At 39.8% G+C, this 72,089-nt stretch overlaps 1 protein-coding gene across 2 annotated transcripts; it reads left to right on the forward strand.

Moving 5' to 3' along the window:
- Positions 1-4,979: 4,979 nt before the first annotated feature.
- On the forward strand, positions 4,980-32,824 carry emb.S (embigin S homeolog). Of its 2 annotated transcripts, none has more exons than XM_041580577.1 (9): positions 4,980-5,181; positions 12,859-12,945; positions 13,906-14,080; positions 20,124-20,212; positions 21,859-21,986; positions 28,294-28,576; positions 30,586-30,619; positions 30,699-30,776; positions 32,494-32,824. In XM_041580577.1, the coding sequence occupies exons 1-8, from the start codon at positions 5,109-5,111 to the stop codon at positions 30,754-30,756; spliced, it is 927 nt and encodes a 308-aa protein (XP_041436511.1). In that variant the 5' UTR covers positions 4,980-5,108; the 3' UTR covers positions 30,757-30,776; positions 32,494-32,824. The 2 variants fall into 2 exon arrangements, with proteins under 2 accessions (XP_041436511.1, XP_018099985.1); XM_018244496.2 differs by having other exon boundaries at positions 30,699-30,771; positions 32,496-32,824.
- The last annotated feature ends 39,265 nt before the right edge of the window (positions 32,825-72,089 follow it).

Below are 72,089 nucleotides of genomic sequence, written 5' to 3' on the forward strand. Positions count from 1 at the left end.
AATCTGTTTGCTCTTTTGAGAAATGGATTTCAGAGCAGAATTCTGCTGGAGCAGCACTATTAACGGATTCATTTTGAAAAAAATTTTTTTTCCCATGAGAGTATACCTTTAACTTTTTCTTAAGCATATCAAATGTAAAGTCATTAAAGCGGCACATCTGCTATGAGTTGAAATTGCCTCTGTGCCATCCTTCTATGAGTTCTGGGGGTGATTATACATGAAATTGCCTATGTACCTACCTTGGTATGTGTTATGGGGGTATTTATATGTGAAATTACTTCTGTGCCTACTTTGGTAGGAGTTCTGGGGGTATTTATACGTGAAATTGCCTCTGTTAAAACCTCGTTATGAGTTCTGTGGGTATTTATACGTGAAATTTAGTGATGGACGAATTTCGAAATTCGCAAAATGGCACAAAATCTCACATCTCACTTTTGAGCCCGCGTCCATTTTTTTTTTTACGTGAATTCGCGCCTGGCAAATAAATTCGACCCATCACTAGTGAAATTGCCTCTGTGCCATTCTGCTATGAGTTCTATGGTATTTATACATGAAATTGCCACTGTGTTCATTTATATATTTACATGCCTGTATTTCCTGAGGGTGTATATAAAAAATAGGGAGTGGTTTATTGTGGGTGGCTCCCAAAGTGGGTGTGGCTCCATGCCACAATTCTTTACTTTCACGTTTCATTCTCAAATTTGGATTATCGCAAGGCTACACACCCAGAATAAATTCATACCCAACAGATACTTTATACTATGTTAAGTGGAATATTAAATCTTACCAAATTGGACTTTATAGATATTAGTTAATACTGCCCTTTTATATCTTTTCCCTTGAGCCCACATTTTATTATATTCTCTGTGCTGCCTCAGAGATCACCTGACCAGAAATACTGCAGCTCTAACTGTAACAGGAAGACAGAACTTTGTCCATTCATTAGCTCGTGTAACCTAACATGTAAGCGCGTCCTTGGATTGTTTGTGTGCACCGTGAATCATAGGATCCTTAGTACTTAAAATGGCAATTTTCTATTTGGGGGTTCCCAAAAATACCATATAATTTTATAGAGACCTACACTGTTGGGGAGTATAGTTTTTCCTTTTATGGGAAAAAGTTTATAAAGCTGTTGCATGACAAGTTTATGTCATAGGTTCTTGAGGAGCCAACCAGAAATCATGACGGTGTCCATGATGTGATATAATTTAATGTTTGTTGCAAAAAGCAAAATGACACTGGGGCAACAAAGACTCTGATTCAAATTTGATTTACTTCAGTTCAGCATAGATTGGGGTAGTATGCTTTCTGCAAAAAAAAAAAAAAAAAAACACAGCAGAAATTATTAATCAATATTAAAACATTACTCAATGAATTCCCATTAAGTAGAAAATGTAAGAACATTAAGGACCACCCTATGTAGATTAATTCAGAAGTAAATAAGTTAATAAGAAAGAAGAGGAAAACATTTAAAATCTACAAGCCAGACAGAAGCTGTGTTTAATGCATATAAACACTATAACTATAATTATAACAAATGTAAAACAGCAAAGAGCAAAGATAGATAATATGGAACTGATTGCAGCAAAGGCTAAGACTAACCTCCCAATGTAAGTTTATTAATAATAAAAAGATGTGAGTTTTGAGTGTGACTTCATTAAATAATGGAGATCATGTGGTTATAAAGAATACAGAAAAAGCAAATGTGCTTAATCAGTTCAGTGCACACAATAGAGGAGTCAGGGTTTCAAGATCCACCTGATAGGGGCACAGATGGCTCAGCTCAATCTAGTCGATAGTAAACAATAAATTCTGTGTGTTTCATGCAGAAGTAGACTAAGGGGTACAGGCCCTCAAGGCAAGTACCTTGTGTGTCTCCTCCCACACCCTGCCTTCACTAGCCCTCCAGCCGCCACTTCACTACAACATGTGCCCCTTTCCCCTCACCACCAGTTTGCAGCATGGACCAGAATCCAATAAAAGATCAAGCAGATGCAAATCCAGCAAGAGAGGGTGATAAATCATTCAGTAATCCTATTCAGTATGCATGTGCTGAGCTGCAATCCATACACCATTAGCATTCTCCCACCCATCTCAATCGTTGTCACTGAAGAAATCTGAATGTTGCCATTTAAGCCCTACAGTAAGTGGTGCAAGATCCTTCTCCTTAGTGCTCAGTTACAGGATATTTGCATCTCAGTGCAGCCTGCACTTTACCCCTTGTGCTGAATGTGACATAGGGTAGCCACTAGGGATGCACCAAATCCACTTTTTTGTATTCGGCCGAACCCCAGAATCCTTGGCGAAAGACTTGGCCTAATACCGAATCCGAATCCTAATTTGCATATGCAAATTAGGGGTGGGAACAGGAAAACATTTTTTACTTGTTTTGTGACAAAAAAAATCACGCGATTTACCTCCCCTAATTTGCAAATGAAAATTAAGATTCGGTTCGGCCTGGCAGAAGGATTCGGTCGAATCCGAATCCTGTTGAAAAAGGCCGAATACTGGCTGAATCCCGAACCGAATCCTGGATTTAGTGCATCCTTTAGTTGCCACCTTTGACCTCTGCAAAAAGATGATGGCATTGGGGTGGAGCAGTGACATATGGGGGTGGGGTTATGACTTTTGGGGCATGTTTGTGCTTTGTATGGACAGGGTTGTGACATCAGAGTTGGTTATATGTCAATTTCTTGTTCATGTTTCACAAGGCCGAAACCCGAACAGGCAATTGTGACCCAGGCAGTCCTAAGAGAAATGATCAAAACCAAACAGGTAACAATCCTAATCTGGTGCAAATTGCAAGGCTCAACGCACATCATTGGTCTATGGGGTCCGGGACCAGCCATATCAGGTGTCCACACAACTCTCCCCTGAGCCCCCCTGCCACTCCCATGGCCCCTCTGCAAGTTGTGCCTACCTTATTAACTCTTATTGCAGCTGCAATCTGGGCAGGGGGAGATAATGGAGAAGCGCACAGTCTCAGCAGCAGTGGAGAGCGGGTCTGGGCCTGGTCTGGGCTGGTTTTTTTCTCTGTATTCCACTTGCCCAGTCCGACCCTCTGCTGCAAGGGGTAAAAAACCTATTCACTAGTGATGGGCGAATAAATTGCCTGGCACGAATTTGCGGTGAAATGTCAGATTTTCATGATGAAAATGTTTGAATTTCACGATTCACTACTATTCACCTCAAATAATAATTGTCAAGGAAAGATAATAATGGTGCAGTCACCCAGGCCCATAGTAACTTCTAAAGGCAGAGACTAGGGATGCACCTTATCCAGGATTCGGTTCGGGATTTGGCCTTTTTCAGCAGGATTGGGATTCTGCTGAATCCTTCTGCCTGGCTGAACCGAAACGTAATTTGTATATAGGGGAGTGGAGGGAAATCGCGTGACTTTTTGTCACAAAATAAAGAAGGAAAAAATGTTTTTCCCTTCCCACCCTTAATTTGAATATGCAAATTAGGATTTGGTATTCAGCTGAATGTTTCGTGAAGGATTTGGGGGTGTGGCCCATTCCAAATAGTGGATTCGGTACAACCCTAGCAGAGACAGACGAGAAGATTGCCTCACGAAGAAACTTCGGGCGACTAATCTCTCTCGTCTGTTTCTGCCCTAAGGCTTGTGGCAGACGTTGAGTTTAGTCGCCCAGCAACCAATCTTCTCTACTTCTAATCTCCCCAAAATGCCTTCTTGCCAGCAAGAATACGAATCGCTGGCGGGCTGGCGTATGAATTGCTTCGGGAATTCCAAAGTTGCTCGAAGTTTCCTTGTGAGGCAACTTCGGGCGATTCATATGCCATCCCGCGTGTGATTAGTATTCTTTCTGGCAAGAAAACATTTCAGGGAGACTGGTCAACCGAAGTAGAGAAGGTTTGTCGCTGGGCCACTAATTTCCCTGTCTGCCACCCAGGGCTGCCATCAGGGGGGGACAGGGGGGAGAGTTGTAGGGGGCCCCCAAGGGTAAGGGGGCCCCGCCATGCCACACTTACTTGATTAGCTGGGCTCCTCATCTTTGTGAGAGCTGCTGACTTCGGTAAGGCATGGACGTTTAAGGGGCCCTGGCCACCAATTTTCTTGTAATGGGGGGGGGCCTGGCCACCAATTTTGGTCACCAATTTTTTTTCTCATGTGGGGTCCTAGTCACCAATATTTTTTAATGGGGGGCCCTGGCCACAAATGGGGGGGCGGACCTGTGGGGTGGGGAGGGCAGACCTGTAGGTGGGGCTTGTGGTGGGCGCAGCCCAGGGGGCCCAGGAAATTTTGTCGTATAGGGCCCTGCGATTTCTGATGGCAGTCCTGCTGCCACCACACCTGGCGATTCGGGGGGAAGCTGTTTTTCTTCCCAAAAAGCTTCCCAATGTCTTCCGCCAGGCTTTAATGAAAAACTGCCTGCGACACGGCACATGCGGCGGTTCGTATTCCGAAGTTTCCTCGTGCGGCAACTTCGGGGGACTTTGGAATACGAACCGCTGCGTGTGCCATAACGCAACCGTTTTTTCATTATAGCCGGCATAAAACAGGGGGAAGCTATTCGGGGAGATTAGTTGCCCCAAAGAAGAGGCGATTAGTCGCCAGGTGACTAAATCTCCCCGAATCGCCAGGTGTGCCCTTACCCTTAGACTTCTAAGCCCCCTATTGGGATGTTTCCCCATCCCTTCCATATTTGACAGGAGGGGTGCAATATGGGTTGACACCTGGCAGGTAAAAATGATGGCTTATCCCAATGTTATTAATAGGGAAAATAAATAGATAAATATATAGAAAGGCCGGTATTTTTTTCAAGAAAAGGTGGCAACACTAGGTGCAATTTAATTGCTTGTATAATGATAGCAACATCAGGGAAATATCTATGAGCACAAGGACAAACCCATGGCCAAAAGGATGGTACAAAAAAGGAAAATATAAAGAGGCTTGGGGAGGGGGGTAATGAAAGACAAAGGGACAAAGAGAGTGACAGGAGCCTTTGTGTTGTGTCTGGTGCAGCCCGGGCCACAGATGTAGGTGTGTGAGTCACTCGCATCATCCCGGGGCGCAAAGGAGCGCGCACTCACTGCAGCTCAGCGACCCCGACCCACTGACACACGCACCCCGGCCGGGCTGGAACATGCGCCTCTCCTGCATCTCCCCGTTAATAAATGCGCTCCTGTGCGGGCTCCTGGCAGCAGAGAAATGGCCCGGTGAGTGGCTTTATCTTCCTTTACGTCCCTTTGTCTCTTACCCATCTGATCCCCTGACCTTCTTCATGGGCTGTAATGTCAATGGGAGCGGCCGGGTGGGCGCAGTGCGCAAAGTGTCCAGGGGTCGCGGGTGGGGGAGTCGCGCGTCTGTACCGACGGGTTAAATGGTAACAGTAATTCACAAACCGTATGTTACTGTGAGAATGTGTGTGTGTTGCAGTTCAGCATCACGGTGACCGGATCTAATGTGGGATGATCAGCCGCAAGGACACGCGGAGGCGCAGCGCTGTATGTAATGAGCGATTGCGCCCTGTGCGTCAGCGTCTTAACCACATTCTGCCATAGATACAGCTATGGGACCAAATGGCTTATGATAAATAGAAAACTATTTTTAATTACCGGGACCTGTTATCCAGAATTCTCTGGACATGGGGTTTTCTGGATAAGGGATTTTTTTTCCTTAACTGGGATCTTCATACCTTAAACACTACTAGAAAATCATGTAAACATTAGTGATCGGCGAATAAATTCGCCAGGCGCGATTTTGCGGTGAATTTCTACGTTTCGCCACCGTCTAATAAATTTCGTTGTGAAAATTCCGGCGGGTGAAAAAAAAAATTGGGCACGTGTCAGAATATTCGTGCGCATAAAAATTGCTGCGTGTCTAAATTATTCGGACACCCATTGACTTTAATGCATTTGGAGAAAATAGACGCGCGGGGTCGAACTGGCCCAATGTTGAAGGAAAACTATCCCGGAGTAGGGAGGAATAGGGAACCCCCAAAATAAATATTTGAGCGACAGATAGTTTATATCAAATTAAGTGGCATATTAAAGAGTTTTACCAAACTGGTATATACATTTAAAGGACCAGTAACATTTTACAAAAAAATTTGTTAAAATACAATGAAAAAAAAACAAAGACAAATTAAAATTTAAAATAGCAAAGCCCTTATTAAAAAATAACTAACAAAAACTCCGCTTCCCCTCCTCTTCAAAAAAGGCGACAGGGCGACCATCGATTTCTCCTCCCTGGCTATTCACTGACAGCGTGTCCTCTGCCCCGATCTCCTTCTCAAGCTCTTCTTCATCCTCCTCCCAGGAGCAGCAGTAGAAAGGCGATATTGGCGGGCTCCATGGGAAGCTGCAGGCCATGTGGCTGGAGGCGCATTACCAGGAGGCAGAGAAGCTGAGGGGGTGACCTGGGGCCTGCATTCCAGGAGGGGTTGGCACCTTGGCTATGGGGCTGGGGTAAGAGTGCAGGTGGTTGTAAGGGAGTGCGGAGGGGGCAGCCAGGTGTGAGTGCTGTTTGTGGCTCTCCAGTAGAAGCAGTAAGAACATGCGGGACTGACCTATTCTTAGCGATGGCCACTCTGTCCCTCTGCCGGCGGTTTTTGAACCAGTTTCACATCTGTATGGGGGTGAGTCCGGTGGCCTGGGCCAGTTCTCGCTTCTTGCTGGGGTTGGGGTAGGGGTACTGCAGGTACCTTTCCCTCAGGAGGCAGCTTCTCCACCTCCTGGTAATGCACCTCCAGCCAAATGGCCTGCAGCTTCCGTGGAACCCGCCGACAGAGGGACAGAGCAGCCGCCGCTAAAAAAAGTTCAGTTCCGGAGGCACCTGCCTTTTTTGAAGAGGGGGGAAGCGGAGTTTTTGTAAGTTATTTCTTAATAAGGGCTTTGCTGTTTTAAATTTTAATTTGTCTTGGTGTTTTTTTTTTTCATTGTATTCTAACAATTTTTTTGGGAAAATTTTTTTATGTTACTGGTCCTTTAAGTAAATATTGCCTTTTTACATCTCTTGCCTTGAACCATCATTTCGTGATGGTCTGAATGCTGCCTCAGAGATCACCTGACCAGAAATACTGCAACTCTAGGGGGCACATTTATCAAGGGTCGAATTTCGAAGTTAAAAAACTTCGAAATTCGACGATTGAATTAGCCAAATTTTGGCTATAGGTTCTAGGAGGTCCCCATAGGCTAACATAGCAATTCGGCAGGTTTAAGGTGGCAAAGTGTCGAAGTCGAAGTTTTTTAAAGAGACAGTACTTCGATTTTCAAATGGCCGAATATTCAAAGTATTTCCAATTCGAATCGAAGTCGAATTTTGCCTATTCAATGGTCGAAGTAACCAAAAAATACTTTGAAATTTAAAGTTTTTTAATTCGAAAATTCACTTCGACCCTGAGCAAAAGACACAACTCTGTCTGTTAATTGGCTCATGTGACCTAACATGTTTGGTTTGTTTGTGTGCACCGTGAATCATACGATCCCAGGGGGCGGCCCTTATTTTTTTAAATGACAGTTTTCTATTTGTGATTACCCAATGGCACATACCACTAGAAAAGTATATTATTATGAAAATGGTTGATTTACATGAAGCAGGGTTTTACCTATGAGCTGTTTTATGCAATATATCTTTATAGAGCCCTATATTGTTTGAGGGGTTTTCCTTCAACCTATAAAATGGAAATAGTTGCCCTAGATATGGACCACTTTCCTTCCATCGCACGTTGCAAGTGACAGTGAGTGAATAGCCAGAGACTTGTGGGAAGTAGATCTCACTGTTCCTTTGTTGGAAAGACATTCAGCTTCCGGATCTCACCACGGAGAGCGGTGACAGTAAGTGATTCATTGGTGGCTTTTATAACACTTTGGATGCACTTCTAGTCCTGTGGGGGGGGGGGGGTCTATAATTGCAATATGAAAGAAGTAAAGAACCTTTTTCTTTCAGTCAGGATAAACTGGCAGTTGGTCAGCTGGAAGTTTTGTTTGCCCTCATCTAATTTATCAGAATGTTTTTGGAGAGTTTGAACTTTAAAATGTTAAATCAATGAAGTCTCTCAGGGTCATGTGTCCATTGGTCCATTGTGTGTCCAGAGCGACAAATGCTGGATGTGCCGGAACATTCCTCCTTTCCCCTTATTGTTTGCTCCTTTGGTATTTTAGGGGATTATTTATTAAACTCCAAATACCAAAAGCCAGAAAAATATGTGTTTTTTTAATATAAAATCAGATTTTTTTTTTAGTGGAAAAAACCCACATATTTTTCAGGATTTATTATACCCTAATAATGGAAAAAGTCTGAATCTGAAAATCAGGCATCTCAGAACAGTCGAGGTTGCATATAAGTCAATGGGAGAAGTCCCGAAGTTATCTTGATGGGTTTCGTAGAATAATCCCAAGATTTTGTGACTTTTGAAATCTGAGTTTTTGAGTGGAAATATTCATAGAATTCATTTTTATTTTCATGATTTTTTTTCGAGTTTTTTCCCACACAAGAAAAAAACAGACCGGTTTTGGTCATAGTATTTTTCAGAAAATAAATTCGGACTTTGATAAATGGGCCACCCCGTGTAAAAAATGATATATTGACAGAGCACTTGTTTCCTAAAACATTTGTGTTAAAAGTAAAAAAGTACACTAAGGGGCATAATTAACAACATTGGCAACTATCACCGGTGATGTTATCCATAGTAACCAATCTGATCTTTGCTTTTGTTTTTCTAACTTGTAGGTGACTGTTCAAATCTAATTGCTGATTGGTTACTATGGGCAACATCACCTATGATATTTGATTCCTTGGGTGTCAGGAATCACCTGACTGCAGTTGGGAATCATAGGAGCTGCAACATGGAGATGACCACGGTTCCTGTATAAACTTTAGAAAAAAGGGAAAATTGTGCCTAAAAACATTAGGCAGAGGTGCAATGATGCTTTGACCACAAAATCCATGCAAAGATAAGAGGTCCTGTGCACTTACTCTTACTTAATTTGCTAAGTACATTATGACATTTTGTTCATTATCCCTACAATTTAACTTCCCAAAAGTTTTTTGGGGATAATATAGCAAGAGGTACAAAATCTGCACTAGGCATAGATGCCCATAGCAACCAGTCAGATTTTAAAATTACTACTCTGCTCTGGCAAACATCTGATTGGTTGATTACTAGACCTTACTACCTCCTGTTTATGAGCCAGAAATCTCCTGTCATTGTTGGTGTTAGTCAATTTCCATCCATGTGAATGACAGGTATGATAATGGGCAGGGTTGGACTGGAGCATTAGGGCACAACCTGAAGGGTCCTCCTTGGCAGTCACAGGGCCCCCTCCTGACTTTCTTGACCGCGAACCCCCTCCCCTGCTGTGCTCACAAAGAATGGTGTGGAGCCGCGCGCATGCGCAAACGCTGATGCGCTGCATGCATGTTCTAATGCAGAGGCGCAACCAATTGGGGGAGCAGGTCTGGGCGATGAGCCCCGGGTCCCCCTTGATTTTTTCTCGGTGTCCTGTCGGCCCAGTCTGACCCTGATAGTGGAGTATCATGCTCTGATTCACCAGCTTAAATACATGTGCCATTACCCCAAGCTTTAAGCGCCAGTTTCGATGCATGGCAAATACAATTTTATCACTTTATCACTTTACTTTTGAGTTGAAAATAGTGTCTGCATATTTCACAAAATAACTTCCTGTTAAAATAATGTTTCCTTAATGAAATCGCAAAAGTGTCCTTGAAATGCGAACAACTTTCATGACTTAATTAAATTCCCTTATTTATTATTAAACGACCGTCACGTTGACACTCCAATACATGCAGCTGCCACCATGAAAGATGTTCAGGAAAATAAACTGCTGTGTGTGCCTATAAACTGCAGCTTAAAATAACAGTCCCTCATTCTTACTGGCTATTTTAGACTATTTATGATTAGGAGCTGATATTAGTTATTAGTTATGGAATGCAACTGGATGGAAAGATGCGATAGATAAATCTGAAATAACACAAAAGTTAAAGGGAAAACCAGGCCCAACCTTACCAAGAGAAGTTTAGGAGTCAGGAGTAACTCAACAACCTTGCAGGCATCTTTATAATTTAAACCTGCTTTATGGCCTTACATTTTACATGCACACTGGTTAATGTTGTAATGAACACAATCATGTCAACGTCAGCGTCCGATCCAGATGTTCTAAAATGTTATTTTAACTTTGGTAATTTCTGGACAGATACTTTTATTAATATTTATCATTAAAGGTTACGTTTTAATTGTGTTTCATTAAGTGGGAACCTTTGACGGTTACAGTGCAAATATATGGGTCTGTTACTTCTATTTATCAAACTTCCAGGTCGTAGCAGGGTCGGTTGGACTTCTTGGTCAGGTTTGCTGTAGCGGTCCTCATTCAGGAGGTCTCGCATAGTAGAGACTGAGCCATTCTACAGTAATACCATACCATACAGAAAGAGGGAGAAAAAGATTTGCAAAATGTTTGACCATGCCCATTTTGTGACCACACCCCCTAATTACCATATTCATTATACAAAATTTGGCAGGTTATGAAAGGGTGAACACATTTCTGTGGTTTTTATGTGTTTCAGTTTTGTGTTTCAGTTAAGCAAATTAAGGCGAATTGCCCTTTAAGCTGTGAGTCTAAGTTCTCCCAAGAGACCTGCTTATCTTAAACTGTTCTTAAAGTATCTATTCCGGGCTTTCTTCCAAAAAGACAATTAAGTTAGAAACTTTGTATCTTTTTCTGGCTGTTCAGGGCAGGAGGCCAAAGAGAATGTCGGGATATTTCAGTAACAAACCCGGGACTGCTGGCTGAGCTGTCAAAATCAGGACTGTCCTGCGAAAAAACAGACAGTTGGGAGTTATGGTTATACAATTAGGACCAGCCCAAGACAGAAGATTAAAGTTTCTATGTGGTGTCACAATGATTCATTCCTAGTCACTGCAGCCAAAACTGCCTTTAGATCCTATAGTAATCTATTGAAATGTGGTGATATTGAAGCACATGGTGAATTAACTTTCACTGTATGGCCTTTTTACTCGTATGCTACTAGTGCTGCTAGAGAACCTCACCATAGGCTAAAGCCCTAGTACCAGTGAAACCCCAGCTATTAGGGAGGGGCGAATTTGACCCGTTTCGTTTCACCAAAAATTTGCTGCTGGCCATTAAAGTCTATGGGCCCGTTTTTTTTACGCACGACGCCATACAAGTCTATGGGCGTAATTTTTGCAGCAAATCAAGGTGAAAAAATTTGCTTATCCCTACCAGCTATATCTTTCTTGAAGGATTCGAAACCTTTCGCTAAGGGGCCCATTCACCAAGCTCGAGTGAAGAATTCGAAGTAAAAAAACTTCGAATTTCGAAGTGTTTTTTTGAGTACTTCGACCATCTAATGGGCTACGTCGAACTTCGACTACGACTTCGACTTCGAATCGAAGGATTCAAACTAAAAATCGTTCGACTATTCGACCATTCGATAGTCGAAGTACTGTCTCTTTAAGAAAAAACTTCGACCCCCTAGTTCGCCACCTAAAAGCTACCGAACCCAATGTTAGCCTATGGGGAAGGTCCCCATAGGCTTGCCTAAATTTTTTTGGTCGAAGGATAATCCTTTGATCGTTGGATTAAAATCCTTAGAATCGTTCGATATTGGAAGTCGAAGGATTTTCATTCCCAGTCGAATATCGAGGGTTAATTAACCTTCGATATTTGACCCTTGATGAATTTTCCCCTTAGACTTTACTGAGGCGTTATGCTTTGCTGATATTTGTACACATCTGTTCTGTCTCTGGAGGAGGTATCCAGAACAAGGAACAGACCTTTTACATGTCATTGCTGATCCAGAATATCATCATTAGTGCTGGGCAAATTTGTCCCAAGTCAATGGGTATCCGAATAATTTTGAAGCGCCCAAATCTTTTTGATGCAACAGATTCTTCGCCTGTGAATTTTCGTCGCAGTTTCGCGAATTTATTTGCTGGCGGTGAAACACGGAAATTCCAAGTGAATATGCTTTGCCCATCACTAATCATCATCACTAATGGTGCATTATCTCTTCTGCCCCAGGCTAATACTCACCAACAGGAAGGTTCCACATGCCATACTCTCTAAAAGCCCATCTTGGACTGGAGATACTCCAGGCCCTCTGAAAACGTTCTTGTATTAGTCATTCAGTCAAAAATTCATGGAAATCTAGGACAGCAAATAGATATTCACCCCAAATCACAGCCTAACTGATGTTCAGGTTTTCATGGGTATCTAAGGGAGCGAATTCTGCCCAGTTCATATTTCATATTCCAGGAGACCTTCAGACTGAGCTCCATGCCATTGTTCCAAACCACCTGGTCCCACAGTATAAGAACATTTCACAAAGATGGCATTTTTATGCAGAGATGCCTATCTACTATCTCTTTGCAAAGTTAAGTAAAGCTAGTTTCTCTAGATATTGGGTTTCCATGCTCCAATAAAGGGTAAGCTGGTTTTGAGCTTCCTCTAAAAATATGATGGAGAGGGATGTTCTGCATGGACCTGGATTTGTAGACCTGCAGAAGGGTCTAGAAGAAACTCAGCCATACACTACTGTATAAACAAATCTATGATTCCAGTATATTATCAGTTGTCGAAATTATGGTTTTCATCAAAGTGCCACCACCGCTATAAGTTCCTGCATGTCCAGTCATGAGAAATGTGATGGCCAATCGAAATACTGGCACTGCCCAAGGCTGATTTAAATTGTTTCCCTTGCATAGAATTAATTTATGGGCACATTCATCTCAGGGAGGAGACAGCTGCTGGGGATCTGTGCTTCTGTATGTAACTCCATTAAAACCATTAATCAGCTGAGACTGAAAATTAAATTAAAAATTATTGGGGTTTTTTTTCATCTTTCTCTTGTAGCCCAGAGCATAACTCCCAGTGATCCTGTGGAAAATGACAGAAACGTACTTAGCAACGCAGTGGTGAAGGAGACTATTGAAATAAAAGGTACCAGGGTTATTTAACATATCATTTCTCTTCCCCACCGTTCTGGACAGAGCGCAGTCTTTACCCCATTGACTAAATTATCATTTTCTCTGTTTTGTTATGCATGTAGGGGACCCGATTTTTATTTAGAGTCGAAGGCCTCCAGAGTCTGTGTGAGATAGATCTTTCTATAATTTGGATCTTTATACCTTAAGGGGCAGATTTATCAAGGGTCGCATTTCGAAGTGTAAAATACTTCGAAATTCGACCATCGAATTGAAATACTTCGACTTCGAATATTGAAGTATCTTTTACCAAATTTGGACATCCTGCGATCGAAGTAAAATCGTTTGATTGAACGATTAAATCGTTCGAATCAACCGATTTTAGCGTGCGATCGAACGATTTTACTTCGATGTGTAAAGACTTAGAAAATGCTTGTAGAAGGTCCCCATAGGCTAATATAGCACTTCGGCGGGTTTAATTTGGCGAAGTATTGAAGTCGAAGTTTTTTTAAAGAGACAGTACTTCAATTATCGAATCTTCGAATATCCGACCGATTTTACTTCGAATCGTATTCCAAGTCGAAGTTGTAGTAGCCTATTCGATGGTTGAAGTATCCAAAAAAATACTTCGAATTTCGAATTTTTTTACTTCGAAAATTCCCTCGAATTCACTTCGAACCTTGATAAATCTGCCCCTTAGTCTACTAGAAAATCATGTAAACATTAAATAAAGGCAATAGGCTGGTTCTGCTTCCAATAAGGAGTAATTATATCTTAGTTGGGATCATTTACAAGCTACTGTTTTATTATTACAGAGAAAAAGAAAGTCAGTTTTTAAAATTTGGATTCATTTATTATAATGGAGTCAATAGGAGACGGCCTTTCCGTTTTTCAGAACTTTCTGGATAACGGGTTCCCGGGTAACGGATCCCGTACCTGTACCCAATATGCAATGTTTGTTGTCTTTCCTATGCAGACTGGTCAGCGGAAACACAGAAGAGGAAAATATTGATCAGCAACGCTACGAGCGTGAGGCTGGAGTGCAAGCTCTCTAGTGATTCTGGTGATTGTGATGTCGTCTGGCAACATGAAAGTGAAAAGTTGCTTAATGTGAATAATACAGCGGGAAATACATGTCACACCGTTTATGAGTGAGTACATTGCCCTTTTGTGTTTAAACAACAGGTCCTGGAAATGTAAGTCAGCAATTTTTATGTTTTTCTTGATTTCTTTCTCTCCCCCCCCCCCGTCCTCTTGGTGCATCCTAACATCTGCCACTAAGGTTCCCTGCTTTTGTTCAAATCACTGCTACTGCTTCTTGCATTATGTTAGGAAAGCATGACCACCCATCTCCTATCTTTTGGGAAAATAATTATGCTATTACAGGTATGGGATCCGTTATAAGGAAACGCGTTATCCAGAAAGCTCTGAATTACGGAAAGGCAGTCTCTATAATAATAAAACAGCCTCTTGTACTTGATCCCAACTAAGATATAATCAATCCTTATTGGAAGCAAAACCAGCCTATTGGGTTTATTTAAGGGCAGATTTATCAAAGGTCGAAGTGAATTCGAGGGAATTTTTGAAGTAAAAAAATTTGAAATTCAAAGTAATTTTTTGGATACTTCGACCATCGAATAGGATACTACGACTTCGAATTTACTTCGACTTCGATTCGAAGTAAAAATCGTTCGAATATTCGACCGTTCGATAATCGAAGTACTGTCTATAAAAAAACTTCGACTTCAATACTTCACCAAATTAAACCTGCCGAAGTGCTATGTTAGACCTTCTACAACCACTTTCTAAGTCTTTACACATCGAAGTAAAATTGTTCTATCGTACGCTAAACAAACGATTTTACTTCGATCGTACTATGGCCAAATTCGGTGAAAAATACTTCGACTTCGATATTCGAAGTCGAAGTATTTCAATTCGATGGTCGAAGTATTTTACACTTCGTAATTTTACCCTTGATAAACCTGCCCCTTAATGTTCACATGATTTTCTAGTAGACTTAAGGTATAAAGATCCAAATTATGGAAAGATCTATTATCCGGAAAGCCCCAGGTCCTGAGCATTCTAGATAACAAGGATATTTTGTTTTTGCTCAATTTGTGCTTGCACTGCTAAACTTTTAGATTACAGTTAGGGCAGATTTATCAAGGGTCAAAGTGAATTCGAGGGAATTTTCGAAGTAAAAAAATTCAAAATTCTAAGTAATTTTTTGGATACTTCGACCATCGAATAGGATACTACGACTTCGAATTTACTTCGATTTTGATTCGAAGTAAAAATCGTTCGAATATTCGACGGTTCGATAATCGAAGTACTGTCTCTTTAAAAAAAACCTTCGACTTCAATACTTCGCCAAATTAAACCTGCCGGAGTGCTATGTTAGCCTATGGGGACCTTCTACAACCACTTTCTAAGTCTTTACACATCGAAGTAAAATCGTTCGATCGTACGCTAAACAATTGATTTTAGTTCGATCGTACTATGGCCAAATTCGTTGAAAAATACTCCGACTTCGATATTCGAAGTCGAAGTATTTCAATTCGATGGTCAAAGTATTTTACACTTCGAGATTTGACCCTTGATAAACCTGCCCCTTAATGTTTACATGATTTTCTAGTAGACTTAAGGTATAAAGATCCAAATTATGGAAAGATCTATTATCCGGAATGCCCCAGGTCCTGAGCACTCTAGATAACAAGGATATGTTGTTTTTGCTCAATTTGTGCTTGCACTGCAGATTTATCAAGGGTCGAAGTGAATTCGAGGGAATTATCAAAGTAAAAAAATTCAAAATTCTTAGTAATTGTTTGGATACTTCGACCATCGAATAGGATACTACGACTTTGAATTTACTTCGACTTCGATTCGAAGTAAAAATCATTCAAATATTCGACCATTCGATAATCAAAGTCTCTTTAAAAAAACTTTGACTTCAATACTTCGCCAAATTAAACCTTCACTTTCTAAGTCTTTACACATAGAAGTAAAATCGTTTTTACGATTTTTTTACTTTGATCGGCCAAATTCGGTGAAAAATACTTTGACTTCGATATTCGAAGTCAAAGTATTTCAATTAGGGTGGTCGAAGTATTTTACACCTTGATAAATCTGCCCCTTTATGTTTACATGATTTTCTAGTAGACTTAAGGTATAAAGTATACCAAATTATGGATCTATTATCCAGAAAGCCCCATGTCCAGAGTATTCTGGATATGTTGTTTTTGCTCATTTTGTGCTTGCGCTGCTAAACTTTTAGATTACAGTTAATGATTTTGCTGTTGCTGTATCTCACCTCATCATCTGTTCATGTGATGTGTTTCAGGAGATTTTTCCTTGTTAGCAATAGACTCACACCCTGAGTAAATAAATCTTCATATCCTAAATTCCTCATCATTTTACCTTGATGAGGTTGTTTACTTTTAAATTAACTTTTGGGGGCAGATTTATCAAGGGTCGAAGTGAATTCGAGGGAATTTTCTAAGTAAAAAAAAATTAGAAGTAATTTTTTGGATACTTCGACCAGCGAATAGGATACTACGACTTCGAATTTAATTTTGAAGTAAAAATAGTTTGAATATTTGAATATTCGATAATCAATAAGACAATAAGTACTGCCTCTTTAAAAGAACTTTGACTTCAATACTTCGCCAAATTAAACCTGCTGAAGTGCTGCTTAGCCTATGGGGACCTTCTACAATCATTTTCTAAGTCTTTACACATCGAAGTAAAATCGTCGATCATACGCTAAAATCGTTCGAATTCGATCGAACGATTTTACTGCGATCGTTCGATTGCAAAATTCATTGAAAAATCCTTCTACATAGTGTTTTAACTCGATGGTCGAATTTCGAAGTATTTTTTACTTCGAAATTCGACCCTTGATAAATCTGCCCCTTAGTACGATGTAGAGAGTGATAGCAGTTAGGCAGATTATACAAAAACAAAAAAAAAACTAAAAGGTTGAACTTGATGGACGTGTGTCTTTTTTCAACCTTTAACTTACTTACTATGTTACTATATTCTGAGACAATTTGCAATTGGTTTTCATTTTTTTTATTATTTGTGTTTTTGAGTTTTTTTCGCTTTTTATTAAGCAGCTCTCCAGTTTCAATTTACATCAAAAAAAGTTGCTAGAGTCCAAATTCCCCTAGCAACCATGCATTGATTTGAAAAAGAGACTGGAATATGAATAGGAGAGGCCTGAATATAAAGAGGAATAATAAAATAACAATACATTTGTAGCCTTACAGAGCATTTGGTTTTTACCAGGGGTCAGTGAACCCCCCCCCCCCCTCCATTTGAAAGCTGGAAAGATTCATAAGAAGAAAGCAAATAAATAAAAAAACTATAAAAAATATGTAACACTAATTTGGTTACTGTCTCTTTAAATCACCACTTACCCTTGGCAATCCAGGGGCCCTGAGTCCCTTTTTCATATGAAAAGTACTGGGAACTGGGAATTACAGCGCAGTGCCTCCACCTAGTGAACACTGAGGAAGACACCTCAGGGGGTTACACTAGGAATAATAAAACACACAGTTTGCAATTTGAACCAATATAAACTTTATATAAACAAAAGTAAACACTTGGGCAACTAATACACTCTGCACTCCTACACTGGGGACACGTGGGACACTCCCTAAACCACTATTAGGTGCTTAACTGTTGCTTCACACAGTCCTTGGTAGATATCACAGTCCTTGGTAGATATCACAGTCCCAATCCTCCTGAAGGGGTTAATAATCACACAGTTCAAATGATTGTCCCTTCCCCAGAGCTCTTACTCCCCAGGTAGCGCTACCTTATTCCCCAAAAGTACCTCTCCCTTTTTAATGTTGGCAGCAGCTCTCTCATAGCAGGTAAAGGGTTAAAAGCTGTCTTCAGTATGGGGCCCCACGCTTGTATCCGTGCCAGTATCCTCCCTTGGGTGGCTCACTCACCGGGGTGCTCTCAGAGGAATTCACACTGGAGATCACACACAGCTCTGCAGCAGAATCAATCTCACTAGTGGCACCTTTCTCCTTCTGAGTTTGCAGCAACTTGGCAGGGGACAGGCTGGGCTCAATCTCCCCAGATTCAGCAGCTTCTTCTCTGCACCTCACAGTCTTACAGCTACTCACGCTGGCTCTCTCAGCTCTCTCCCTGGGAGACCCTGTGTTTTTGGCTCCAAAGTCAGGCACACCCTTTCTCCCCAGGATGCACTGGGGTTCCCAGCCAATCGGTTCACTATCCAGCATGCAACTGGGCTGGATGATGTCACTGGAAGACAAACAGGGGAAGGATTCTTCCTGTCCCCTACAAATACATAATGATGACCAGTTGAAAAGTTGCTTAGAATTAGCCATTCTATAACATACTAAAAGATAACTTAAAGACGAACCACCCCTTTAAAGGAGAATGCAAGTCCTGCAAGCTCTGTCTTACTGCACTGCCAGTTGGTAGTTACTCAGTTGGCCCTATCAAGCAATGTCAACCTGACTCTCCAGAACATCAGGTTTCCCACGATTCAGGTTTCATTGTCGCTAAAAGTCACCTTGAGAATAGTGATGGGCGAATTTGCGCTGGTTCGCTTCGATGAAAAATGTGCGAATTTCCCGCAAAATTCGCAAATGGCGAAAAATTCACGAAACGGCATCTGTTTTATAGGATGCCGGCGCACATTCGCCAGCAAAATTGCGCCAGCATCCAAAAAACGGACGCCGACGTCCATTCTTTTTTTGACACTGGCGAATTTTCACGGCCATTTTTTTTGACACTGGCGAATTTTCGCGGCCGATTCGCGAATTTTGCCCATCACTACTTGAGAAGTCAGATTAGTACTAGTCTTCTATTTAAAGGAAAAGGAAAGTTAAAGTCACTGGAGCTCCCTAAGTGATTCTTACCCCAAACTAGTGCTCTGCTTCTGTTACTGTTACTTCTGGTACTGTTTGAGGAGCACTGCACCGCCATATTGTACTGTGCGCCTTGGATCCCATGGGCTTAAGGAAACTGGGTCATGAAACCAACAAAAAATACAGTCAATCACCAAGGGGCAGATTTATCAAGGGTCGAAATTCAAAGATAAAAATACTTTGAAATTCGACCATCTAATTAAAATACTTTGACTTCGAATATCGAATCGAATTTGACTATCCTGCGGTCGAAGGAAGGACGATTCGAAGGATTTCATCGATCGATTTTATTTAGACTACAAAAAAATGCTCTAGAAGGTCCCCATAGGCTAACATAGCACTTCGGCAGGTTTAATTTGACGAAGTATTGAAGTCAAAGTTTTTTTTAAAGAGACAGTACTTCGATTATCGAATGGTCGAATAATCAAAGTATTTTTACTTCGCATCGAATTTGAAGTCAAAGTAGCCTATTCGATGGTCGAAGTATCCAAAAAATTACTTCGAAATTCGAAGTTTTTTTCTTCACAAATTCACTAGGATCCTTATTAAATCTGCCCCTAAGTGTGGCACAGGAACGCCTGGGACACTGGAAAAAGATGGTATCATGGCCGTTTGAGTGCTCATGAAACAGAACATTTTCTGGAGTGTTTTTTGAAGAAGAGTAGTGTCAGGCTGGGGGCGCAGATAATTGACTTGAATCACGGGGGGTATTGATTTTAACTTTCCGTCAACTTTAAAGGAAATCTATACCCCCAAAATGAATACTTAAGCAACAGAAAGTTTATATCAAATTAAGTGGCATATTAAAGAATCTTATCAAACTAGAATATATATTTAAGTAACTATTGCCCTTTTACATCTCTTGTCTTGAGCCACCATTTAGTGATGGTCTGTGTGCTGCCTCAGAGATCACCTGACCAGAAATACTGCAGCTCTAACTGTAACAGGAAGAAGTGTGGAAGCAAAAGACTGAACTCTGTCTGTTAATTGGCTCATGTGACCTAACATGTATGGTTTGTTTGTGTGATTTGTTTCTAAAATGGAAATTTTCGAGTTATGATTACCCAGTGTCACATACTACTAATAAAGTATAATATTATGAAAATGGTTTATTTACATGAAACAGGGTTTTACATATGAGCTGTTTTATGCAATATCTTTTTAAAGAGACCTACATTGTTCAGGGATATAGTTTTCCTTTAAGTAAAGCAATTAAACCCCAGTGTAAAAAAAACTTTTGCGTGCCTACAAAATATACAGCACAAAACATTTTTAATCTGTTTAGATTTCAACTATCAGACCCTAGCAAGACTGGAATCTATACTTGTATTTTTAACAGAAGTTCAGAAGTCAGAGCTGAGTTTCATATAAGCGGTAAGAAGTAACATTACATTTTATGAACTCTTGTGGTTCTGATGTGGTAAACAGTGTCGGACTGGGGTGCCAGGGGCCCACCAGAAAACCTTAGACCTTGGGCCCACCAGAAAACCTAAAACCGTGGACCTTTTCCTCCTCTACTCACTCAACCTCTTTATTCTTCTAGTCTTTTATATCTACTTACAATATTCTCCCATTATTAAGCATTTTTCCCATAAAGAAATAAAAAATGACCATGAAATAGGCCAAATGTTTAGAAGCAAGAGGCCCACTAACACCTGGGCCCACCGGGAGTTTTCCTGGTATCCCGGTGGGCCAGTCCGACACTATCTATTGATATTTTCTGCACCTATGGGAAGCTGCTTCTGTTATTTTCCTGAGCTACTGGGTTAGGACTAATGAAGGCATGCCACTCTACCAGAAGCCATAGCTGGAGTATTGTAGGTTCCACAAATGCTTTTGAATGTAGGGCAATACTGCCAGAAGATATAACAAACTATTAGGAAGAGAAGACAAAATGGTTAGGGGAACAAGTGTATAGGTTAAGGGTCTGTTATTGCAGAGGAAGACTAGCGACATGCTTCCCCTAGAAAATGATTTTTAAAGGATCTTTAAGAACAGAGTGTAGGAGCTTCCCTGATTAGTGTAGGAGCTTCCCTGATTAGTGTAGGAGCTTCCCTGATGCAAGATAGTAGAGCATTCCAGAGGCATGGGGCAATCAGAGAGAAACACTTACTGCACAACTCGGCTATTGAGAGGAACTGTATGGCCAACAGATTGTCCCGGCCTGGGCACAGAAACCTGGAGTGAGTATATGAGGACATAAATATATAAAGAGGAACAGAAGAATGCTGGGCTGTGAAGGACAGGATAAGAATTTCATACTTAATGCCCTACTGGACTGGGAGCCAGGAGAGAGACTTTAGTAGTGAGGTGGTAAAGAGAGGTGTAGATACAGGTGAGATGATACTTGCAGAAGCAGTAAGGCTGGAATAGACTGGGTGAAGATGACATTCTAGGAAACCAGCTAGTAATACAGGTATGTTACAAGAGTCTGTCCTGGAGAGGACAGACCAATTTCCTAGAAAAGGACAAAAAGAAGGGACGTATGTTTGCAATGTTCATTAGAAAGAAGTGGCATGTCCTAGACACCTAAACCCTTGCCTTGGGAAACTGTGGGGGGGAAAAATGTAGGGGGACATTGTTAACTCCAATTTTAAATGGAGAGCCAGGTTTGGTGGGAATATGAGCAGTTTGGTCTTGGACACACAAAATGCTATGGCAGCGAGACATTGTGTGATCTTAGCCTGAACAGCAGGGTTGAGATCAGGGAATATCTTGAGGACAGGTTTCAAGCACAGATGAATTAATCTTTGGGCCAATTACCAGATTGCTAATTACCTCAGCCTGTTCTTAATTTTATGAGCAATAGTAATTTTTACTGCAAAAATGATGTCCATAGATGTGAAAAAATGTGTTTTGCGTCAAAAAAAAAAAATGTTTTCACCCATAGACTTCAATACATTTCACCGAATTTTTGCCATTTGGTGAATTTTAAGCGAAGCAAAATGGGTCAGATTCACCCATCACTAATGATCAATCTAAAGCAATTAACTTTTTAATTTATTTTCACTATATTTCAGTGCCTACAGTTAAGGGTGCCGACAAACCCTTCGTTACTTATAACGGAGATTCCGTTGTCATGAAATGTGATAGTTCCAAGTACAACCCAATCGAATGGATCTGGTACAAAGTCAATGAAAGTGAAAAGGTAAGATGGGAAATCAGTGATTCTTCAAACTTCAGCGGATACATTTAATCTGCTTTACATTCCACATAATCAGTGTTTTAGACAACTATTTTAATTGATTGTTAGGGGGTTTTATTTTATTATGTCATGTTTGGATCGACCCTTATCATACGCTGTACAACATGCATCTGAATGGTGTTCCAGAAAGTACTTTTAATTCCAGGTCAAAACCTGAAATTGTTTTAAAGTAATAAAAATATTATGCAGTGTTGCCCTGCACTGGTAAAACTGGTGTGTTTGCTTCAGAAACACTACTATAGTTTATATAAATAAGCTGCTGTGTAGCAATGGGGGCAGCCATTCAAAGGAGAAAAGGCTCAGGTTACACAGCAGATAAGCTCTGTAGAACATAATGGTGTTATCTGTTATCCACTATTTAACCTGTGCCATATAGACTTTTTTTCAATTTCCACCATTGCTACACAGCAGCTTGTTTATAGGAATTATAGTAGTGTTTCTGAAGCAAACACAGCAGTTTTACCAGTGCAGGGCAACAGTACATGATATTTTCATTACGTTTAAGGGATACTGTCATGGGAAAATATGTTTTTTTTTCAAAATGCATCAGTTAATAGTGCTGCTCCAGCAGAATTCTGCACTGAAATACATTTCTCAAAAGAGCAAACAGATTTTTTTTTATTTAATTTTGAAATCTGACATAGGGCTAGATATATTGTGATTCCCAGCTGCCCCCAGTCATGTGATTTGCGCTCTGATAAACTTCAGTCACTCTTTACTGCTGTACTGCAAGTTGGAGTGATATCACTAACTCCCTATCCCCCCCCCCAGCAGCCAAACAAAAGAACAATGGGAAGGTATCCAGATAGCAGCTCCCTAACATAAGATAACAGCTGCCTGGTAGATCTAAGAACAACACTCAATAGTAAAATCCAGGTTCTACTGCATCACATTTAGTTATATTGAGTTGGAGAAACAACAGCCTGCCAGAAAGCAGTTCCATCCTAAAGTGCTGACTCTTTCTGAAAGCACATGACCAGAAACTTGTAGTTCAGTCAGCACTCACCAACATACGATTCAGTGGTTGCAGTTGCACGTGTATTGTGATCCACTTCCCATCTGGGTTACGATACTCCAATATATAACACAGCACTGCAGATGAAGTATACTTTGTTTAAAAAGCCTTTATTGGAACATATGGCTCACGACCTGTTACATAGCAACGTTTCAGGCCTACTCTCGGCCCTTTATCAAGCTACTATTTAAATCCCGTTGTTTCAATTTATAGTCTTCTCACACAGTGCCATCTAGTGGCTAACACTTATCATATCTTAACAGATCCAAAATAAATACATTTTTCTTTATAAAAATCTCTCTTTGTATATTTCTGACTTGATCTGTCCCTCGTGCAAGTCTGGTTTAACATAATATATTCATCTAGACTTGTCCATAATCTGCAAAAAATATATAAAATACAATGACAAGATATTAAAATAAACATTAAAATCAATCTGTCTTCCAATACTAGGAGGATAGTTACCTGAATATAGGGTGTAAATCGTACTCACGATTAAGGCAATGGGGTTCTAGTGTCTCCAAAGTACGTATCCATTTCGCTTCCTTTGTTAAGTGTTCTTAAACTCTGTTACCTCCCTGACGGGATATGGGTACACTGTCTATTATTTGGAATTTTAACTGTTCACCCCAATGGCCTTTTTCAGTGAAATGAGCAGAAACGGCTTGGTCAAGTTTTTTTTTAATTTAATGGCTGACTTGTGTTGTCAAATCCTTTCCCTGACTGTACGGGTAGTTTGTCCTACATACAATTGGCCACAAGGGCATTTAATAACATAAACCACAAATGTGGATGTGCAGGTAAAGTACCCTTTGATATTTATTGGAGTGCCCTTGCGAGGATGATACACTGTATCCCCCTTGAGGACATTCGAGCAACAACTGCAAGATAGACAGGGAAAGGATCCATTATTCCTGGAGCGTAATAAACTCTGTTTCATCAGATTACCTCCCACATCAGCTCTAACCAGCATTGATCCAATAGTCTTATTTCTTTTATAGGACATTAGTGGGGGTTGCCTAAACGCTTCTACATTAGGAATCCCATCCTTAAGTAGGCTCCAATGCCTCTGAATATTTCTGGAAATCTCTCCACTTAATGTTGTAGATCTTGAGACAAAAGGAATTCTCTTAGTTTTTGTTGTATGTCTATGTTCACCAGTATCACTCAGTACCACAGATCTCTGTTGTTTAAGAAGAAGTGTGGGCTACCCCCTGTGTGTGAATTTATCTTCCATTATATCCAATTGTTCAATCATCCTATTCTCATCAGACACTATCCTTTTTTTGGCAGTGATTTCCTGGTTTGTATCGGATGGAAGGAATCAAAATGCAACAGCGTATTCTTGACATAAAGATCAGTCATTAAATGGCCCCCCTCCTTGATAACCATAGTATCCAAAAATGCAATATGATTATGATCAGTATGAAGTGTAAACCTAATATTTGGTAATGCTGTTTTAATCTCTTCAAAAAAAAGTATGTAGGGTCCCATGTGGCCCCGTCCATACAGCAAACACATCCTCAATGAAGCGTAGCCACACTAATCAATGTTGTTGAAATCTCTTATCAGTATAGATGAATCTGTTCTCAAAGTTGTTCATAAAAATATTTGCATAGGATGGGGCCACATTTGACCCCATTGTCATTTCTTTAATTTTCATGTAAAAACTGTTCTGGAACAAAAAATAATTGTTATGCAACACTAGCTCTAAACATTGTAAAACAAGGACTCCTGTTCCAGCTCGACGCGGACAGCCTCCACACCCCTATCATGTGGGATGGAGGTGTAGATTGATAATATATTTTTTATGTGACCACATTTATATGAGAACAGTCTATTCCAATGACGTCAAATGGTTATGTGTCAGAGTGTAAGAATAATAAAATCTAATAACAAATGCCCCTATCATTCTGATCATAAAAAACCAGCTGCCTGAGGCAGGAAAGGTGAAGGGAGGGGTGATGTTCCCCTATTTATTATTTCTCTTATAAATGACACCCCCGTGATGAGAGTCCACTTTGTAAGCTACTGACAGAATTCAGAGTGTCAGCAGATACTAGATGAGGCCTCTTTGTACAGAAGTGTTTTCTTTATTGCTGAGTTCATCCCTGTGTCTGCTTTTAACAGATAAAGAACTGCAAGGCTGAGGGACAGTTGTAAGCAGGAAACTATTTTCAGTTGAAATATCTGTACAAAAGAACATTCAGTTCTCTTCCAACATTTACGTATGTATGTGCACTCCCATGTTAATCTATAAAAGTTGTGAGGAGTGTCTATGGCAAAGCCCTCGTGTTACACTTCGGTGTCACATTCAATGCTTTCCCAAAGCAAAACCATTCTGTATTCCGTTGTTAAACTCAATAAACCTCATTCTATTTGAAATAACCTTATCTCTGAGTTTAGCTTTCCATATAACGAAGTCATAGCAAAAAAATTAGCAACAAGAGGCTGATGTGGGAGGTAATCTGATGAAACAGCGTTTATTACGCCCCAGGAATAATGGATCCTTTCCCTGTCTATCTTGCAGTTGTTGCTGGAATGTACTCAAGGGGAATACAGTGTATCATCCCGCAAGGGCACTCCAATAGAAATCAAAGGGTACTTTACCTGCACATCCACATTTGTGGTTTATGTTATTAAATGTCCTTGTGGCCAATTGTATGTAGGACAAACTACCGGTACAGTCAAGGAAAGGATTCGAGAACACAAGTCAGCCATTAAATTAAAAAAACTTGACCAAGCCATTTCTGCTCATTTCACTGAAAAAGGCCATGGTGTTCAACAGTTAAAATTACAAATAATAGACAGTGTACCAATATCCCGTCGGGGAGGTAACAGAGTTAAAGAACTCTTAACAAAGGAAGTGAAATGGATACGTACTTTGGAGACACTAGAACCCCATGGCCTTAATCGTGAGTACGATTTACACCCTATATTCAGGTAACTATCCTCCTATTATTGGAAGACAGATTGATTTTAATGTTTATTTTAATATCTTGTCATTGTATTTTATACATTTTTTTGCAGACTATGGACGAGTCTAGATGAATATATCATGTTAAAACCAGACGTGCACGAGGGACAGATCAAGTCAGAAATATACAAAGAGAGATAGTTATAAAGAAAAGAGATAAGTGACACATTTTCTGCAACAAAAATGGTTTTATTTTGGATCTGTTAAGATATGATAAGTGTGAGCCACTAGAAGGCACTGTGTGAGAAGACTATAAATTGTAACAACGGGATTTAAATAGTAGCTTGGTAAAGGGCCGAGAGTAGGCCTGAAACGTTGCTCTGTAACAGGTCGTGAGCCATATGTTCCAATAAAGGCTTTTTAAACTAAGTATCCTGCATCTGCGGTGCTGTGTTGTATATTGAAAGCACATGACCAGGCAAAATGACCTGAGACGGCACCTACACATCAATATTATAACTAAAAAAAAATACACTTGCTGGTCCAGGAATGACATTTTTTATTGTAGAGTGAATTATTTGCAGTGTAAACAGTGTAATTTATAGATAAAAACTACACCATAAAAATTGTGACAGAATCCCTTTAAAACACTTTAATTTTTTGTGTTACTGTTCCTTTAAGTTCTCACCAGGCTCCCATTAGTTATTTTTGCCCAGAACATCTTCAAAGGAGCAAAAATGGAACAAGACTCTGGTAGACCTGTCAGATCAATTTTTTCAATTTTTTTTATGTAAGTTTCTAAGTAGAATATGCTGAAAACAATGGTGGTTGTGTATGAAATTGGCCATAAACTGGCCAATATTAACTCAGCAACATACCGGCCTGTGATGGGTCTTCTCAGTCCCCCATGTAATTTGATTGTTGGCTCCAAATAATTGGATTTACCTTGGAACACAGCTTGGGTGTCTATATTGACCAAAGACCTTGTCATTTGGTTACCTTATCAGGACCACCTCAATAGTGGCCAGCTTCAGTTGTAGGAAATATGGTTAACTTGCTAGCCAGTTTAACTCCTAAACATTTTGTGGTGCACCCATAAGGTATTATTCAATTTGCATTCAATACATCATGCTCTGGGCTCTGTGGGAGGTTGTGTGGGTTCATTGGCAGTACTGTCAAATATTTCTGTTTTATTTACTGTACCGTATATACTCGAGTATAAGCCGAGTTTTTCAGCATCCAAAATGTGCTGAAAAAGTCTACCTCGGCTTATACTCGGGTCAGCGGGCAGTAGCTGAGATTGCAGTCACTTTAAATCATTCCTATACCAACAGTTCACTTGGGGAGAGACTGCAATATCCCACAATGCCCTCTGTTGGTTATATGAAAGAATAACAGTGACTGCAATATCACACAGCGCCATCTGTTGGTTATATGAAAGAATAACAGTGACTGCAATATCACACAGCACCCTCTGTTGGTTATATGAAAGAATAACAGTGACTGCAAAATCACACAGTGCCATCTGTTGGTTATATGAAAGAATAAAAGTGCGCCCTCTGTTGGTTATATGAAAGATTAACAGTGATGGCAATATCACACAGCACCCTCTGTTGGTTATATGAAAGAATAACAGTGACTGCAATATCACACAGCACCCTCTGTTGGTTATATGAAAGAATAACAGTGACTGCAATATCACACAGCGCCCTCTGTTGGTTATACGAAAGATTAACAGTGATGGCAATATCACACAGCGCCCTCTGTTGGTTATATCAAGGATTAACAGTGATGGCAATATCACACAGCACCCTCTGCACATGGTAGTGGGACAGTGGGACAATGCACACAGTAATCCGTTTGGCAATTCTCTGTCACCATCAACTTTGCAAAGAAGTTCGGTTGATCGCTGGGGGGGTCGCTTTGGCAGAATGTGCGCTGCTGGGAGAAAGGGCTGTAGTTGTGTCTAGGCTTATACTAGAGTCAATAAGTTTTCCCAGTTTTCATAGGTAAAATTAGGTACCTCGGCTTATACTCGGGTAGGCTTATATTCGAGTATATACGGTACTTAGCATTTTCCCTTCCTTGACAAACATATCTAAGAAAATTATGAAGTGCTGTTCTTGTGCATGTAAGTTAAACAGTTCATGTACCTTTTATGCCCATCATTGTAGCTGTGGCAGAGCGTTTTTAAATTATCTTTCTAACTGCAAAGGTCTAGCCCTTAAAGGTATCATAAGTTTACTAGGATGGGAAAATCAGAATATTGAGTCAGTCAATCAATAATATCTGACATTTCACTTTTTTTTAAACTCTAGGTACAATTAAATATGTCTCTAGACTCAACCAAGTATGTCGTTGAACACAAACGAGCCAATGAAACAAAGCTGCACGTTTCAGATCTTTCTGAGAAAGACAGCGGGACCTACATTTGCAAGGCCGTTTTTAAAGTGGGAGAAAGTGAAGGGCACGTCAAGCTCAGTGTTCTCAGTTACATGGTTCCTCTCAGGATTTTCTTTATAATAGCGGCTGAAGTGGCTGTCCTGGTCGCTGTTATTTTGCTCTATGAGATGCAAACAAAAAAGAAACCATCTCAGCCAGGTGAGACATCACATATTTATTCTACATTTAGATATTTCAGGTGGAAACAATAGTTTCCCATGATAAGGCTAAAATTATAATTATAATATAAGGGCGAGGTGGCCGTCGCTGGCGAAAATTCTCCAGAAATCCCATTCGCAGGGACATCGCTAATTCCTTAACAGGCATAGTGGACAATTACCAAAAGAGAGCATCGCTAGCGCAGTTTCTCGCCCTTCGCCAGACGCACTATTGCTCAGGTGAAGGATCATTACTCCGTAAATTCACTAAAGTGCGAATTTTCCAGTACGTTACCCCTTTTGCCACAGTTTCCTTGGCCAGCTTAGACCAGGCAAACTGATAAGATGAAGCTACATCCTCCTCAATCTTATGTCAGTGACATCATATCCTGTATCCTGGAAAGTCATAAAAATTATAAAAAATACTGGCATGGGATTGTCTTTAAAAGTTGTAACTGTTAAAACTTTTTGTTTTAACATTTTAAATAAACCCTTTGAGGGGCATGCCGCATTTGTTTTAGGGTGGGCTCATGTCTATGGCATTAGAGGATCTCTTTTGTCTTTATTTTGCTTCCTTGGACATTTGTAATAATAAGTGGGCACTAGTGATGTGCGAATTTATTTGGCACGCGCGAATTCACGGCAAATCTGCGTGATTCGGCGGCGGTGAACAAATTTGTCAAACGGGCACAAAATTCGCTGGCGAAAATTCGGTGGTGTAAAAAAAATGGAGCCGGCGTCCGTTTTTTTGGACGCCGGTGCATTTTTGCCAAATAAACTGACGCCGGCATTAGTTTCGTGAATTTTTCGCCGTTTCGCGAATTTCGCTGGAAAACAGCGCAAATTCGCCCATCACTAGTGGCCACTTCAAGCATTTGCACAAACCTCTCTAATAAAGACTTATACATGACCTATATGTAGTTCAGTATGAAATGCTCGCCAGTGTTGGTCGGCTGCCTAGATGCAACTTTGCATTTTAGGGAATTAGCAGTGGTTGCGAATTTTGCCTGATGAAGTTGCACGGAGAGTGAGGAAGCCTATCAAGATGAAAATTTGCCCTTTAGTGAATTTGCCCCTAATTGTGTAGTGTTGTCAGTACCTGAATATCGATGGGCGAATTTGCGGCGTTTCGCTGAACAATTTGCGAATTAACCGCGAATTAAACGGCGCCTCGTTTTTGACACCGACATCCGTTTTTTTGACGCCGGCGCCCGTTTTTTTGAGGGGCGTTTTGCAAATTTATTCGCTAGTGGCGAATCGCGCAAATTCGGCGCACATTTGCACCTGGCGAATAAATTCGCCCATCACTATACCTGAGCCAATATGTCAAAAGAAATTACAGTATTCCCCAGCAAAATAGCTAACAGTTTAACCTATATCTGGATCCCAACAAGGAATTGTTTTAAGGATAAAGCTTTATGTAAAAAAACCTGCCTGAGTGGTTGTCCATCTTTGAGACTTCTATTGTTGTCTCTCTAATGGTCTTCATTCCGTGCTACCTAATCAATGGTCAGTGACTTTGCACTCAGTGGGAAGACATAGTAATTCACGTTGGTGTGAATACTCCTATTATAAATTTTGAGGGTGTGTTGTGTTTCAAGCAGAATGCCCTTAACCCAAGGCTGCCCTTGTTCATGCACATTCACCATATCAAATGGCCTTGCACAGAAAGGCAATGACTGTAATTAAAGCAGATACAGTATGTCCCAGATTTACCAGGATTATTCCATTTTTAGGACTTTTGTCCACTGTTTCCTGATAGTTATTCGATGTGAAATGTCCCTGTTAACATTGGTGCAGCAGTACAACAGTTACCCAAAAGTTACCCATCTGTAGTAAGGGTAGGAGGGAGGAATTTCTACCACTTGGCAACATTATTCAAATTTGATTGGAAAAGCATATTTTGTACCATATTTTCTATGAAACCGTGGATTTAATTTAAGAAATACGTGCTGTGATTTTTTTTATATAGTTCACGTCTAGTAATGTCAAAATGTGTTTCTTTTACAGAAGCTCAGAATGACACAGAGCAAGCTGAGAACCTGTAAGTGACCTTCTTCAGATCAGATGATACAAACTATTTACTTTTGACTCTTTGTTTAATATTAATTTTTCCATTTCAGAAAATCGGAGGAGAGCAGTAGTGTTGAAACCAGTGCAGCCAGGCAACGCAAAGTTTAACCTGCTGCATAAAAGGTAAATGAATTGTTCCTTGTAAAAAGCCATTCTGAGTCAGGGATAGAAAGCAAGGGTAGCCATAAGAATTGTGTGGAGCAGAGGCTCGTTTGCAAAGTGCAAATTGCCATCTTTTTTTCTGCACACTTGGGCGAATTTATCCCGTTTCTCCAAAAAATTTGTGAAAAGCGAGTTTTGACACCGGCGTCAATTTGTGGGTGTCTAAATTGACAATTTGACGCTCATTATAGTCAATGGACGTGCGTTTAATTGTCGCCGGAGTCGGAATAGTCAAAATTGTTGCCGGTTTATTGAGTTTATTTGCCAAACCATGGAAATTCACTGCAAATTCGCGCCTGGCGAATAAATGTGTCCATCACTAACGCTCATGAATACAGTACTGCCTCCATTTGCATCCCATCAAAGATCCCTCCCAGAGCTGCTTTAGAAGGTGAGAAATGAAATTCAATATTAGAAAAACTGGCACAAATAGAAAATAGAAAGTCAGTGGAAAAAGTTGTTCTTTCTGGTGAACTATCTAAAACCAAACTGAACTGAAAAAAAGTATTTGAAGGTGAACAATCCCTTTAGGGAACATGGAAGGACACTTTTGAGTTTTTGTGTAAGTCTCATATTGTTTTATGGGTTTTCTTCAACACCCCAAAAAATACACCAGAATTAATTTATGAACACAAGAGGAAAGAGCTAGTTGTATGTCTTTGCTTCTTACAGGGATCACCAATGCTACAGGCAGCCTGTTCTCATGAATTACAACTAAGTGCACACATTGATGCTTCTCTTCCAAAACATGTATATGGCATGTCTAGCCATAGAATTCAGTCAGCTTTTTTCTTGCATTAACTGCCATTTGAAAGGAGAACTAACCCTAAAATGAATGTAGTTAAATATTTTATATAGTGAACTTATTGCACCAGCCTAAAGTTTCAGCTTGTCAATAACAGCAATGATCCAGGACATCAAACTTGTCACAGGGGGTCACCATCTTGGAAAGTGTCTGTGACACTCACATGCTCAGTGGGCTCTGATTGGCTGTTGAGAAGCTAAGCTTAGGGCTCGTCACTAATTATCCAGCAGAAAATGAGCTTCCCCTGTAATATAAGCTGATGCTACAGGGCTGATTATTCAATTCTGATGCTAATTGCACTGGTTTCTGTGCTGCCATGTAGTAATTATCTGTATTAATTACTAATCAGCCTTATATTGTGACAAGCTATTGATATTGTGTAAGCACAGTAAGTGACAGCAGCACAGAGCATGTGCAGTGAATCAGCAGAAAAGAAGATGGGGAGCTACTGGGGCATCTTTGGAGACACAGATCTTTACTGCTAAAGGGCTGTGGTTGCCTTGGGCTGGTACAGAAGCACAAAATATAATGTACAACATGTCTAACTACTTCTTTAGTTAAGCTTTAGTTCTCCTTTAAGTGCCATGATCCATCAAACTTAAGTGTGCATGTGAAAGAAAAAAAAGGGAGCTACTGGAGTGTTATGCTGTAACATATACTATACTATGATATACTATCCTTTAAGGACAACTTAAACATAACAGAAATACATTTTATTTTCTAAGATGAGTAAACTGATATTGATTTTGGAGGAAATGGCCAAAGCTAATAGCATGTCATCTGCTGCTCTCATCCCAGTATATATATCGCTTTAGCAATCTCAGTGCCTCTGGAATCTCGTTTAATAGCAGCTTTGTTTGTTTCCTTTTTGTCTACATAGAATCAACTGGATAAGGGCCCTTCAGCCTGACCTCAGCGATACTGTCAGATACACCAGACCCTCTAATTTCATAACTCAAGTAAATCCATGTATTGTGAAGAAATCCTGGATGATGAGGATACAGATGAGATGCATTACCTCTTCCAACTAGCCTTATTATGTATACTCTTTCTCCTTGCCTTTATAAATGTATATGACTTCAGGGCTAGAGCTCTTTTATGCATTCTTCTTGTATATAGGAGCAATTACATTCGCTATTTACATAAATTAATTCTTGAAATTCAAGTACAAATGGAACAAACTTCAATGATAAATGTTATTTCAATGTGCACCAGATTCTTCATTTAGGCCTGGTCTACCTATAGCTTTGAAGCTTACATCCTGGCCTCACTAGGGTTTCAATTGAAGAAGACTCTCGCACAGATATTTTGCTTTGCTCGGCGCACAGTGATTGGAGGATATGGCAACCTCCCAGTAAACTGTATAGAAGAGACCACACTAGCACACGAGACTTGTGTCTGCAGGGGTTGCCACCTGGCTGGTATTTTACCGGTCTGGCCGGTAAAAATGATGGTTGATCCCAATGTTATGAATATGGAAAAAGTTAAATATATAGGAAGGCCGGTATTTTTTTCCAGAAAAGGTGGCAACCATAGGGCTCACCAAGGGCGTGTTTTCTTGGTAGCATAACTGTAGCCAGGTGTATTAGTAGATGGATCATTTCTGGACCAGCCAAGTGGTATGTTGGTGTGGGGGCTCAAGATAGGTTTGAAATAACCTCTTTATAGGCAAAGTGCTCAGGAACAAACTTCACACTGACACAGCTTAAATTGTATTTGTGGTATAGTTCTTCATATATGTTATATTATTATTTAGTATAGAGCAAACAGCTAAATATTGATATTTTGTAGTGAACCTGCAGCTTTCAAAAATTTCCTTCTTTCCCTACTTTCTCCCTTCCTTCCTTCCTTCCTTCCTTCCTTCCTTCCTTCCTTCCTTCCTCCCTCCCTCCCTCCCTTCCTTCCTTCCTTCCTTCCTTCCTCCCTCCCTCAATGCAAATAATGAAAGGGCTGTTTTCAGTTATGTTTATACTACATGCTCCACATAGTGACAAAATATATTAATTAATATTATATCATAATTAATTTCATTCCCAATTAATTTTTCAAAAAATGTTCTTTATAGTTTTTTTAGAGTAAAATTTGGCCATAATGATACTAATAATAATAATAATAATAATAATAATTCACTCTAAAAAACCAAAAGGAACATGTAACGCTAACTTGGGCTATTTACACCAACAAGGTTATCACCAGCTAGTATACTAGAGCATGGGTTACACTGGACTCTAAGGCATGGCCTTGCAAAGTGAAAGAAAGGAAGGAGTGGCGTAGTGCAACTACAACTCGCAAAGGCTACTGTGCTTTAACTAATAAAGAAATGGCTGCCAGTAGGTTCTTGCAATCAAACAGAACACTTTTATTTGTCAGAGACAAATGATCCACAGGTTACTTACATCATTTGTAGAATATTTATATAGGCACACAGCTCACACAGAGCTTCAGAGGTAGATGCAGGTGCATTCCTTGAGGATGTAGTCAAGGCAGTGCAGCACCTCCAGGCAGAAATACCTCACATGTCGTCTGAATCTCACCCAGTGGAGGGGTCAAGGAGGAGAACCTAAAGCCTGACACCCTATACACTGTGGTCCCTTTACAGTAGGCAATCTAGGAGCATTGGGACGCTACTCCCTGCTTCACCTCCTTGGAGCACAAAGCTGCTCTTTATATCTTCCCTCACTGTCTTACTCTCCTAGAGAGTCTATAACAATTATATTCCTGCCACTCACTAGCCTCATTCATGTGGTCTCTGCTCTCTGACTTATCTCTCTAGAGCTACTGGTCCCTCTAAGGCACATGGCTCCACTGGGCCTTGCTGTTCCCAGGCTCCCCTGGACACACCCAGCTCGATCAGCACCCAGAAGCCAGAGAGGAAGATCCACTCCTTCCCCGTTTGGCAGCATTTGAAATGTCAAATACTTTTGATCCAAAAGCGGCGGTTTCATGAATTTATTTTCCGGCGGCGAATCGCGGGAATTCGCTGCGAGTTTGCGCCTGGCGAATAAATTCGCCCATCACTACTGGTTTATTTATCAGTCCTTTATGTGATGCATAGGTTTCTGCTAACTATTACTGAAGGCTTGTGATACATGGGTAATACATTTTTGATTCATATACAGTAAATCCAGGTTTTCCACATGGCTGCCTTGTCTCATTCTGTTAGCTATAGATGCACAGGGACTATCTGCATTTTTTATTATTTTTTCTACATGAAATAAAAATCTCAGATTTTTGGCCACCAAATGAGAGTTATAGATAACGGTATTTTCTATGTTTTTATAAATTCTGAATACAGGTATGGGACCTATTATCCAGAATGCTCAGGAACTGGGGCTTTCTGCATAATGGGTCTTTCTGTAATACCTTAAACACATGGAAAATCATGAAACCATTCAATAAACCCAATGGACTGATTCTGCTTTCAATAAGGATTAATTATTTCTTAGTTTGGATCAAATACAAGGTACTGTTTTACTATTGCAGAGAAAAAGCAAATCGTTTTTACAAATTTGGATTATTTGTATAAAATGGAGTCTATGAGAAACGGCCTTTCTGTAATTCTGAACTTTCTGGATAATGGGATTTCAGATAACAGATCCCATACCTGTATTTATAAAGCAAAGAGCCACAGGTAGTACAGGTACTGTATGGGATCCGTTATCCAGAAACTGAACGATACAAAAAAATAAATATATTTATATGAATACGTCTAAAACCTCTGTAAATTAAAGTTTTCTGGACAATGCCTCCTGATAAAAAAATAAGAAAGAAGCCTCTGAAGGTCTAAATTGATTAAAAAGGCCCAATATGAACAGATCAGCTCCCATTGACTTCTAAAGGACCTCAACAACTTTTATTTGGCAGAGTTTTTTTTGTAATTTTTATACTTCATAAATCATAAAATAATAAAAACACAATTTTTTAGAGATCTGTGAAAAAATAGACATAGTAAACAGGCCTCTAAGTGTCAATGACACCAACAAAGCCTCCTTCATAGGCTTCACCAGTAAAAGATAGAGAATTGATTTAGCAATAGAATCAGCCTCTGGCCAAGGATACATTCATTCATGTATTGATCTGCTCTTTCAATGCACAAGACAAAGAAGAACTGGATATTGACTTCTCAAATAATCGATCAATGTCTTTATTTTTAATTTGTGGACCCACACTCATTGCAGCAGATAGGGAGATAGGGGGAAATAGGTTAAACGAGAACAGGTGCTACTTGAATAAATTGTATAGCCCTTACTTGGTTGCACTTTTGTCCTTTATTAGTTGGAGACAAGACAATCCAGATTACAGGAATAAGACAGAGAAGACACATATTCTGTAAGGCTACATATATTTTTACATGGCTGAGTTGTAGGGTAATATTAGCTGAACTCTGGATCAATAGAGGCAAGGTCAATGGAAAATGCATATGGCAGCCAGGCTATCAACCTGTATAAATAGGAGCTCTACTGATTTGCTGCTGTTTTGTATAGACAGAGGGGGATGGAAAACCAGTTGTGCCTTCACTCAACAGAAATCCCATCTGCTGATCATGGACATTGTTCTACAGGGACATGCCAGTTGGAGACTCTGTCAGACCCTCATGACTTTTTGCTCGTCTTCACTAGTCTCATATACAGTCTGTGTACATGATGGTACATCGTTTTAATAGTTTTTTGTTACTGCTGTATTTAAAAAAAGTCACTTAAGGAAATCTGATGGCCATAAACAAACCATAGGGAGATATTTCTGTATCTCAGGACTTTGAGATCACATGGGCAGATCAAAAGTGTTCTATAACAGTGGTCTATAACATTAGCAACATATCTCCACCCAGTGGCTGGCGTTGAAATCATTCCCCAATTAAAGATTACCACTCTTTTTTATTCTTTTTTTACACTAGGGGGTTATTTATCAAAGTCCGATTTTATCTCAACATTTTCTGCTACAAACTCCGATCAAATCCGCTCAGGTTTTTTTTATTATTACAATTTCCCGAAAATTTGCTCTGCGGGAAAAAATCTGATTTTTTTAGATTTTTCACCCGAAAACGCAGATTTCTTATGCTTTTTTGCACGAAAACTTCGGGGTATTTCACCAAACCCAGCGCACATCAAAAAAGCATTGGGACTTTTCCCATTGACTTATATGCAACCTCGACAGGTCTGAGATGCCAGATTTTCTGATTCAGACTTTTCCATCCTCAGGGTTTCATAAATTCCGAAAAAATATGTGATTTTTTAAAAGTCCGATTTTATAAGAAAAAAATCACAAATTTATCGGGATTTTTGCATTTGGAGTTTAGTAAATAACCCCCTAGAAGTTGTAACTGAATTCCTTATAGGAGAACGAAAGGCAAATTACACTTGGGCGGTGACATAAATTAGGCAAAAATTTAAATTTGAAAACCGAAGAAGACGGAAGAGGATCACTCGGTGCTGCACACTGGTAGAACACTGGCCCGGGATGTCACGTAAGTAACTTTTGGCACCCCCAATATAAATTTCCTTTCCTTCTCCTTTAAAGTGTCCGTTTGTCAAATCAGTTCTTAAACATGTAAATCACTGGAACTAGTGTTTATGAGTAGTTATGGGCGAATCTATCCAATTTCGCTTCGCTGAAAATTTGTGAAACCCCTAAAAAAATAGTGAAACGCATTGAAGTCAATAGGTGTCAAAGTTATTTTAACACGCGTACATTTTTACACATGCAACTTTTTTGTAGCAGCTAATTTTTTCAGTGGCGAATCTTTGCAGCAGTTTCGCAATTTTTTTTTCGCTCTCGGGGGTATGTTTATTAAAGGGGGAGTGAGTGCCACTAGGTGACTGACAGTCAGAGCAATTGATATCATAGGGTGTTATTTATCAAAAGTTGAGTTTCTGTGAATTTTTTCTTACTCTAGTAAATTCTAATGTACTCACAACTTGAATGGGAGGTTATTTATGAAAAAGTTTGAACGTCTAGGGGCAGATTTACTAAACTCGAGTGAATTTTCGAAGTTAAAAAAGTTAGAATTTCGAAATTTCAAAGTAATTTTTTAGATACTTCGACCATCGAATAGGATACTACGACTTCGAATTTACTTAGACTTTAATTCGAAGTAAAAATCGTTCGAATATTCGAACATTCGATAATCAAAGTACTGTCTCTTTAAAAAAAAACTTCGACTTCATACTTCGCCAAATTAAAGCTACCGAAGTGCAATGTTAGCCTATGGGGACCTTCCACAGTCTTTGCACATTGAATAGAAATCCTTAGATCGATCGCTAAAAATCTATTTAATCGTTCGATCAAACGATTTCTATTCAATCGTTCGATCAATCGAATATGCTAAAAATCCTTCGACTTCAATATTCGAAGTCGAAGGATTTCAATTCGAGGGTCATATTTCGAAGTTCGACCCTTAGTAAATCTGCCTCCTAATATACGACCGAATAGTCCCAACCGGAAAATTCTAATTGCGTTTTCCTCCAAAAAAACTTGAATGTCAGGATGGCAATTAACATCTTCAAATGGGTCAACAGACCTCTGTCATTGACTTGTAAATGAATTGGTTTTGGTTTTGGGCGGCAAATATTTGAATTAGAACTCTTTCCATGATCGAAGTGTGATAAATCTCACATTTGAATTTACATTCGAGTTGGTGCTTTTAAATTCGAATTTTTTTTATCTAATTTAATTCAATTTAAATTTGAGTTTTTGACATAAAATAATTTAAATTCAAAATGATCATTCAAACCTTAATAAATCTGCCCCACAGTGTCTCAGTGTTTACTCACTTCTATTTATTTATGTCCCATTGGAGGCACAACATGATCCACAGTGTAAACGTGTTCTATAGATCACAGAGTAGTTTCATTATTAATCTAAATGCCACAAGGTACAACATAAATCCCCTGGGAGATAAGTGAGCAATAGCAAGTGTAGGATGAATCTGACATTCCTGTACAGAAAAGTGTAGCGTGTGCCCAGACCTGTTAGTCTGCAGATAACAATCCTTCTGGGAATATCACTACGTATAACATGTTGTCTGCAGGAAAAAAAGGCTTCTTCAACACATGAAACGAACATGGAATGAAATGAAATGTCCCTCAAAACAGGTTGAAATAAATATTGAATTTCACTCTCTGAGGCTTTTTCAGATATTTGCACCATGGAAAACACTATCAAGTAGTGCGCAGTGAGCCATTGTACCATCCAATCTCCGGCTGTTTTTAAAGGAAAACTAAACCCTAGAATGAAAGGTTGGTCTGTAATATAAGCTGATGCTACAGGGCTGATTATTAAATTCTGATGCTAATTGCACTGGTTTCTGTGCTGCCATGTAGTAATTATCTGCATTAATTACTAATCAGCCTTATATTGTGACATTTCTATTCTATGTGTACTGTATATTGTGAGTGGGTCCCTAAGCTCAGTAAGTGACAGCAGCACAGAGCATGTGCAGTGAATCAGCAGAAAAGAAGATGGAGGAGCTACTGGGGCATCTTTGTAGACACAGATCTTTACTGCTAAAGGGCTGTTGTTGCCTTGGGCTGGTACAGAAGCTCAAAACATCATGTACAACATTTCTAGCTTCTTCTTTAGTTAAGCTTTAGTTCTCCTTTAAATGATGCCCAGTATTTGCAGTAACAGACCAGCAGATAGCAGCAGAGGATCTCCTTCGAAACAATGTTATGGCAGTGCAGTTCCGCACGTCACAGAAGTATTACATCTATTTATTTATACTATTAATACTATGCTGTCAGTTTCACTTATTCCCTGACTGTCCTCATTGTAACACAAAGGTTCTATTAAATCTTGATACTAACAGCACTCGATAGTAGTGATGGGCGAACAAATTTGGCAGGCGCGAATTTCCATGATTCGCCAGCGAATACATTTTGAACGCACGTCTGAAAAATCGCTTGTGTCAAAACCGTCGCGCGTCAACATTATTCGGACACTTATTGACTTGAACGCTGACGTCAAAATTTACGCGAGCGTCAGAATTTGCGTTTCGTGATTTTTTTTTTTTTGCCGTTTTGCGAATTTCACGGGTAATTCACAAATTTTTCGGCAAATCTAAACGGGTCAAATTCGCCCATCACTACTCGATAGCAGTGCCACTTGCCTTACTGAGGTATTCAATGGTTGTATATCTGCTATTAGTGGGGGTTCTCATATGTCTATTTCTGTTATTGGCTACAATAGGCTTGTTGAGGGCACTACCACTTCCTGGAGGGGATAAATTATGTGCTGCTGTAAAACCTCTTATACGTTCTATGTCTTCAAAGCACTGGGCCCCCCTGGAATGGAAGAGAAACCCCACAGTTTAAATAATCTCTACATAAATGGAGGAGTTGTAAAGGCACAGATAATGTGACAAGGGGAATGACACTGATACGGCTTCTTCTTAAACAGTATCTGTATGCAGCTAGGAGTCACAGAAAACATGAGAATTGTAATTACCAGGAGCTGCAGATAGAACAGACCCTAAAGAAGCTCAGATCATCACCTTTCTCTGACTCATGTGAGCCTTGCTTGTATCCGATTCCTGTACATGCCCTGATGTGGGTTCAGAACACTGTTCTCAGTCGCTAGAACTAAAGGGAATGGAAATTCTCGAAGCAAATTTAAAAAACGACTTAGAGGGTTTTTCTAAAGACTCACAAAATTTACATTATTGTAATTGAAGATTTACATGAATAAAATCAGCTGCTTTGACACTTATAAAGTGAATGTGAAACACGAACACCACCTCCTGTCTGTTTTGGGCATAGTCGACAGAAAATTAAGCTTAAATAAATAAAGCTTAACTAAAGAGGTAGCTAGAAATACTGTACGCTATGTTGTGGGCTTCTGTAGCAGCCCAAGGCAACCACAGCCCTTTAGCAGTAAAGATCTGTGTCTCCAAAGATGCCCCAGTAGCTCTCCATCTTCTTTTCTGCTGATTCACTGCACATGCTCTGTGCTGCTGTCACTTACTGAGCTTAGGGACCCACTCACAATATACAGTACACTTAGGGGCCGATTCACTAACTTCGAGTGAAGGATTCGAAGTAAAAAAACTTTGAATTTCGAAGTGTTTTTTGGGCTACTTCGACCATCGAATGGGCTACTACGACGTTCGATTATAACTACGACCTCGAAACTAACTATTCGAACTAAAAATCGTTCGACCATTCGATAGTCGAAGTACTGTCTCTTTAAGAAAAAACTTCGACCCCCTAGTTCGCCATCTAAAAGCTACCGAACTCAATGTAAGCCTATGGGGAAGGTCCCCATAGGCTTTCCTATGTTTTTTTGATCGAAGGATATTCCTTTGATCATTGGATTAAAATCCTTCGAATCGTTCGATTCGAAGAATTTTATCGTTCGATCGAAGGAATAATCCGATCGATCGCATTATTTGCGCTAAAATCCTTCGACTTCGATATTCGAAGTCGAAGGATTTTAATTCCCAGTCGAATATCGAGGGTTAATTAACCCTCGATATTCGACCCTTTGTGAATCGGCCCCATAGAGTATAAATGGCACAATATAAGGCTGATTAGTAGTTAATACAGATAATTACTACATGGCAGCACAGAAACCAGTGCAATTAGCATCAGAATTTAATAATCAGCAAACCTGTAGCATCAGCTTATATTACAGGGGAAGATCATTTTCTGCTGGATAATTAGTGACGAGCCCTAAGCTTAGCTTCTCAACAGCCAATCAGAGCCCACTGAGCATGTGAGTGTCACAGACACTTTCCAAGATGGTGACCCCCTGTGACAAGTTTGAAGTCCTGGATCATTGCTGCTATTGACAAGCTGAAACGCTAGGCTGGTGCAATAAGTTCAGTATATAAAATATGAAAATTTTTAGCAATTTTCATTTATAGGGTTTAGTTTTCCTTTAAGAAAAACGTGGAAAGTCTTGTGATTTTGCTCTGTTGGAAAATGAATGACATTTCTCTGGTCAGTTTTAAGCAGAGCAACATCACAAGACTTTCCTCTTCTCACTCATTTAATTTTCTAAATGTATCCACTAGGCCAAAAGTAACAGTATGTGGGGGTTATGCTGTAGTATAACAAAGTGTTCAGTGTGGAGAAACAGAAGCAGCAAGTGACAGTTGATCTTTGCTTATGAGAATAGGTGGCCAAACAGAAGAATGAGCAGTTTCAGACTCAACCCGTGCTCACTAACAAAGAGCAATTAGTAAATGAGCTCCAGCATGTGCCTAAAAGGAACTGTCAACCTGAAGGACAGGTAGGAGACAACAAAGGGATAACAAATTGACTCCAGATGATTATCAATGCATAAACTAGTGCTTGTTGAATGTGCTCTGTTTTATTTTTAATGGGCTCACCCAGCTTCTTATTGTACATTAAGCCAGGCCATGTACTGCTCAAAACTCCATATTTGCAGACTTTTTTTTTATAAAATACATTTATCCTGGGACATGTTCTTGGTTGTTATACATGGTACTGACACTACATTTATCCTGCGATGTGTTCTGGGCTATTATCCATAGAAATGATGTTACATGCGATGTGTAGCGCTATAGTAAATTGTGTGTGTGCTACACTACTATTTAGCTCCACTCCCAATAAATGTGCTCCGGATGAGACCTATAATCCTAGGGAGTGAGCCCTTGCAACGGTGTGGAGGCAGGGTGTAATGCAACTGTAACTGGATACAGGGTATAATAATTGGGCGCCAGTGGTTCTTATAACTTAACAATTAACATATTTATTGAACATACACAATCCTCAGTGGAGTATACAATAGAGCATGACAGGATTTTGCATCAACATTGGATAGTCAGTACTCACAGCACCACTTGGTCAGTATTAGTCCCCACAGGCAAGAGGACAAGCTCAGCAGCAATAAAGGTACACCCAGCTTTTAGCCTTTTCCCTAAGTGGAACCTGAGGGGAATCTATCTACCCTGTTCCTATACACTTAGTTCCTACTTCTGGGCTATTAGTACCCGGGATCTTAATCTCTCTGACTCTCCTCGTCGGAGCCTTGAGCCGCTCAGCTAAATAACCTGTCTGTCTGTTACTCCTAGAGTGACCTATAAAGGTGAGTAGCCTATTCTTACTAGACCTGACCTGTCTAGGTTCCATAGAGCTCTGCCTGCCTGTTCAGGTTAGAGCCAGCACAAAATGGACACAGAGAGCATGGCTTCACAGCCTTTTATATCCTAGCACAGTGCCATCTACTGGTCACTGTGAGAAACAACAAGGGGCATAGCTTAGAGCAGGAATAGGAAACAGTACCCCTCCCAACTGTATTTTAGGACCCAGTTAGGTGTCTATAACACTGAGGAACTGCCTGCTAATAATACTGGGGATGGCTATTTTACACATCCCTACATGTGTTTTGGGGTATTATACATGGAGAGCTCATATATAAACTTCATTTATTATGCTATGTTTTCTGGGGTATTATATATAGAAATAATGGTACATATTTCCTGCAGTGTGTTCTGGGTTATTATACATAAAAGTTACACTACATGTATCCTGCAATGTGGTATACGGTATATTCATAGAAGTTACAATACATTTATGCTTCAGATCTTACAAAAATTGGGAGAATTGGTGCACAGTGCCAATAACAAGCAAATATCCAATACAAATAATGAAGGGTGAAAAAATACTCACAGCTCACCCCAGTCCATGGGTGCATAAATTTCAAAACAGCAAAAAATGTGAGTTTTTTGCAAAAGTAAAGACCAAAAATATGATTAAAAATTCAAATAATTTATTAGGACATACAGGTGCCTACTGGGGCACTTACTCATACTCAAAAATATGATTATTGATCATATTTTTGGTCTTTACTTTTGGAGAAAGTTCTTATGTCTACTAGAAAATCATGTGATCATTAAATAAACCCAATAGGCTTGTTTTGCTTCCAATAAGGATTAATTATATTTTAGTTGGAATCAAGTACAAGGTTCTGTTTTATTATTACAGAGAAAAGAGAAATCATTTTTAAACATTTGGATTATTTAATTGTAATGGTGTCTATGGGAGACAGGCTTTCCTTAATTTGGAGCTTTCTGGATAGCAGATTTCCGGATAACAGATCCAGTACCTGTACCAGGAAAGGATGCTGCATGTATCCTGCAATGTGTTATAGGGTATTATACATTGAATGTACACAGCATTTATCCTGCAATGTGTTCCGGGGATATTTCACATGGAGTTAGCCCTGGCATACTGTGAAGTCATCTGTACAAAGATCTGCAAAAAAAGAGAATATTACTTACCTACTTGACATAATTCCTTTTCTTCTAGTCCCGACATGTCAGTACACATTGGCATTGCCCCTCCCAGACTTGGAGGTAGGACCTATAACATAGCCAATCAAAATGAATCATGACCTATAAGACCACATGACTTCCTCCTCACCACAGTTATACATTTGTCATAGCAGTACAGTAACCAAAATAAATAACTTGGGATGGGAAACCCTGTACTGACATGTCTGGGCTAGAAGAAAAGGAATTTACGTTAAGTAGGTAAGTAAAATTTTCTTTTTCTTCTGCGTCCCTCCATATCAGTACACATGGGATCTACCAAGCCATTCACCAAAAACAAGGGGTGGGAATAACCAACATAAGGCAATAACCAAACTGATGCTAAGGAGGCCCTGAGTAACAAGGCCAGCATCACATTCATCCAACAGGGGAGCTGATAAAATGTATAGCTCCTGAAAAGGTAGATAAAAGGCACAAGAACCTGAACGACATGTCCTAGGACAACACGAGTTACAAAAACCAACCACGAAATTACAGAGACCGGCACTTGAGGATCAAGCATTGCAGATCAAGAATGACCATATTCTGCTTAAAGTGTTCCATCAGTGACTAGAGGGATACCTGCAATGTGGCTATCTGACCTAAAAACCCCACCTTGGGAAGAACAAAAATCCTGCAACTGTTAAAACAAAAAGCTCCCTAGGACATAATCAGAATGATGGCAACGGACATCTAAGAACTAAAACACCCTAGAAACCCCCAGGAAACCAATCAGATCAGAAACTAAACATCACTTGGATGCATCTATCACCAGTGCTGGAGAAATACATGATCCTCAGCATTAGCGAGTGGCCCTAAAAAGTCTTGGCCCACATTAGCCTAGTCCTGCAGCTTAATGGAAGCAGCTCACACCAGTGCTGACCAGAGTCAACTCCACAATACAGATCAGCCAAAGATCCACCAACTCAATGCTGATAAATACCTAATAAAGACTTAACCTGATGAACACCAATGTTATTCTGGGTTATCCTAATCCAGCATTTCATTGTAACCATTGTAGAGCCATGCTGGTACAGCCCAGTAGCTCCACCAACCATTAAATCTAAACTGGGCATACAACAGCACAAGGATCAGCAGCTGGACCAGCCAGATGTGACGTAAGGCCATCTACCAGTAAGATATGCTGTTGCCACAGCCAACTGCTACACAAGCTAGCAAATGGGACCCAAGCCAATTACAGTTCTAGAAAACACCCACAAAAGCAGAGGCCACTACATTTCAAGCTGCACAATGCTACAGTTATGCAAAAACTGAACCAAACCTGTGACCATACATTGAAGCTATTGAATCCAATAGGCTACTGAACCAGCAAACAGCTGGGGTGACAATGCACTCAGGCATGCAAGAAGCTTATAGCCTACAAACACTGGTACCAACCAGTAATGAAGCACAATCCACTGGCAGTGAGCCAGCCACCATACATGCAAACCAGTGGTGGACCAGCCAGCTATTATGTATTCCAACATAGATGTGCAAGGCCATTGTCACACTAGCAGGCAATGATGCCCATCAGCTGCAGTGTATGCAAAACACCAGAGTGAAACTCTATTACGCAAGCAATAGTACATAAGCCAACTATTGTGAATGGCATCCTTGGAGACAATGCCACCAACTGCACTGGTACCTGAGACAAAAGTCAATTTTCACACATGAAACAACGGAGCACAAGCCAGTTATGGAACTTGCAAAACACTGGTCCACAAGCCAGCCTTATTGATAATAAGCAGTGGCATACAAAACCCAAAAACAATGCATGTAAGGAAGAAGCAAATGTCAGCTGTAAAACCGACAACATATGACCAACTGCATCTGTAAAGCCTCACGTAACTCAAAATAAAAAGGGAGGCAAAAAAGCTCACAGGTAACAATTTGGGAAGCCCACACCTGTGTCTCTTCCCAAAAAGCACTAGATTTAATCTTGTGCCTCGCTGGGCATTTAGCAGGGGGGCTATTTTAGCACAGGGCTAGGAACATGGGTGTGCCCACACCTGCACTTCTTCCCAATAAGAGATAAATCACAGATTATGCGTCTTGAGGCATCAGGTAAATTCTTCTCCATTATCTGGGAATCATCCCTCTATGTCCACACAGAGGTAAAAAATAAACAAAAAATACAAAAGAAAAAACACAATTCATCAAAAAAAAAAAATGAAGAGGGAGTAGGACAAAAAATAACTGTGGTGAGGAGGAAGTCATGTGGTCTTATAGGTCATGACTCATTTTTATTGGCTATGTTATAGGTCCTACCTCCAGGTCTGGGAGGGGCAATGCCCCATGTGTGCTGACATAGAGGGATGTAGAAGAAAGATATATTTGGAGCTCAAGGTTTATATTATGTATATTATTGTTTCTTACAAGTAAATCGCCAAGCCATTTGGGCTTGTTGGGTTTCCCAGAGATGCAAGTAAAGGTAACTGCATATAAATAGACATACAGTAGAACTGTGTAGCATCTTAAACTTCAAAGCACCTCTTTTGTCCAACATCCCAACTAAGGGGTAGATTTACTAAAGGGTGAAGTGGCTAACGCTAGAGACAATTCACCAGCGTTACCGACCTGCAAGGACATTGCTAATTTACTATCGGATGCAGGCACTAGCGGTCATTCGCACTCTATTGCTAGGCTATAATTGGACGTTACTCTGCAAATTCACTAAAGTACGGATTTTACTAAATGTTACCTCTTTCGCCAGAGTTGCCTTTGCCACCTCAGACCAGGCGAAGTGCATTAAAGTAGCTAGATCTTCTGTCACTTACATCATATTCTGTAATGATTCAGTCCAAAAAAAACACTGGCAACATCACAAGGCTTTCCTCTTCTCACTCACTTAATTTTCTGACTGTATCCACTAGGCCGAGAGGAACAGTATGTGGGGGTTATGCTGTAGTATAACAAAGTGTTCAGTGTGGAGAAACAGAAGCAGCAAGTGACAGTTCATCTTTGCTTATGAGAATAGGTGGCCGAACAGAAGAATGAGCAGTCTGTTTCAGACTCAACCCGTGCTCACTAAAAAAGAGCAATAAGTAAATGAGTTCCAAGATGTGCCTAAAAGGAACTGTCAACCTGAAGGACAGGTAGGAGACAACAAAGGGAGAGCAAATTGACATTATATTCTGTGAGCCGAAAATGCATCAAAGTCCAAAAAACTTTGGCGTCTTTTCCTTTTTGCAGCCTGCAAAAGACCTAACGAACTTTTTTTGGGTAACCGTTTTCCCCATACTTTTGCCAACATGGAACATTCATTTTACAGTGGGCTCATGTGTAGGGCTATTGGTTTTATTAAGGTTCCCTGGACATGTGTTTTAAAAAGCGTAATTTGTCAGTATATACACCAACATTTTACATAAATGTCAATACAACTTTAAATTTTCCCGCCCTATGCAAATTGACCTGAGTGCAAGATCCCTAGGGAAGTTTGTAAATCTGCCCCTAAGTGTATTAGTATTGGTTGTGTAACTGCTCCTAGAGATCTGCACATCATTTTTTAAATTCCGCTAGAATAAAAAAAGGATCTATTTTTAGTGAGAAGTCAGTTCTTTTCTTGACCCTTGCCACTCTCTTGCACCACTGTATGTTACTGATAGCAGGTAGAATCGAAGCTGAGTTTTATTGTAACATCTAATGTAACATGGGGCTATTAACTTGATCTGGCTAATTTTCCATCGCGCGGAAACACGCGCATACCTGGCATTCCGATACAGGATGTTAGACACTCCAACCTTCGTAATTTAGGAACCGAAAAATATCAAGTATCAAAGTCATTTGTAATTAAACCAGAAGATCACTGAAATCGTAGCAACACTATCAGATTGCTAAGGCTCGCTCATTTACATTGAACAAGATAGGCTTGGACTCATCATGACACCCGGTTTATATTATCACAGTCAGACTTGTTATCTAACCCTAAACCTGAATGCTCGGGGATAATGGGTCTTTCTTCATTCCTGAAGTCTACTAAATAAATTATTTAAATGTTAAATAAACTTTTGCTTTCAACGAGGATTATATGGTGTCAAGTACAAGGTACTGTTATATTATTACAGAGAAAAATGTAATCATTTTGAAAATTTGAATGATTTGATTAAAAATGAGTCAGTGGAAGATGACCTTTCAGTAAATGGGAACTTTCTTGATAATATGTTTTCCAGAAAAATGTGTTTGTGAACTGTGAATTGCTACCACTTACTCTAACATTGGATTATAGTTACCTGTCTCCTTTAATGCAGACTTCCTGTTTAGTGATGGGCAAATTTGCGTCGTTTCGCTTTGCCGAAAAATTCACGAATTTCCCGCGAAATCCACGAAACAGCGAAAAATTTGCAAAGCAGCGTCAGCGTCTCGTTTTTGACGCCCACGGCCATTTTTTCGACACCGGCATCCGTTTTCGACGCCGGCGTCCATTTTTTCCGAATTTTTTTTGACGCCGGTGAATTTTTGAATTCGCGCTTGGCGAATAAATTCACCCATCACTATTCTTGTTGATTACGGTATTTAGAAGGGGTGGTCAACTTCAGGCAGGGTTGAACCAGCTTAGGACTGGGCCTGTTTTCCAGTTGGATGCAGATTCTGTTCCTTTTTCAGGTTAAAATGTTTCCCTAGTAGCTCTGTAGCTAGTCATGAGTGTCAGGTTTCACGAGTCTTAATAAAGTGGAAGAACCATGTGCTCTGTCACTTCTTGGACTTCCACTTTAGGGAGTGTTTGCTGCTAAAGGCCCTGAGGCTGGAGGCCTCAGGAGGGGCCGAAGTTGGAGCAAGGCCTCAGGATTGGAGAATTGTAAGCCATAGGGTAACTAAACCCTTAACAAAGTTGGGGCTGCAGAGACCCCATGGCTGAGGACTAGTTAGTTATAGCCTAGCTATCTTAGGGAAGTAAGGTAGTGAGGGATAGTGAGTATAATCAGTTTTATACTCGGCCGAGGAGAAGTAGTGGATTGAGTATTCCCAAGGGAAATCTGTATGGACTTCATTGTGGAAGGGCTCAAGATGGAGTATATTTCCTTGCAGTACCACTGGACAATCCAGTAAACTGGGGCTGACACCTGTAGTGAGATTATCCATTAATGTGCTGTATGGTGTACTGCTGAATGTATTGGCTCATCCATGATTGTACCAAGGAAGTACCTCTGTTATTTTTTAATAAACTTCAAGATTATGGTTCAGACCAACTGACGACCTTCATTTTTAGTTTAACTATGCCACCCTTCTTTCAGACACTTCTGGCAAAGAATAATTTGAGAGAGGGAGAGGGCACAATCTAACTGTATTCTGCCTGAGAACAGTGGGCAAGAGATGGTTACAAATACCTTCTCACTGATGCACTTTAAGCTTATAAATATCAGACAGTTTCTTACATACTGTATGTAGAGTCACTGAGGGTTAGACATTTTTGCTCAGGCAGTTTCCCCTGCATTTGGACACCTATGTGGTCCTTTGATTCACCCAGACACCTATGTCCCTTTTCCTGGGCCCATTGTAGTTCCAAGTCTGCCCAGTAGGTTGCAGTGTTTAGGAGCTTAAAAGGGAGAACATGCATGTGCTCAGAACTCTCTCTTCCTGGATCCAATTTTGTGGGGAGGTGGGTACAGGAGTGGGTCTGGACAGTTACAGGCCCAATTTAGGGAAAGTTTGGTTAGTAGTAGAAGTTTATGTATTAGTCGCTGTAGGGGTGAGAGATAGGGGCAGGGTAATTTAGTGAGCAGCTTTCTGGCTTTAACAAGGAGAGTAGTTGGGGTTAGTACCCTTGCGGTGATCAAGCTGCCAGACAGGGACACAAGTGGGTGAGCTCAGGAGCAGGGAAAGTGCCAAGGAGCAAGATACCCCCTGGGATCCCTAGTGCTGGGAAGAATCACAAAGACAGGCTGCACCACCCCCTGAGAGAGATCTACTGGCAATATTTTGAGGTGTGAAGGTTTTCCATTGATTGCTTTGATTGTATATGAAGAGCTTGTTGCTCGGTTGCTGTGAACAGCTCCACTGCCACTGTCCAATAAAGAGGTTATTTGTTGAAGCAATTAACCTGGACTGCTGTTCCTTTTATCTTGATTGATCTGTGCACCATGAGACACCCAAGATCTACCTGAGAGGAAGGTGTTTAAATGGGCACCTACACACTGCTGGGAGTCACATGGAGTTGCCCAAAGCTCAAGGGTGGCTAAACTTCATGTGTTTTGTAGCACCCCCCTACCCACCCCTTTTAACTAATGGCGGTCCTATGTTTTTAACTGTGATATCTGCTGCGTCTACCACCAGGTAACACTTTTGCAACCATTTACACTTATTAAACCTATTAAACACCTTCATTTAGATTGTCTTTTTTACTTATTTTTGCTCAAACCTATACTCTACCTATACTCACACCTAAATAGAAAAGAAAAATAATTGTTTTCTATTTGATGGAAGGTGCTCCCCAATACTCCTTACTTATTGATTTATACTCACACCTATACTCACACACATATCGTATATAATCGAGTATAAACCGACCAGAGTATAAGCTGAGGTACCTAATTTTACCTATGAAAACTGGGAAAACTTATTGACTCTAGTATAAGCCTAGACACAACTACAGCCCTGTCTCCCAGCAGCGCACATTCCGCCAAAGTGACCCCCCCAGCGATCAACCGGACTTCTTTGCAAAGTTGATGGTGACAGAGAATTGCCAAAGGATTACTGTGTGCATTGTCCCACTGTCCCACTACCATGTGCAGAGGGTGCTGTGTGATATTGCCATCACTGTTAATCCTTCATATAACCAACAGAGGGCGCTGTGTGATATTGCAGTCACTGTTATTCTTTCATATAACCAACAGAGGGTGCTGTGTGATATTGCCATCACTGTTAATCCTTCATATAACCAACAGAGGGTGCTGTGTGATATTGCAGTTACTATTATTCTTTCATATAACCAACAGAGGGCGCTGTGTGATATTGCAGTCACTGTTATTCTTTCATATAACCAACAGAGGGCGCTGTGTGATATTGCAGTCACTGTTATTCTTTCATATAACCAACAGAGGGCGCTGTGTGATATTGCAGTCACTGTTATTCTTTCATATAACCAACAGAGGGCGCTGTGTGATATTGCAGTCACTGTTAATCTTTCATATAACCAACAGAGGGCGCTGTGTGATATTGCAGTCACTGTTATTCTTTCATATAACCAACAGAGGGCGCTGTGTGTTATTGCAGTCACAATGTGTGATATTGCAGTCACTGTTATTCTTTCATATAACCAACAGAGGGCGCTGTGTGTTATTGCAGTCACAATGTGTGATATTGCAGTCACTGTTATTCTTTCATATTACCAACAGATGGTGCTGTGTGATATTGCAGTCACTGTTAATCTTTCATATATCCAACAGAGGGCGCACTGTTATTCTTTCATATTACCAACAGAGGGCGCTGTGTGATATTGCAGTCACTGTTATTCTTTCATATAACCAACATATTGATATTGCAGTCTCTCCCCAAGGGAACTGTTGGTATAGGAATGATTACAAGTGACTGCAATCTCAGCTACTGCGCGCTGACTCGAGTATAAGCTGAGGTAGACTTTTTCAGCACATTTTGGATGCTGAAAAACTCGGCTTATACTCGAGTATATACGATATATACACACTTTTCAAGTGTGCACCTACTTTACTTTGCCTTTACTATTGTTTTCCCCATTATTTAATTGTTAAAAAGTGGGCATTGGTTTGGGCAATCTCTCTCTCTCTCTCTCTCTCTCTCTCTCTCTTAAAAGCCGCAAAAGCTAGTGGTGGGGGAGGATCTAGCCCTCAGACTGAAACCAAGGTTCAGGAGACACTGAATACAAGTAATGCTACTATGCAGAGAGGTACAAGACCTTTTATACTATGACCAGAGGTAAACAAATTAGGGACCACTGTGTGGGGTTTACCTTGATAGGGTATGGTGGCTTATCAACTTTATGTTCATAACTTTGTAACTAAAAACCCCTGTTTTGTAAACACATGCACTTGCATATATACTGAATTATTTACAAAGGGGACTAGGGAATGTGCATTAATTAATTGGCCAAGTCAGTAGCACTTGCATTGTACTTAAACACATTTTAACTTTAGCCTTAGGAGTGCACCCACAACCCCCCTTTTTTGTATTTCAAAGCTCAAGGGTGTCCAGGTAGAAGTGGGTCAGTGGCACAGCACAAGCAACACAGGCCTGTTCACAGACTTTATAATGTGCATTGCTATATCACACACATGGTTTGGCTACACATATTTGTAACCAAAAACTTAGTTCTACCTTTTTCACCTTTACAAATGCGAATTCCGTGTCAATTGTGTTTATCTCGCATGGATCACCTTTTCTACAGACTGAAAACTCATTGAGTCAATTTTCCTGCATTTTATTTAATGCATGGATTTTAAGCTTTGGGTGGATTTTCCTGAGTGACCAGAAGCTTTGAGGATCAGATTATCTGATTATGTGTCGAGGTTAAGCTCTAACAGCCAGTCTCACTGAAGTAAGCAAGCACTGTGAGCAATCTTATATATGAGTATATGTCTAATGCTTATTATGGACAATTTACAGCTTTCAATTGATCATTTTTACCTAGTGTTATCAAGTATGGTATGTAAGTATGTTTAAGGACAAGCACCAAAAAGGGAAACTCTATATGAGACTTTTTTGCCATTAATTATACAGTCAAGCCACATATATTGACTACATTGAGTTCACACTTGTGTTATTATAATGAATGCATAAAGGGATATTGGGAGTCCCTAATCCAGAGCAGCCAGGGACCAGTGCTATATAAATAAATGATGATGATGATGACCAGTGAGGAGCAAGCTTCATATAGCAGAGATAATGTAACATTCCAGTTGGGAAATGGAAGGGTATAAACTTCCAGGACATCACTGCTAATTTCAAGGCTATGACAATATCCAGCAAATTAAATAAAGTATTTTACCCTCTAGGTACATTTATATACTCCCCAGCATTGCTCTGTGACCAGCAGTGAATACCCGATACCTCTGAAACAACTACCACAAAGGAAATCTTAGTAGCAGAAGGGTTTCCAATGATTCATTGGTGTAGCTACAGGCCAGAAATTCCAATGACTTTCTTGCAACCTTTAAATGGCTTAGGAATGTTGCGTGACTGACCTCAGTGTAAGGTTTACATTTGACAATAAAATGCTGCACCACGACCCCTTTTTTCTAGTGTATTCAGAATCATTTTCAACTTCACTGAAAGGTTCATAGGATTTTGGTTTAAAAAGACATTCTAATCTTGAAATAAACCATTGAAGCTCTGCACTGTTGGAGAAAAGTTTCTGGAGAAAATATTCATGACAAAACTTCAGTTTCCTCCACATTATTTGACAAATTCATCTTTTTAATTTTCAGTGAACTCCTTAAGGACATACACATGCATGACCTTATCCTATTTTGCATGGGCTTCTGTAACTACCAACAATCTACCCTTTTGGCTTCTCAGTTTTCTCTTTCTAATCTATTCTGCATTCCAATGCCAGAATCATTTGCCTCTCTTCAAAAACTGAACCTGATCTTACAAGAACATTTTCATGGCTTCCAATCAAGCAGTGAATAATTTACGGAGCTCTTTCTATTATCTCTGCAAGCACTGCTCTCAGCTGAAGCTCCTTACATTTCTAATATCTCCCCATATATTTTCTGGAACCTCTCTATCGGTAGAAAGAATCAGAGACTGTTTCAATTACGCTGGCACGTACAGTAGCTTGGAGAATGACTAAGGCTTATTTCACCTCCGCCTCAGCCATGATGAAGGTCTTGGGGTGGGGGCTTGGTCATCCAGAGACTTCTGCAGGCCTGTGATTTTAAATTGTTTTCAATGGGAACCTGCACAGGATTCTACTCCAGGATATAGTTCAAGTCAAACTGAGGAAGTATCCAGTGATTGATGTGCTTGAAATTTCTAATATGATGAAACTGCTGAACCCTGATTGTTTGAAACCAAGAATGTTAAAAAGGATCAACCGGTGTTCTATTTCAATGGGTCATTTCCCCTTCAGTCACTGAAACAGGAAGAGATTGTAAGCACAAAGTACTGCGAGGGAGACTAAGCAAATGCACTGTTTATTATTGCTTTTAAAAAAAACAATAACTCCCATAGCTTACAGCCACCTAGGTTATTTGAGTTAATTTTCCCAGTTTCTCAGATGAGAAAGGCAGCCGGTGTTCCCTTGGAGAGCTGGTCAAACTCACTCTATTGAAGTGCCCTGACGCATCTATAATGCTATTAATCTGGACACATTGTAATGGAATCACTGTATTACTTAATGCTTCACAGGCAATAAAAAGACCGCTTTCTGAATTCCCCAAGAAATATATATATCTATATCTATATCTATATCTATATATATATATATATATATATATATATATATATATATATATATATATATATAAAAACGTTGGTTATCCGCACTCCACTGTATTCAGCAAGCAACCCAGGTGCTACTCAGAATCCGCATAATCAATATCTTCCAAAGTAAATGAGTGCACACTGGGAACCTATCGGCAGTTTAGTTTAAAAGCATAATTTTATTTAAATAATTAAAAAACAGGCCGACGTTTCGGTCCGACTCTAGGACCTTTTTCAAGACCATTAATGTTTTTTTTAAAAGATTATAGCCTTAAATAGGCAACAAAAAAAGCACTCACCCAATTACGTGCAACAGATGACGTCATGTGAACAGAAAGGAAGAACCAATCACCAGCAATACCAAATTAAACCATGTGTAATAGAAAGAAATTAACCCTGTGTGGGAAAACAAAGAATCAAAAAATTAAAAGTTTCTAAACAATTACAAAACTCTATTAACCATTTAGAATACACACATGTTTGTAATTTAATTATGGAAGCCTTTAATGAGGGGCTAATTAATGCTCAATTGAAAGATTTTTTATTACACCAGCACCCTAAATGCCCGGTGCTATATACTTTGCCTAAGGTGCATAAAAGCCTTACAAGTCCCCCTGGTAGACCGATTGTGTCAGGCCGTGATTCCCTTTTACATTCTATTGGGTTATATATCGACACTGTTTTACAACCTCTTGTTCAGAATACTCCCACCTATTTAAAGGACACACCACACTTGTTAGAATTTCTCAAGGAATTTTCTGTACCAGTGGATAGTCCGTGCATGCTTGCCAGCATGGACGTGGTAAGCCTTTATACTATCATTCCCCATGAGTTTGGCATTGAGGCAGTTAAGAGATCATTGGAGGAATATGACCAATATGTGGGGCCTCCAATTTCATTCATCTTGAAACTTGAGGCACAGAGGCTCAATTCATTGAAATGGTTAATGAACTTAATTCGCTTTCCAGCCCTGTGCGTTTTATTTATGCTATACATCCCCACACAATTAATTTTCTCGATGTGGCACTTACATTAATGGACACCAGGATTAGTTTTTCCCTATACCGAAAACCGACCGATAAAAATGTTCTTTTGCATTTCACGAGCTGTCATCCCAAGTCAATGAAAAAATCCTTGCCAATTTCACAATTTTGTAGTAGTTTTAAGAAATAATTCTGAGCCATCTATCCGTGAGCAGCAATTAATTGAAATGTGGAATCGATTTAAAGATAGGGGCCATCCGGATACAATATTGCATGAGGCCCTTGCCGCAGCTAGAGCACGTGATCGTGATAAAATTAAAAATAAGGTTGATCAACCACGGATGGTATTCAGTACTACATACAACCAAGGTACTAAGCACATGAACAGTGTTGTGAAAAAACAGTGGAATATTGTCCAGGCAGATAAAGATTTGGCTAGAGTAATCCCAGATCCCCCAATGGTTTGCTATAAACGGGGTACCAGTTTGCGTGATCTTTTGGTTAGAAGTGATCCTGTACAATGCTATAGCACCAATACCTGCACTTGGCTAACTAATGTGAAACCTGGGTGTTTTAGGTGTCCTACCTGTACTTCTTGCCGTTTTATGTCTCCTGGTCAATCCTCCTTGCATCCCCATACAGGGAAAAGGTTTGGAATTAGGCACCACATAACCTGTAGTACCACCCATGTGATATATCTCATTACATGCCCCTGCGGATTGTCGTATGTGGGCAAAACCAATTTGGCACTTAGATTAAGGATGGACGGACACCGATCGGCAATAAGTACAGCTTTTAGGGATGGCAAGACAAACAAACCTGTAGCTAAGCATTTTTTGGAGTATGGTCACAGACTTCCCACATTTAAATATATCGCAATTGACCATATCCCACCTCCTAGGAGGGGTGGTGATCGGTCCAATATCCTTCTCCAAAGAGAGGTTTTTTGGATAAAAAAGTTAAACACTTTAACTCCGCTTGGTCTCAATGAAAACTGTCCATTAACATGTTTTTTACAGCAGAGATAATTTTTTCTTTTTTTTCTTTTTTCATTGCTCATTTTTTAGTTACAAATTGGATTGGTAGTTTACTGCATTGCCACTGTTGCCATTTTTTGTTAGTGCTGATTCTTGTGATACATTGTGTCTGATATATATCCATTATGATAATTATCATTGTCAGCTTTTTCTGCAGTCTGTCTAGGAATCTATAAACATGTGTGTATTCTAAATGGTTAATAGAGTTTTGTAATTGTTTAGAAACTTTTAATTTTTTGATTCTTTGTTTTCCCACACAGGGTTAATTTCTTTCTATTACACATGGTTTAATTTGGTATTGCTGGTGATTGGTTCTTCCTTTCTGTTCACATGACGTCATCTGTTGCACGTAATTGGGTGAGTGCTTTTTTTGTTGCCTATTTAAGGCTATAATCTTTTAAAAAAAACATTAATGGTCTTGAAAAAGGTCCTAGAGTCGGACCGAAACGTCGGCCTGTTTTTTAATTATTTAAATAAAATTATGCTTTTAAACTAAACTGCCGATAGGTTCCCAGTGTGCACTCATTTACTTTGGAAGATATATATATATATATATATTCTGCATTGACATGATTCTCAAATAAAGCCAAATAATGCTAAAGCAGTGCAACTATATCTCACAGACATAAGCAGCAGTGGATGTATTTCCAATGCAATAATTTGTTTGATGATGTAGCACCCAGAATGCTTATTAATTCTTTGACTCATCACAGCGAGAAAAAAAATGAGTGCCTCATTGAAATGGAGTTCATACAGTGAGTGTGGATTTCAAGGTAATATATATAATGTATGTTCTTTTTAATATCCTTTTACTAAAAATATAATCTTTTTGTATAAGAGAGTAAGGTTCATTGAGAATATTCCTTCTTCAGTGTCAGATTGGGTCGGTGGGACACCAGGAAAAAACCTGGACGGCCCTAGCCTTTCATGGGCTCCACCACTGCTCTAGCACCAGGCCCCAGCCTCTCCTCCAGACGGACTCAGGCTTGCTACTACACCTGGACTGATGGACTCTTAAGTATCGATTAACCCTTTTTAATCCAGGACTCTGAATTCTCTCTGCGTATGAAAAATACTGGGAACTGGAATTTACAGTACATCACCCACCTTGTTGGCACCAAGGAATTATACCTCTGGAGAATTTCACCAGGAACAATAAACACACAAGTTTGCAGTAAAACAAATATAAACTTTATATTTAACTGAGGAAAAAGAAAATGGCCATCTAATACACAATGCACTCCTGCACTGGGGAGAGGTAGGGACCTACCTAACGCACAATTAGGTATCACACTGACTGTCTCTCTAACACCGTCATTTTATTATCACAGTCACAATCACACTGGAAGTAATTAATTAATGGAATTAAGTTCAAATGTCCCTTCCCGAGATACTGTATATCCTCAGGTATACTTCAGGTAGCGCTACCTTTCCCAAAATTACCTCTTCCTTTACTTAGCAGCTACTCCCATGTAGGGTTGCCACCTGTCCGGTTTTGACCCGCACAGTCCGGTTTTCAAAAAGGGCTGTCTGGGTCAATACAGTCTGTCTGGTTTTCCAAATAAGGAAAACCGGGCAGGATATCCCTTCATTGACATGGTGATAAGCCAATTGCTGACTGCCATTTTACAGACCTGCCTTTGTGATGGCTCTTGCCCCGCCAGCAGCATCACCATTGCAATACTGGAGACAGAAAGGTGGCAACTCTACTCCCACTTGGCAAGAACATGAACAAGACCAATCCTCACACAGGGGCCCCACACTTGTATCCTTGCCAATATCTTCCCTTGGGTGGGCACTCACTGGGGTGCCTTTAAAGGCAGTCACACTGGAGATTACAGGCAGCTCTGTAGCAGGATCAATCTTAACATTGGCACCTTTCACCTCCTGAATCTCTAGTAGCTTGGTAAGGAACAGGATGGGCTCTCTTTGCACTTCTAGAAATGCAAAACTCTTAACCAAAACTGCACAGCATGAAACAGCAACCTGTCTGCACTCCTGGAAAGTCTCACACACACTGGATCTGTCTGGATTCTGCAGCAGGGGTCTATAATCTCTCTCTGGCTACCCTTTGCATTTGGCTCCAAACCCAGGCTCTTCCTGGATTCTCCTCTTTTTTCCCAGATGTCCTCTGGGGCTTGCAGCCCCTGAAACAGGGGTAAGGAGTGTTTGATCCTGTGTGTGTGTGTGTGTGTGTGTATGGGAAAGGTGTCCCGTTACCCCTCATTTTGTGTATATTCCCTAGGGGATGTGACCATGCAGGTCTATTTCATAGTTACTGGGTGTGTTTTCTCTGTACTACTGATTTGTTACTGACCCTGCCTGTCCCTGATTATGTCTAGTTTGCTGCCTGTCCTGATCTTTTCTTGTATTTGACTACTCTCTTGGATCCAGTTGTGTTCCGTGATTTTGGTGTGACCTGTGACCCCGACCATTCCTGTGGGCCTCTCACATTAAGGGGACGATTCACTAAGGGGCCGATTCATGAAGCTCGAGTGAAGGATTCGAATGAAAAAAATTCGAATTTCGAAGTATTTTTTTGGTACTTCGACCATCGAATTGGTTAAATTCGTTCGAATTCGAACGAAATCGAACGAATCGAACGAAAAATCGTTCGACTATTCGACCATTCGATAGTCTAAGTACTTCCCCTTTAAAAAAAACTTCGACCCTCTACTTCGGCAGGTAAAACCTACCGAAGTCAATGTTAGCCTATGGGGAAGGTCCCCATAGGCTTGCCTGTGATTTTTTGATCGAAGGATTTTCCTTCGATCGTTGGAATAAATCCTTCGAATCGTTCGATTAGAAGGATTTAATCGTTCGATCGAACGAAAAATCCTTCGATCGATCGATCGCAGGATTAGCGCTAAATCCTTCGACTTCGATATTCGAAGTCGAAGGATTTCAATTCGAGGGTCGAATTTCGAAGTATTTTTAACTTCGAAATTCGACCCTTAATGAATCTGCCCCTAAGGGTCGAATATCGAGGGTTAATTAACCCTCGATATTCGACTGGGAATTGAAATCCTTCGACTTCGAATATCGAAGTCGAAGGATTTTAGCGCAAATAGTTCAATCGAACGATCAAAGGATTATTCCTTCGATCGAACGATAAAATCCTTCGAATCGACCGATTCAAAGGATATTAATCCATCGATCGAAGGAATATCCTTCGATCAAAAAAAGTTAGCCAAGCCTATGGGGACCTTCCCCATAGGCTAACATTGAGTTTGGTAGCTTTTAGATGGCGAACTAGGGGGTCGAAGTTTTTTCTTAAAGAGACAGTACTTCAACTATCGAATGGTCGAATGGTCGAATGGTCGAACGATTTTTAGTTCGAATCGTTCGATTTGTAGCCGTAGTCGAAGGTCGTAGTAGCCCATTCGATGGTCGAAGTAGCCCAAAAAACACTTCGAAATTCAACGTTTTTTTACTTCGAATCCTTCACTCGAAGTTAGTGAATCGGCCCTTAAGACATGGCATCCAAGTAGCGGAGGGCTAGTCCTGAAGCCAAAGGCGGCTGTTATAGTCAGAGGGGTTAGCTACAGTCGAGTCTTTGGAGACTGTTCTGGGACCGGGGCACCCTGCGTTACAACTGGTTTAACTGGTTTAGATGTAGGAAAATACTTCTAAACCTGTGAGTGACAGGACTTTGTCCCTGACTGAGTGGTAAAGAATGAGAAGAAGATGAATGAAAAATAAGAAGCTGGTGCTATGGTAAGGTACAGTTATAGATATAATGCATGACAGTGACAGTCAGATGAAAGCCAATCAGACCTTCTTGGTGTGTTAGGAATGTCTGTCCATCACGTGGCCAGAGAACTTAAAGTTTCTGTGGAATATGGGCATTATAGCTAGATAGCTGATGGATGGACATCACTAGTCTGGCCCAAACCTATGGATAGATTTCTTCAGGATTGTCAGTACTTTCCTAATTTTACTCTCATTTGCATTCTTCCAAATAAATCATATTATCTACAACATAAAATTCCATTTAAATAAAGCATATTGCTTTGAAGTGTTCAAAATGTGACACGGCCATCTGTTCAGCCACCAAATGTGAGATAACAGCCTGTCACATTTTAATGATACAATACCTAGTGATATCATTCTTTCGTAAAGTACAATAAGTTCCAGCGTCTGCGTTAATGTAGCCTGCGAGAGAGTTCTGTGTAGGTGGTCTGTGAAGCATGAAATATATTATTAATGCGCCCGCTACGGGAAAGTGACAAACATGATCAAATAAAGCAAGAGGTTGGAGAAAAGGGAACTGCGCCATTAGAATTGTGACTGCTGTTGATGGTACTTTTTGCGGGAGTTCATAGAAAACTTTCTGCTTGATGCTGACAGCGGAGACAGGGTAAGATATTAAAACTTGAATATAGTCATTTATTCATAGAAAAAGACACATTAATGTAACAAAACCATCCCTTTCACCTGACAGGTTCTTCCCCCCCCCCCCTTGTTTTTTTTTTTATTCTCTTTAGGAAATTATTTTAAGGGGAACTATAAAATGTAAAAGACAAGCCACTTGCTGTATCATCGATAATATTCTTACATACACAAATGGATATAATAGTCCCTGAGGTGACAACCCCACCTCAATGCTGTAAATCAGTCAATGTTTTGAGGCCATGAATTGAATTTTCTGCTGGGCCCACTAACATCTTGTCACACCAATGACTTGTGTTGAGCGAATGCAAGCTAATGCCAAAATTAACATGGTACATTTTGGTGCACTCGATGGACTTCATCCTCACATTCAAATGTTAGACGCAACCTGATTCACAAAAATGGAGCTAATTAGTCTGTTTCTATGCTGCAGCCTGGACCGTGGTGGATTTTCAACCCCCAGCCGTTTTCTTAACATTTTCCATGCGAGGGGCTTGGGGATGGGGGTCATGGATGGACGGGTGGAGGGAGTGCAGGGCTGGAGCTGCAGTGCACCAGACCCCTCCAAAGTTTCTTGCAAGGGGGGCTTTTGCGACTTTGTTACAACTCTGGCTCTGCTTCATAGCCAAGATGGCGGCCCCCATGGCCACAATGTCATAGCATGGTACATAGTGACATCAATGTGTGACATCATAGCACCATGCTTTGCCATAAAAATTCTAAATAGATATATAGACTCCAGAGACCCAGGTTCAACACCCAATTATGGGTCTATCCTGGGTGCTTCTAAATGACTATTTTGACTTGATCACCTGGTTCCTGCACCCCTTCTGCTTTGGTTCTAACTAAGTGCCTGCTGATCAGTGCCTGCATTGACTTTTGCCTGGAATTTGACCTTGAGCTTGTTTAACCCTTCGGATATCGAGCATTGGACTAAGTCTGCCTGTCTGAGCTACAGCTTCCTCCTTGGTCCTAACATCCACCTTGGGAAGGCCACTGGCCTTGACACAGTGATTCCAAGCTGTAGAGTCAGCCTCCATGATGGTGGGGGAGGGGTATTAGAGCAGCGAGTCCATTTTATCCAAATAATCCAAATTTTTAAAAATGATTTGCTTTTTCTCTGTAATAATAAAACAGTGCCTTGTACTTGATCCCAACTAAGATATAATTAATCCTTAGTGGATGTAGAATTAGACTATTCGAGGTTTTTGTTGACTATAAAATTCACATTTTTAGTGGAAAAAAAACTCTAAGTTTTAGAGATTTATTATACCCCTAAAAAGTCAGAATCCAAAAATCCAGCATCTCAGACCTACCAAGGTTGTATACAAGTGAATGGTAGAGGTCCCTATATTATTTGGAATTTTCAGTGGTCTGTGCTGGAATTAGCCCAAAAATCCAACTTTTTCTGACTTTTTGGGCTAAAATTATTTTCTAGTAGATTGAAGGGATGAAGATCCACATTATAGAAAGATCTGTTATCTGGAAAGCCCGAGGTCCAGAGCATTCTGGATAACAGGTCTCATACCTGTATTATTAGTATTATTATTAATAGTAATACTACTACAGGTATGGGACCTGTTAACCAGAATGCTCGGGAGCTGGGGTTTTCCGGATAATGGATCTTTCCATAATTTCATGCCTTAAGTCTACTAGAAAATCATATAAACATTAAATAAACCCAATAGGCTGGTTTTGCTTCCAATAAGGATTAATTATATCTTAGTTGGGATCAAGTACAAGCTACTGTTTTATTATTACAGAGAAAAAGAAAATCATTTTTAAAAATGTGGATTATTTGGATAAAATGGAGTCTATGGTAGTAATTTGGAGCTTTCTGGATACCGGGTTTCCGGATAAGGGATCCTATACCTGTACTAATAATAATAATCTTATTGTAGTGGAATTACTTAATGACACTTTCATCACTACAGTGTTTATGTTACTTCGTTGATATATTTCACTTCTCTTTAACCTGGGCAAAATTTTAGGAAACAGAAACTCATATAAAAAAACAACAAAAAAAAAAACGTATGGTTAATGCTTTAGGGATCTCACGTTTCAGAAACCTAAGAGGTTTTTAATGATTCACTTTGTTATGTCACCAGCTACTTGAGTTAATTGAAACCCTGAGATTGTGTGACACTTAAAGGGAAAGTATCACTTAGAAGCAAGCATTTCCCAAAACCCTTAGGAGCTCAATTAGGTACCATAATACCTTTTTTATTTATTTTAGACATCTGCTTTATTTAATTTTGTGATTGGGTCACTGCAAGTCATTTGCACGCCCGAATAAAAGGTAGTTACAGAACAGGGCAACAAAGAAGATAATTCATAGGGACACGCTACTAAGCAATTTGTCTCCACTAGTCTCCCACCAGTGTGCTTTACTGCTACCAAGAAATATCCAAGTGGAACAATACAAAATCTGTTAGGCCCCATCCATAATGAGCATAAAAATCAGATAAGTTGTGGAACTTACAGATTCAAAGTAACTTTAAAGCAGAAGACCAACTGCAAGTCTTGAAATATGAATGTCTATACAGGTATGGGATCCAAATTACAGAAAGGCCATCCCCATAGAGTCCATTTTATCACAAATAATCCAAATTGTTTAAAAAAAATTACCTTTTCCTCTGTAATAATAAATAATAATAATAATAAATATTGATCCCAACTAAGATATACCCTTATTCGAAGCAACTCCAGCCTATTGGGTTTATTTAATATTTACATGCTTTTCTAGTAGACTTAGGGGCATCTTTACTTAAGGTCGAATATCGAGGGTTAATTAACCCTCGATATTCGACTGTCGAAGTTAAATCCTTCGACTTCGAATATCGAAGTCGAAGGATTTAGCGTTATTTGTTTGATCGAACGATTGAACGAAAAAACGTTTGATCGAATGATTAAATCCTTCGAAACGTTCGATTCGAAGGATTTTAATCCATCGATCGAACGATTTTTGTTCAACAAAAATAGCTAGCAAAGCCTATGGGGACCTTCCCCATGGGCTAACATTGACTTCGGTAGCTTTTAGGTGGCGAACTAGGGGGTCGAAGTTTTTTCTTAAAGAGACAGTACTTCGACTATCGAATGGTCGAATAGTCGAACGATTTTTAGTTCGAATCGTTCGATTCGAAGTCGAAGGTCGAAATCGAAGGTCGAAGTAGCCCATTCGATGGTCGAAGTAGCCAAAAAAAACATTCGAAATTCAACGTTTTTTTCCTCTATTCCTTCACTCGAGCTAAGTAAATGGGCCCCTTAAGGTATGAAGATCTAAATTATGGAAATATCTGTTTTCTGGAAAACCCTAGGTCCTAAGCATTCTAGTTTACATGTCCCTTGTGTGTACCATACTGTGAGATTGATTTTCAGCAATGTTATTATTCTGTTTAATCTATATCATACTGTACTTTGGGATTTGGCTCAAGCAAGATGGAGTAGAGCAGGTAGACGTAGCAGGGGTTATCAGTGGGCCACATGGGAAATACAAATGGGTAGTTCTCAAAAGTAACTGCAGTTAAATGGCCTTTTAAAACCAAGCCTTAATGCAGGGAGGATCTCTTGCTCCAAATTGTCTCTTTATAGTGGAAACCTTTAATGTAAGTTGTGTTTTAAAACCCATTTAGAGAACATGGTGGTCACTAGCTAACTTGCTTATTCACTCCCTGGTAGGCATGTGACTTGTAACCAAAATAAGACCATTCCTATATGTTATAAAATAAAATAAAGCTTCTTGGTTTCAATAATTAATATTTACTTGGATGGATAGAGTGGGCTGGGGCATGTAGGAAAGATCTGCACAAACATGAGCAACAGTGTGCCTTTTATGGCATAATTGTATTATGATAATGTTCATGCAAAATTCGGGAAGTAGAGATCATTTGAATTAAAAGACAACGTTTATTTGACACAAGCTCTGTGAATTCTAAACTCACGAAGAGTCAGAAACCCAAACAAAGTGATCACAGGGTTTTTATAAACTTGTAAAAAAGGGAGTTACTGGTGGGAGAGCCAAGCAGGTGAATCTGCCTCAAGGCCAGGGTACAAGTGATCAAGGCTAGCTTGAGAACAGAATCCATCCAAGTCAGGGAGGCTCAAGGGGGAATCTGCATACACAGAATTCTATTTTAGTTTAGTGTGTAAAATGACAAGCAAATTAGGGACATTTTCACAACTATGTTGCCATGATTTACCCAAAATGCTGATTTATCCGAAACAATTTGTTTGGTATTATTCTTATAGAGATTCTAGTCGTTACTAGATTAATGGCTGTCAGTAAGAAACACACGGGCCTTCTATTTTTAACGTACCTGTTGGAAGATACAGCACTAAGTTCAGCAATTTAGCAGAGTGGCAAAGATTAGTGAAGAAAACTGTGTTAAAAAATCAATGGCAAAATAAAAAATAATTATAAATGGGGGAAAAGCTCTGGTTCTCAGGAAAAACTTGAAACTATCATACTATTACTACAACGTTGGCTAAACCAGAATGAACCAGAGCTTAAATCAATATGTGCACCCCACAAGGGCACAACATACATTATTAACCCTTTAAGCCAGAATACAATAGCTCAGCCGGCAATTCCAGCCTAAAGCATTACAACAGCCTTTTTCTTTCGAGTAATTATTCATGGGATCCATCATTGCTTACCACTTACTCAGATTTCTTGTTAGATAGGTATAGACATTAGACATTAGCTAATAGTGTACAGATATTTCCTTGGCATTGACAGGGTGCAATCCTTCAGTCACAAAACACAAATAAATCAAAAACAAACACAAATATTTATTTGTATGTTTTTTTAAAAAAAAATCTTTGGAAACGTGATCACTTAACCTATATTTCCATCAAGCTTAGATGCTGTGGTATCTGATGTGCCATAGAATAGAGCTAATTACTCTGCCTCCTCCTTTTACAACATTTACTTGCAAATATACAGCTAATAGATCCTGCATATAAGCAAGGATTTCCGTGTGCTTGTTTTTGCTTAAAGGAGTAATAAGAACTGTATCGGAGTTCTTTTCTGGACCCATTAGCTGATGCCCATGAAAGTCTACATTATTTTCTATCTGTCAAGTGATACCATGTTCACTGACTGGCTGTTTGAAGCGGTTCTTTTGCTGTCTGGCTATGTCATGCTCAAGTCTTTTCCCTTATACATAAACCCAACAGGCTACAGTTATTGTTAAGCCAATGGAAACCTCTATTTTGGATCATTGTCACCAACTCAGTGTCTCATTAATGGACTGTGGATGCCACAGAGAACCTCAATGTTTAAGGGATAAATCACCCAACCTACCAAGAACAGTGCAGCCCTGCCTTGGGTACTGAAGGAGAATTTCTGGAACTGGGGACCGGAAAAATGAGCAGTTTAGAGAAGTACAGTACAGTAGGTGCTTATTTTTAAATTCATGGCTTGGAGGGAAGGTATACTTCCAAATACAGCCTCTTTTGGTTGCCATTCCACTTACAGGCTAACAAATTAACCAATCACATCCCTTATTTGTCACCCCCAGTAACATTTTTCATGTTTGTGTTGCTCCCAAACTTTTTTTATATTTGAATGTTGCTCAAGGGTATAAAATAGTTGGGAATCCCTGTACTAGAGCAAGACCGGACAGAGGCAAGGCCAAAATAGTACAAAGCAAGGACTAGATACAAGACTATGCAAGAGTCAGGGGCTACAAAGTTAGAGACAGGCCTCAGGGCCTAAAGTGGACTGTTAGATGCGGTTAGGGAGGATTTTACCCTTTTAATGATGGTGATTGGCTCTTTCATCTGTTTAAACATCAGAGCAGCAAAGAATAAAGGGCCAACTAGAAATGTAGAATCTACTGCTCTGGCAACTTGTGAGACATTAAAGGATTAATGCACATATTAGTGAAGGCAGATGATCAGTCAAGATTTAGCAGGGATCTAGTTGTTCCAAGAGGCTTGGAGGTCCCTGGTTTAAATCCCAGCAATACCTTATGGCCTCATTTATAAATGGGTTCACTAAATACTTAAGGGCTTCATGCAAAGCATCAGTTAGTTAGAATTAATATTGAGACTAGGAGTGAAAGAGGTTTGGGCTTTCTCTGTGATTTAAGTATTTTCTTTACGTACACACTATTCCTGTTTTCTTTAGATTAAGCTTTGCCATTCTAGGTCAGCAGCTCTGCAGGTAAATTTGAGGTTCTGGGCAATTGTCTTTATGAAAAGTACATATATGAGTCTAGAAAGCTCTTGCTGGTCTTCAAGGCCCTTAATGCTAATGTTTATATATGAATATCATGTATTTCCAGTTCAGTTAACCTTGTGTCTTAATCCACTACTCATCTGTCTAGATTTTATGTTTATGATGCTTGCACAAAATGAATTATAGATCAGTTTCAAAACAGACTGTCTAGTACATGCCTGTCATAAACTATTTCTGTGACATGCCTGTTACAAAAATAACTCAATAATGAATCAGTATTATAGTGGAAGCAGATTTGTCAGTATGATACTTGATCTTCAACAGTATTCTGGCAGCCTTCAGTGATATTGTCCATGTCCTTGGTATGGTCCATTAGTGGCTTTGTATGTCTTGGTTTCATGGACATATCATGACTGTGAATGGCCTGGAGTGGAGAGAATAACCGGAACCTTATACCTACCAATCACTTACCACCTTAAGTGCCACCTAACCCCAAAGCCTGTTTCTCCCAATTAAACAAACAACACCAGACTTTGTTGGATAATAATGGCTGCAGCATCTTTATTCATTTTTTATGCTCAAAATATTTAACTGTCAATAATCTGTATACCACACAATTGCATTATAACATAAATAAAATTCCGTCAATTTTTTAACCCAACTTATTCCTGAACTGTCCTGATTCCCCTGGGCAGATGGTCCTGGGATTACCATCCTGTGCATGGTACTGTACCTCTGTACAGCTACACCCTTCATGACTTGTTTATCCATCAGCCGCATTTCACTGACTCAATGGTATTTGTAATTATTTGCCACCAGGGGACCCCATGCCCGAGTTGGCCATTGATACATTGTTCCTCTTTCTCGCCGGAACCCATCGTAGTTCATCCTTTTTAACTCATTGTTTTCTCAGGATCACCACCAACGCCGCGACAATTAGCTACCTATGAACTTACATCTTCTATCCTGGACGCCCCCTTTTGATCATATACCGTCATTGCTTCCTATTTGTACTCCTTGGTCATCTGAAAAGAAAGAAATAAGGGGAGGGAAGGGTGGGCCTGCTCCTATTCTCTGGCTCGTCTACAGGTAGGAAAAGGAAGTGGGTTTTTCTCACACTCCCTTTTATCCAACCACCTCACCCCTTTGTACTGACCTATCCTGTCACCTAGACCTGTACTTCCTTCCTCTCCCCCTTGCCTTACAGTCATGCCCTCCTTCTGCCCTTACAGACTCCTTTGTTTCTTTCTAAAATCTTACAATGCAAAAAAATGTGTGTGCAAAGGGGAGGCCATTGTTGGCTTTGACTGTGTTGCGCACAGATAGACACATACACACAGGGCCATCATTATCAATAAGTGGGCCCCTGTGAAGGAAGGAAGGAAGGTTGCTTACAATAGAGTGTCAACCATTCCTGGAATATCTCTTCTCTAACACATCTGCCTTTTGTAAGCTTTTGGGCACATCTCAAAGAGACTTCAAGACTTAATGGTGGCCAAATAGATTAGTCAAAGTGCTATATGTTAAAGAGCTATGTTAATGGCTGTTGATAATTAAGGCATGCCTCTGACTCTCAGCCTTGTCTTAAAATTGGCCTGCTATGACATCGAACTTCCATTTTCCATTGCTGTAGGAAGAGATGTCTTGGTTCTGCTTGTTTCTTGTTCAACTTGTTTATCATTTTATGGAAAAAGAGCTTATAGGTGTCAGTCAATTTCCTTGTTCATTCCCTTTGCCGTCACTAGTACTTTCTTCGCACATAATCATCCAAACTACTTTGCCAACATCGGAACTTCAGATAAAGTCACCTTGTCTATGTACTGAGTGCAGTCTTTATCCCTCTATAAGTGAGTGCTACCCTCTCACTCCATGTTAACCTTACAGACAGTGGAATTCGATGCTGAGATCCAGCGCACAGTTTATACAGCAACAAAGGTATTAAATGTTAATGCTCTCAAATGAATAGAGTACCATTAGTTCTTAGAAATTCTATGGGGCTATCCTACAGCTGAACGCTTCTTTATAGAACGTACAAGGGTATTTCAATTTCTCTGGGCTGTCTTCACAGATTCTGACTTCAAGTGCTGAAAACATACACCTAAAAAGACATAAAATATACATTAACTGTAACAAGATACAGGATATAAAAGAACCCTGGGAAAAAGGGGGGGGGAGCCTCAAAAAGACCTTTGTTTTGTTTAGATAACATTTTCTGACCCTGCCAACTGTCATTCATAAATTAACAAGGTGCAGCAGTAATTGGCACCAAGAACAAGTTGGCTGATAGATGTGGTGGAAACATTTTTTTAAGTTGAGCGAGCACACGTTATGAACAATGATTTATACCAGAAAACTTCTTTAACATTCTTCAAAAAAATGCATCGGCCATTATTTTCTTTCAATGAGATCAATTACAACTACAGTTGATATGAGAACTGCTCATTTCATTTGCTTGTTAGAAATTTCCATCCCAATATCTAAATGCTTGCTTTACAAGAATATAAATCCCAAAATGAATAAAAATGTCTGCCAATTTCATTGTGTTCTGTGTCAGATAATTAGAATTTCCTTGAGTGGCAAGGCCTTATTTATCAAAGTCCGAATATATCTGACTATTTTAATGAAAAAAGTCAGACCAAGCTAGACTTCATGATTGGACCTTATTTAATATTAAAAAATCAAGATTCTATTGGTTTGGGGACAAATACAAAAAAATCTAGTGAAAATATTAATCGTACAAATTATTTGCGACTTTTTTCAGTGGTCCACCATACCCTCCTGCCTGGCACTTTAGACCATAAATGATGTTAGACTATCCACCATTATGGCATTACAGTATTCATTTGCTCCATAGAGTGATTGGATTGGAATCAAGATGAGAGACTGGGCCTAAAGCAAACATGTAAACTCATGTCTATGGGCAGTTGTTATGTACAATCTTATGCAGCATAAGGGATGGCAATACTGTAGCACAATGATACTATAAATAAGGTTTTAGGTGGCGAAGTAGGGGGTCGAAGTTTTTTTTAAAGAGACAGTACTTCGATTATCGAATGGTGGAATAGTCGAACGATTTTTAGTTCGAATCGTTCAATTCCAAGTCAAAGTCATAGTCGAAGGTCGAAGTAGCCAATTCGATGGTCGAAGTGGCCAAAAAAAAAAACATTCGAAATTCGAAGTTTTTTTTATTCTATTCCTTCACTCGAACTATATATAAGGCTGATTAGTAATTAATACAGATAATTACTACATGGCAGCACAGAAACCAGTGCAATTAGCATCAGAATTTAATAATCAGCAAACCTGTAGCATCAGCTTATATTACAGGGGAAGCTCATTTTCTGCTGGATAATTAGTGACGAGCCCTAAGCTTAGCTTCTCAACAGCCAATCAGAGCCCACTGAGCATGTGAGTGTCACAGACACTTTCCAAGATGGTGACCCCCTGTGACAAGTTTGAAGTCCTGGATCATTGCTGCTATTGACAAGCTGAAACTTTAGGCTGGTGCAATAAGTTCAGCATATAAAATATGGTATTTTTAGCCATATTCATTTTAGGGTTTCGTTTTCCTTTAAAAACTGGAATCGGAGGTACCAAACACTGATAAGTCTTATGATGATGACTTTATGTACCAACTTCACAGCCCTGGTTGTAGTGGTATTGGTACTGAATGCAATAACATGATATTGTTTGTGATTGAAATAACTGAGTTATATTTCCTTGATATTACTGAGTTATTGTGCAAGAAAGTATTTCATAGCTCAGTACATTGCTTTTAGGCTTGAAACTTTCAGGCCTTCTGTGTGTTTTTTTTGATTGTGTCTATAATTGTGCACAATGAGCAGGTTCTGGTCTGGGTATGTAGATTAATTGACAATGGTTGCCATTTGGTTTTTGCACCATTTGTGTTGCAGATTGACATGATAGAAGGGCCATATTTAGTTTTTTTTCAACTATTCTTACAGTCATTTGGAGGGAATGCTCAAAGCCAATCACAATAAGCTACTTGCCTCATGCAAAAAGCATGCCATATTTTGGGGGAGCTTGTAGGCCAATGCCATGAAAAAATTATCCAGAATGGTATTGGAAATGATAGCACCATTTTGTTCAGAACACAGGTATACAGACATGTTTAGCCCATATTTTACAGGATGGAAAAAGAACATGTGCACCTTCAATTTACAAAGAACTCCAAGGATTTTGCAACAGGATAAGGTGTCAAATAAAGCAGATTTATTAAATCTGACATTTCGGTTCCATACAGGAACTTTCTTCAGGGAAAAACGGGAAAAAAAGGGAAAAGTAGTGCTGCCATCCTGATTTTGTATATATATATATATATATATATATATATATATATATATATATATATATATATATATATATATATATATATATATATATATAATAGACACAAAAGAAAGGACTTCCAGTACACTGGCTGGGACAGTATTAACATTATTTTCTAACTTACTAATGATTCCGTACCTTCTGTTACTCAAATACTGTTCGGCATTTACCCAAAGGTAATATGAACTTATACAGCCTCAATTAACCTGTTTTAATTGATAGAGCAGCTTTCAGGCATTTGAGGAAAAAGCCTCCAGAGAAAATGAAAAGAGTTTGAGAGCTTTTTCTCTCTAGGGATAGTTTTATCACCACTTACTGTGCACCCCCACACTCTGCGGCTTCCCCCTATGGATTACCCTAGATGCTCATTGATTGTAATGAGAATAATTACTGAAATTGATTTTTAAAACTTCTGTATCGACTAACTAATTACACGGTGAAGCTACTTCACACACTTTCAGCGTGGTCTTTGATTCACCAATCGACACCATAATTAATTATTAATTATTCAACTGACTTACGTAAATAGTGTTTAGTGCCTCCCTGACATGAAGAGGTTGCCTCGAGCTAAAGTGTATTAATCCAGTACTCGGGGAAATTTTACATGTATATTATCTTTCCTGATAACTCTCTTTATCCCGCATGAAGCAGAACTAAAGCTATTGCCAATTTAGTTAAATTTGAGCAGTAAAATTCTGCCTTCGTTCGATTCGAAGGATTTTAATACATCGATCGAAGGATATTCCTTCCATCAGGAAATTGTTAGGAAGCCTATGGGGACCTTCCCCATAGGCTAACATTGGCCTCGGTAGGTTTTAGGTGGCGAACTAGGGGGTCGAAGAATTTTTTAAAGAGACAGTAC

The sequence above is a fragment of the Xenopus laevis genome, chromosome 1S, assembly GCF_017654675.1.
Source record: "Xenopus laevis strain J_2021 chromosome 1S, Xenopus_laevis_v10.1, whole genome shotgun sequence".
In the NCBI taxonomy this organism is placed as follows: domain Eukaryota; kingdom Metazoa; phylum Chordata; class Amphibia; order Anura; family Pipidae; genus Xenopus; species Xenopus laevis.

Excerpts from the sequence above, each read along its gene's own strand:
- emb.S (XM_041580577.1), top strand. The coding sequence starts at position 5,109 with ATGCGCCTCTCCTGCATCTCCCCGTTAATAAATGCGCTCCTGTGCGGG. Across the intron at positions 12,946-13,905 it reads GGAGACTATTGAAATAAAAG|ACTGGTCAGCGGAAACACAG; the intron begins GTACCAGGGTTA and ends TTTCCTATGCAG. Across the intron at positions 28,577-30,585 it reads AAAGAAACCATCTCAGCCAG|AAGCTCAGAATGACACAGAG; the intron begins GTGAGACATCAC and ends TTTCTTTTACAG.